The sequence below is a fragment of the Ptychodera flava genome, assembly GCF_041260155.1.
Source record: "Ptychodera flava strain L36383 chromosome 23 unlocalized genomic scaffold, AS_Pfla_20210202 Scaffold_23__1_contigs__length_28996876_pilon, whole genome shotgun sequence".
NCBI lineage: Eukaryota > Metazoa > Hemichordata > Enteropneusta > Ptychoderidae > Ptychodera > Ptychodera flava.
This window is the reverse complement of record NW_027248277.1, coordinates 28,315,010-28,387,098: the sequence shown is the minus strand read 5'-3', so window position 1 is coordinate 28,387,098 and position 72,089 is coordinate 28,315,010. Positions and strand designations below refer to the sequence as shown.

At 36.7% G+C, this 72,089-nt stretch overlaps 1 protein-coding gene across 1 annotated transcript; it reads right to left on the bottom strand.

Annotated features, from left to right (window-relative positions):
* Positions 1-32,851: 32,851 nt before the first annotated feature.
* LOC139123892 (ankyrin-3-like) lies at positions 32,852-70,799 on the bottom strand. The gene is made up of 7 exons (XM_070690043.1): positions 70,710-70,799; positions 66,791-66,892; positions 65,150-65,248; positions 58,354-58,452; positions 50,292-50,544; positions 36,639-36,736; positions 32,852-32,962 (listed from the first exon to the last, which is right to left on the bottom strand). The coding sequence occupies exons 1-7, from the start codon at positions 70,797-70,799 to the stop codon at positions 32,852-32,854; spliced, it is 852 nt and encodes a 283-aa protein (XP_070546144.1).
* Between the last annotated feature and the right edge of the window lie 1,290 nt (positions 70,800-72,089).

Sequence of the window (72,089 nt, the reverse complement as noted above, 5' to 3'; positions counted from 1 at the left end):
CCCAAGTGGTACTTATTGCCTAAAAATTCACAAACCTCCGCAAAAATCTAAAAGACACACCAGTCAAAACAAAATTTACCGAAGCACAGTCCCTGGTGGATAGAGGGACAGTGACCGAAGTAAAGAAACATAGAACAAACAAACCGAACCACCAAACGGACTCACAACGTGACCAAAAATTAATATACTTGCCTCGCTAATCGAAAAGCAAGACCTCTAAAATGCATTAAAATAAATTTTCACAAACACAAACTAAGGAAAGAATCTACACCGCGACTGATGAGAAACCACAACCGGGTTTCGAAACGCAAGCGTCAAAGGGCGACTCTATCAACTTTTGTAACAACATAGGTCCGGCTGCGTCTCGCCATAAGCTTTCCCCACACAAACAAAACATTACCGTACACACTAATCCAAACTTCTCTACAAATATCCAAAGCGAAACAAACATTTTTATTAACACACACAATCGGATAAGAATGTAGGAACACATTTTCGAAACGAATCAAACACAAACTCGACACAAAAACATTTAGGATAGTTAGATGGGGAGCCTCTTTCACATTTTTTACATCTCGCTATACTGTCTATGATTCTAAAAATAAAGTCATCTGCCACTTTGTCTGTATACGCGGTTTGGCAAAACTCATCTCTTCAATCGAAAGTCGGGCGATTTCATGGTTCTTTGGGGTACGTCGAGCTTAAGGAATGTGGTTATATTCGCGATGTTTTATTCGAAATTATTTATTTCTTCTAGGGCAAATGCACGTAATTCATGCTGTTGGAAATACTGGCCGCTCATAAACAAGACAATAAACTCGATATCTGTGCATCTTTACTTTTATTGTCAAAGTACCATCGACACCCAAAAAAAAAACCAAATGGTTCAGTCCACGCGTGGGTTCAGTCCAGGTATTTGCAACGCCAGTCACCTAGGCGACGGTAATCCGCACCACTTATCACCATCGGGAAGGTACTCCTCCCCCTATACCACTGGCGATCCCACCCTCAAGGCACTGCGTCATTCGACCAAGCATTGTTATTGTAATTTCCTGCATAAAATTAACAGCGAGGTCAACCGGTCAAACTCTCTCGGCATTTTCTCTCATGCGAAATTCCACCAGATTGTCCTCGAATGCTATCTCGGCAGCTTTTACGCTGGCGTCCGTCAGTCAAAAAGATGGTTGTGTACGAACCAGACTCGCTTACGACCTACCAGCGTGGGATAGATCGCTTATTCGGTGAGAGTGGTTACAAAATCTCCATCAGCCACGATAAAGAATTTAGCAATTTGCAGGCAACTTTGAGAGCAAAACGTGCCCAATTGAAGACCCAGGGCAAAGGCAAACAAACCAAATGCAAGTTAGATACCATCTTGAGTACGATTTGTAAGAAATCCGGTATCGAGGGTCAAAAAAACAACCGTGACCTCAGCGTGAGACGAACAACCATCAGACGTCTGCATGACAGCGGAGTTCCCCCAAGAAAACTCATGCAGTTTTCCGGTCACCGAAACGTGCGAAGCGTGAACCATTCGCGGTGAATTCGCTTGACGATCAGCAGCGGATGTCGAAGATTCTCTCGTGATCTTCACGTTTAATACCAACCTGCACTGCGTCAGAAAGAACACCAAATGACAGACTGGAAGACGCCAACAACCCAGAACCCCGACCGGTTATTTCTCTGGCAACGTTAACATCGAACGTCAGCAGCAACGTCGTCTCCTCTGCGACCGCGTTTCAACATCCTGCGGCAACAGCGGCAGTCGGTGGAATATTTGGTACGGCAACTTATAATAATTGATCCATAAACGTTGCAGTAAATATCGGAGGAGCAACATCACCGCAGTCTCCGAAACGCAAACGCCGTCGTGTGGCAGTGATATACGACAGCAGTAAGGACAGCCAGTCAACAGTTAAAGCCGGTCGGCCATCAAACCCAAACCATAAACGGCACTTTTCAGGGCCAACACATTTTCCAAACAGTCTGAAAGGAGGGTACTTCATTTGCATGCATAATTAGGGATTTAGTTCAAATTCGAACAGCGCCCTCTAGCCAGTGAGTGACGGTTATGGCATTTTTCGCCAGAATTTTATCCGCAGATATCTCAGCCTTCGTTTAGCATCCGTCCTGTTTCCAGTTAGCGGCTGAATTGTACTCTTAGTTAGTGTTCGCCGATGATTTTTTATGGGGTTTTATCGATTCGTTTTTGCGTTAGCCTTATTTTCATGGTTTTCGAGCGACCGAAAATGCCGTTCACTAAACACTGCCGCAAAAGCATATCCAAAGTCAAATTTCCATGAGAAGTAGGGAGGGGACGTATCTTGAGTAGGTCCATACGATCTGAAAAAATCTCAGTGGCTTAAGCCTCCGTTTTTGAAATAAGTCTCGTTGAAGTTGACTATGCAGCGACGTTCATGTGTTAAATCTAACATGGCGACCTACAGCGCAGCGTGAGTGTACACGTAAAATCTTTCAGCTCTTTCTCGGTCCTCACCGGCTAACTTGGCAGATTTTTTCGGTTCTGTTTATGTTTTCAATGATTGTGACGAGGAAGCAAGACTGCAAGCTTGTGTTACCTCACTGGCCAACACAATCTGCCTGGCTGGCTTCTCGGTAAAGTCGTGGACAGTGCAAATGGAAAAAAAAAACACTACGGTGACAGAGGGGCTACGTTTATCACTGTCTGCGGCCGTACACGTAGTATAGTGGTAGACACCCGTCGTACTGACTAGCAGTGCTGTTTCGTTTAGGGACTGGTCAGTTTCTTCGGCCTGGGGGGGGCCGGTGGATTCATGGGGGGGGGGGGTCACCCTGTTTTTGACTTTGGTGATAGGGGGGGTCACCATGTTTTTGAAATGCCCAATAGGGGGGGTCAGTGTGTTTTTGAATTTCGACACAGGCTCATCATTGCCTAAAATGCATCGTGTCAGCCACAAATTTCATCCAGTTGCATTTTTCGGCGCGCCCTTCGGGCGCGTAACTTTAATAATCAGACATATTTTTCAGCACGCCCAACTTTAACATATCAGGCATACATATATCAGAGATATATGTATGTTCAATATTTTTCAGCGTGCTCTTCAAGCGCATTACTTTAATATATCAGACATTTTTCAGCACACCCTTCCTGTGCATTACTTTAATATACAAGACATATATATCAGAGATATCAGGATGTTTCATATTTTTCTCCGCGCCCTTCGGGCGCCATACTTTAATAAATCAGAGATATATGCAAGAGATATCTTGATGTTTGCTAAGTGAAAGTGTACTATTATCAAATTCCTGATACTTTTCTGTTCTCTCTATGAGAATTCAGTATGAGAAAGCAACATGCACAAATATCAATGTTACAAGAAAAGGTCATCTCAGACTCTGCACACATCAGATTTGGCTAAAATGCCTCTCTATGGTTCCTCAGGAGATTTAATTGGATGGCTGGCAAGTCTTAACACCCATCAAAGTTTTTGATTTACTGCTTTTTCCTGTTTGATATTAATGATTGACATCCATTTCTGTACAACAGCTCAGGACATCTGGTTAAGCATAGAAAGTGTGAAATACATTCACAGCTCATTCAAAATGTACTGTATTCAAACTTTAAGATTGACACTTTGAAATTCCTATCTTACAACTGACATGCCAACAATTTCATTAAAACACAGAATGACTTAAAATATAAATGTATGTAAAATATAACACACACACATATATATATATATATATATATATATATATATATATATATATATATATATATATATATATATTACAGTATTATATTATTACATATTACAGTTGTCGCGTGCGGGGGGGGGGTCACCCTGTTTTCAAAATTTGGAATAGGGGGGTCACCCTGTTTTCAAAATTTGGAATAGGGGGGGTCAGCCACTTTTTGACGTCGGCAAAAGATAATCCACCGCCCCCCCCCCCAGGCCGAAGAAACTGACCAGTCCCTTATGAGTGATTTTTTCCGTTTTCGCATTCTAGTAGCTAGCAAGCATACAAAAACTGTAGGAAATAACATCGACTGCAAAAATTCCCCGTGGATAAATACGGCTACTCTGTATCCCGCACACGAGTACGTGAATATAGATGTGGCTAGAATGATAGCCGTAAACAGCTGCGCTTTGCGGCCATCCCTGCTAGCATTACCGTGCGTGCTCGAACTAGACTGGCACATTTATAACTCATGTAACTAGCAAAAAATTTTTTTAAGTATTGATGGTCATAATGTGACATTAATTAAATACTTTATTTATATATAACATCAGTGACCCGAGATTATAGGAGTAAACTTTGAAAAAAATGAAAGATTAATCGTGTAACACCCGCGCCGTGTGAACTACAAGTGGTTTGGTCGCGGTAAACAGCGTTGAGTGTACGTAGCGTAACGGGTGTTCGTATACTCATAGACCCTCGAGATCTACGTATACAGCGATATGGTAACTGCATGCCAACATTCAACACTGCCGCAAATACATGTCCATGGTCGCACGGTCATGAAAATTTCACCAAATGTTGATAATAGTTAAATGAATATTTTCTGAAATTTTCGGCTTGGCTTAAGACCTCTAAGGTCATTATCGAGCTGTTTTACGAAAAAGGTGAAGTTTACTTCCGCATTTGGCGGGTCGACCTCGCCACCCACTTTGTAGCGATTTAAATAAAATCTTCTCAACTTTTGTGATTTTACCCAAGGAAAACAGATCATTAGTATGTATGCTACAACTGAAAGCAAAAATTATAGTTCTAGCTATTGTACGTTTTGCTGCACGTCGACCACCCTTTCGCCGTATTTTATCCCTCACTGCAGTGGCGGTCAGCGTAACGAAAACGAGGCTCTCTAACACGAACTTTTATGCAAATTTCATAGGCTCCTTTCAGACTGAAAAGAGAACTATCGTTACTTTGTCATGATGTTCAATCATCAAAGTTACCTTTAAATTGTAAAGTTTTTATTAATCAAACAACTATTTTTAGGGATAAGGCGCCGAATAAAAAAAATATTCAAGCGATAATCGTACAGGCCAGTAACAAACAGAGCCGGTCGGAGCTGTCTTCAAATTGCAAATCGACCGGCCCATCCCGGCAGTAAAATTATTGACAGACGTTTCCTTTGCTCTGTATCAAAATTTAAGCCCACGTGATTTACAACGGCTCCCTGATTGGTAGCCTTTACACCTGACTCACATTTATGAATGAAAGTAATCTGCATATCACCAGGAGTAACCGACCGTTCACAGCCAGCTACGCGCAAACAGGAAAGAAAGTATCCGGCCCACAAAAATTCTACTCGATGGAATATCTCTGCTATCCTACGAAATAATTTTGTCACATTTTATCTAGCGTAGAGTTCGGAGACTGTTCATTTGATAAATATATAGTACGGTGGCCCAAAACTACCTGTTCTCCGCATTCAAAGTCTGCGTCGCATTCAATTGTTTTTCTCTCACGTATGTCTCCGCATTCAAAGTCTGCGTCGCATTCAATTGTTTTTCTCTCACATAAGCTTATGTCTCCGCATTCAAAGTCTGCGTCGCAATCAAATGTTTTTCTCTCACATATGTCTCCGCATTCAAAGTCTGCGTGGCAATCAAATGTTTTTCTCTCACATATGTCTCCGCATTCAAAGTCTGCGTGGCAATCAAATGTTCTTCTCTCACATATGTCTCGGCATTCAAAGTCTGCGTGGCAATCAATTGTTTTTCTCTCACATATGTCTCGGCATTCAAAGTCTGCGTGGCAATCAAATGTTTTTCTCTCACATATGTCTCGGCATTCAAAGTCTGCGTGGCAATCAAATGTTTTTCTCTCACATATGTCTCCGCATTCAAAGTCTGCGTGGCAATCAATTGTTTTTCTCTCACATATGTCTCGGCATTCAAAGTCTGCGTGGCAATCAAATGTTTTTCTCTCACATATGTCTCGGCATTCAAAGTCTGCGTGGCAATCAAATGTTTTTCTCTCACATATGTCTCCGCATTCAAAGTCTGCGTGGCAATCAATTGTTTTTCTCTCACATATGTCTCGGCATTCAAAGTCTGCGTCGCATTCATTGTTTCTCTCCTAGATGGGCGTCGCAGTCAGTGATTTTGTCATCAACACATGAGGGCGCTGGCAAGTTTTTGTGAGCGTGACCCTCGCTCCATGACCAGTCCGGGTTATGTCCATATGGAGGATAGTAGGGAAGAGCCAATGGCGTACCGTATATGTAATGAAATTAAGGCAAGAACCAATCACGTACTGTATATGTAACAAGGGTCAAAGGTTACGTTGGTTCACTTTGAAATGTTATGTTCAGATCGCGATATGACCTGACAGATCCACCGATCGAGTGAGACTGTTGGCTACCCGGAAGTATCTTAGCTCCAGTCGATTGGCGACGTTCTACCGTGTTAAAAAATTGTAAGATTTCTTCAGGAATAGTTTTCTGAGTTTCTTTACCCTTGACCATATTCGACAAAGAGTTATTGGACGTTTTTCGTTCTCTTTTGCTTTTGGTTAACTTCTCGGCGATTGATCCGGCGCGCGTTTGTCTGAGCGCAGGGTCAATCGTACCGGGAAACGCATGGTGATCGAAAAATTCGTGCTCCATCGTGCTCCGATGACCGACTAAAACAGTTGACCCATCTTTGCAAAGCTTGAAACATTCTCCATACTGCAGATGGCAAGGTTAAATTGAAATTTGACCAAAAATAGGCGATATTTGGCGACAAATAACTTACTGTAGATTTACAAGGGTCAAATGCTGATTTCTAGGAGCCGTACCCGGCCAGGAAATTCATCCAAATAAGTAATTTTCAATGTACTAACCACTTGTGTCGGTCACCATCTCGACCGTACTGAATATTGTGCGTAACGTCTACATCTAAAAACTACCCTGTGCTAAAAATAAAGGGCGAAATCAAGCCGAAAAGTTCCAAACTCGTTGCAATGTACGAGCCAAGGTTTGCATGGTTAATTATTCATGACGTTGGCGGCGGCAGGTTCGCTGATTGGTCAATCGTAATATCCTCTCTATGGACATAACCCGGACTGATGACCCATGATTGCATCCGGAAAAAGTATCACTCTTTCAGTGTTCGTGATCGCGAAAAGCTCATTGATTTTGAAGGTAAGTGACAAAGTTATCCATTGTATTGTAAGCTTATGGGGTTAATGATCTAGCCACCGTCTAGCCCTTGATGTATTGGCAGTTGTGGGACGGGCTGCCGTTTTACATTCGGACGCTCATGTGGGAGCCATTATAATGCGCCCATACTGGTGAGCAGCGTACCCCCTTGGCTAGATCATTAACCCCATAAGCTTACAATACAATAAATTACTTTGTCACTTACCTTCAAAAATGAGCTTTTCGCGATCACGAACACAAAAAGAGTGCTACTTTTTCCGGATGCAATCATGGGTCATGGAGCGAGTGTCACGCTCACCAAAACTTGCCAACGCCTTCATGTGTTGGTGACAAAATCATTGACTGCGACGACCATCCACAGGCGGCCAAATCACTATTAATAAAGCTTATTATTGAGTTTTTCTCAGTTTTCTCTGTCACTATCAGTCCCTCTCCTTTTCTTCATGCTCTGACTGATCGTAGTAAATAAAATAAATGACTATATAGCCTAACCAAGCCTCTTGACTCTTTATTTATTTTACACCCCATTACAAGGATGTTTATCTCTCATATACACATCTTGTAATTAATTAGTCAACACAACTAATTATGCTAATCCGTGGACTTATCAAGGGTTGGTCAACATTGGAAAGATAGAGATGTAAATGAAAAAGGAGTTTTAGTAACCTTTCCTATCTTTCGCGATGTTGACTAACCTATAAAATCCCTGATAAGTCCACGGATTAGCATAATTAGTCATGTTGACTAATTAATTACAAGATGTGTGTATATGAGAGATAAACGTCCTTGTAATGGGGTGTAAAATAAATAAAGAGTCAAGAGGCTAGGTTAGGCTATAAAGTAATTTCTTTTTATTTCCTACGATCAGTCAGAGCGTGAAGAAAGGGAGAAGAACTGATAGAGAAAACTGAGAAAATCTCAATAATAAGCTTATTAATAGTGTTTGGGCCGCCTGCGACGCAGACTTTGAATGCGGACACATATGTGAGAGAGAAACAACTGAATGCGACGCAGACTTTGAATGCGGAGACATATGTGAGAGAAAAAACATTTGATTGCGACGCAGACTTTGAATGCGGAGACATATGTGAGAAAAAAACATTTGATTGCGACGCAGACTTTGAATGCGGAGACATGAGCTTATGTGAGAGAAAAACATTTGATTGCGACGCAGACTTTGAATGCGGAGACATATGTGAGAGAAAAACAATTGATTGCGACGCAGACTTTGAATGCGGAGACATATGTGAGAGAAAAACAATTGATTGCGACGCAGACTTTGAATGCGGAGAACAGGTAGTTTTGGGCCACCGTAATATATAATCCAATGAAATTTTTCCTTGTTTGACGTCATCGTACACTCGTGTTTTTCGCGGAGCCGCACAACTTCGAAGGCTCGAAATTATTTGACTCAGGTAGGCTGTCAATGGTGTGAGTGTGACTGCCTTCCGCCGCCATCTTGAGTCACACTGTACTGAGGTCTATGAATGAACACGATTTTGTTTTTATGATTCGTACTTGTGCTCGTGGACAGATTTTCATCATATTTCACAGAAATGTTGGAATGATGTTTAAAAAGAGCATGTTACAAGTTTTATGGCAAAAATATGTATCTAAATGAGAAAAATCTACATCGAATTTACCGTACTCACTTTACCTCGTGTTTGCTGGGTAAACTCCCCAGAATATAACAAAAACTCTCCCCTACATGTAAATGGGATGGTCTGCCACTTCCTGGCCAAGTTTCACAGTTCTATGACAGCGTGTACAGGGCCCGAAAGCTGTTCCATTGCGAAATAGGTATTGACTGGATTCAGAAGTGCGTCGCCGCTCATGGCTGTGGCCGGTCAGTACGAAGTGGCATTTTTGGAGAGGAAAAACACTATTTTTCTATCTTTTTTTCTTTAGTTTTTTAATGAAACCTGCCTCATACATTGATTTTAATTGGAAATATCCATTTTTTCGGTAACTGAGCTGCTTATTTTCAGAAGAAATGGCGTTTAAAATTTCACGAAAATCAAATTTCACTTTCAGTGTGCGTGAGTTGCGTATAATGTCGCAACATTTTAGCTAAACCTTGGCCACCCTATTTAGCTGAGCTTCTGCTGCACTGGTACTTCGGTTGTAATTGTCTGTGACGGATGCTGAAAATTTATATATCGTGTTAATTCCTCTTAAAGTCGTAGGACCTAACATCAATACAGTGACAGTCGGTGATGTATTTGGGAAAGGTGTTTTGAATTTACAAGATTCAAAAAGTTCAAGAAAGCTTGTCGGTAGTAATAAATCATGCTAATCTCTGCACATTACAACATGTACATGAATGAATTTGATGTAAGTATGGTCTACGTTCAAATATAATAAATTGTCAGCGACAAGCATACCTGTAATACACTCGCACAATCAGAGAAGGTATTATCATGTACATATAATATATAAATAGTTATGCAATCTGAATATTATTAATAAAATCAGTTTATATTGTACACGCCGTACACCGCTGTGTCAAATGCAATACAAAGCGTTCGGTGACTTTTTAATATACTACAAAGCGAAAATCAACATCAACCATGGTGAATCTGTTTAGCGATTACTGTTTGGCAGTAAGTAATGCAGAACGGAAAGAAAGCTAAATTCTGATCAAATCAAATTGCCAGTCTGATTTATAAATAAAATTGATATCTTATATCCATGATATTATATACTTTGCGTTGACGATAAATGCATCCTCCTCCTATGACAGCTGAGGTGAAACAGAGGCATCTTAACATTTGTACACTGTAGTTTCAAGCGTATCAATGCTACTTTAAATATGAGGAAAGTCACAGTACTTAGCAACAGGGAAACATATTAAAAGATAAAAAGAGCCATATGTTGAAATCTATTTAATACATGTTGCTAACTAGTGTTTGGAAAAATTAAGTACGAAAGGCATTTTTGCCAAGGAACTCTGAAAAACCAAATTGAAGAAAATATTAAAAACGAACAACCTTGTCAAGTTTAAAACAATCTTACCCGTTGAACTGATTTTTCGATTCGCCTTACCTTTCGAATTCCGCCAATTTTTGGGAACTGTTGCATCTTCAGCATCTACCATGAATGTCGCAGCATTGAAAACCATGAGCATCAGAGCTGAGATAACGTGCATGATTTATGTCTGTGTGTGGTTAGTAAGGAAATATAAGTACGGTAAATCAATAACAACATCACCAGTGTTACATGATTTTGTAAATGAATTATTTTTGACTTCTGATAAAAATCTGTACTACCTGTGACTGTATAGCAGAAAGCTATATAAATTCCATAAATCGAACAAATGAGAAAAATGGCTGAGGAATTAGACATACGATATTTTGCGTTATTTTAAACACATACTTGTAAGAAGTCATTTGTTTTCAGGTAAAAGCTGCGATAAAAGGAACAACATACCGAAATATCTGCAGCAGCCGTTCCGAATGATTGCTGCACATACCATAATTAGATGCCTGCTGTGATTATATTACAGCCTTGAAAACGTCTGCTAAAAATAATGAAACATTGACAACTTACTTGTAGTGGATTATTCGTCACAAACACGAACTTTTTCGCTGCACTTCTATATTCGTATACTCTTCGATTACTTAAAAATAGTACTCATGGAAACGGCTGACATTTCTATATGAACAGTGAATTAAGTACCGCCTTCTCTTACTGATAAGGAGTTATTATCCTAGAGGGCCAGTCAAACCAAAGATTCGTTCGCCGCTGGTTGCAATTTGGTAGCACCAGATGTTAAAATGTAGACTAAGGTATGGTGTTGTATCATTTTTAAGATGAAAAATGGGTAACTAGTAGACAGCTGTTTTCTTTGTTTCTGGGGAATTAGGCGTGACTCTGTAGCCCTGGAATCTTTACGCGTATTACGCCGGGAGGGAAAATAACGAATTAGAACAAAATTCAAAATTAAAGAACAAGTTATTCAAGTTACAAACTTTAACATCCAAATAGTGAGCGTACTGGTGAGAACAAGGATGAAATATACGTTGGTCGAGTCATCGTAAATGCCCACATGGGATAAACATCCGGAAGACTCAGATAGAGGATTTCTTGATGTATGTACAGAGCTAGCATTAAAACCATTTACTAAAACGTGAAACCACTGGTGAGTACTGGAAATTATACAAACTGTTACCACATAAAGATTGTTTTTATTATATTGTTGTCAAAAAGAACACACTCGGCTAACATAAATTTAAATGTTAATTTTGCGCTATTTAAATGAATAGGGTAGCAGTTGTAAATAACATATGCACGAGGGACATAAACCGTATTGTACTCAGAATCTCTTTCAATTAATTCAACGGTGTCATTTGGAGCCTGTGATGTGTATCAAAAAAGTCTACAATGAAACAAAGTGTGGTATTATTTTGTGGACCACTGTTTGTCCATTTTAGTCCACGCAGACGAAGTCCAGGCACTTATGATTTTGGCTGCGTCCGCCCATACGTCCGTCTGTGAGTCAGCCTGTCCGCCCGTCCGACCACGCAGCTATCTCAGAATGCCGTAGCCAACTCCTTTCAAACTTGGAAGCAGGATAACACACTTAAGTATGCAAATGCGCGTCCATTGTTATGGGTGTGGCATATATAATTGGTGCTAATTTGCATAATAAATGATTTTGGGAAAGAGCACTGGTTCTTCAGAGACTGCACCTTATGTGATGAAACTTTGTGCATGTGTTGGTCACATAGAGCTATAGTAGTACACAAAAATATTCTGTCAGTATAGTTTCAATTAATTGCTAATTTGTATATTTGATGAATTAATTTAGAAATTCCAGAAATTGATGTTTCCTTCAGAACATTCCAGAAGTGTTGTCTTATTATGATTCCGTAGTTGTAGTGGTACTAATTTCTAATAAGGTTGTTCTACCTGTCACCAGTGTTCATCAGTGAATCGTTCAGACTTAGTCTGAACTCATGGTTAGGATTTTACTTAGTGGAACTTTCTGACTGTCATGTGAACATAAACTTTGGTCTGCTTGTCATTGTATAACTTCACAGGAGGCGCTGCGCTATGCTAAGTTTAACTTTTTCACTGTTGGAGTTCCTTTATGACTGTAAACATATTATTGTAATTGTAGAACTGAACCTTTCAGATGTTGAGTGTCTATTAATTATTTATTACAACTTGAAGAAAATCCTTGAATTTACTCTCCATTTTTGCCTTTCAGACTCTTGCCAACATTACAATACATTGCACATTCCAATAGGATATCAAAAAGGAAATCGGCACAGCTGTCTGTAATTGCTCTAGACTTATCATTTTAACATAAGATATATGGGCTGAATATGCTCCGTCAGAGTAAAATATTTCTAGTTCCTCATACTTGGTTAGTACATACACCCGTTCACCATATTGATGTTAGACTTGATAAGACGTTCTGTTATATCAATAGATATACTCATTTACACAAAGTCAGACAGACCGACATAAGCTAAAAGCATGACTACTATAAGGCTGTGTCGTACAATGACCTGTCTCTTGAAAAGAAAATTGAAAAAGCTGCCCCGATTGAAATGTTTTTTATTGTCCTGCATACTATGTGTATGCATTATTGCCGTGCATCCAGTAATGTAATCATTGCAAGACAGGAGACATACTGGATTGTAGCTTGCAGGTAATAGGAGTCAGATAAGCCTGTTACTCATTTCAAGTTTGAACTAAACAGAAATGTTTGGGTAATAGCTTGGAAAATGTCCGACTTCTTCACGACCACCACTTATGTATCTAACCTTTTAAAATTATTTTTAAGTAACGAGTGTTAGTTACAAGTTCCTCTTAACTCTTCTGGTTGCTTTCTTTGTGGTATGACAATGGTTTAAATTGGTGTTTATAGCAGATCACAATCAAGTGCAAACGTTTTGTTTATTTTCACTTTTGAAAAATTACAAAGTTGTAACCTAATATTTCGGACACAACTACTAGGATTGTATGATAGGATAAAAATACAAATGAAGTTAAACAGTGACAAGACCTTTATTCTTATTATTATCGAAACCCTTAGGGGTATAAAACAGAATCTCTCCGTATATGACAAAACCTCTGTATGAAGCTTGTGATATTCCGACAATCGATGTGTAAAAAAAATATATTGAAGTATATATAAGGTATTTAATATTATCACATATGTACCACAGATTACCAATTTGTTGACAGAGGAAAGAAGTTAGAATTTTCACAGACAGAGTTAATATAGTCCCTGAATATTTTAGCATTTTCTAAAAAACCCTAACTGTGACACTTTTCTAAGAATTTTAGCTTTAGATTGAGCTAATTATCACTGTTTTTAAATATTTTACTCATTCCTTACCTTCAAAAAATATATCACGTGTGCGCCAACTGCAAAGCCTTTGAAGAGAGGTCATGTGACATTAAATGTTTTCAAAGAAAACCATAGTTAAGAAACGTTTTAACGCTAAATTATGAAAATTAGTTATTATCCGGTATTAGTTTCTTTTAGTAAATATTGTCGCCTGCTCCCGAACAACAATAAATATTTAAGCGGATTGTATATTTCTCACTTTATTTTGGACTAAATCAGTCCATATAATTCTTATTTCACGTGTAGGAAAAAGTTTCTTAGTTTATCTGTGGAGGAAAATAAATATTGCGATTGGCAGAACTTTATTTGTTTAGAACATTTGGAATCAGGATTTATTATCTTGGCACGGACGGCACAAAGATCTGTGACTAGGATCATGGAAGCAGTGCTGGTGAAATATACGGTAAAGCTGTCAACATCTGCAAGATTTGCTGCGGTCTCGATCAAAGACGCCAACGCTCTCGTCGGTTTGGAAATAAAAACGAAAACACCGTTATGAATACGCGTCGCGAAGTTACTGTTTTCGACGACTTATGTCGGACAATAACAACGGAAACTCGTAGCCGTGTTCCACCAGCGACTCGAGCTTGACCCACTACTTGCAAGATTGCACGTAAACGTACCGAAACACAGCGACAAAAAGTATGAGCTAGATGCAGTATCCATTTACCATAAATCAGTCGCGAACGAAGATCAACAAAGGCAAATGAGTAACATATTGAGAGGGGTTAATAACAAATTAAACCTGCGACCACAGTCCCTCTATCCACGTTGATAGAGTGACTGTACCACGACCGAGCACATCGCCTAACGATTGTGTAGTACCAGTGTCGGCCATGGCACAGACAACAATGTCTGTCGTCATGCATGGCCAGCAACGCGAACGATTGATCGGCTCCTGAAAACAACGCGGCGATCGCGATCAATACTTCGCAATCCTCGCAATGGTGCATGGTGTAGCCAGCAAGTTGAAAACCAGTTGCTAAGGCTATTCTCCAATACTCAAATCACCGGAGGAGTCTTCACATTCAGTATTGCGACCGCTGAAAACAACTCTTCACTGCATCTTTATTTGCCAGATTGTGTCCGTTTACCTCGCGTCTTTCAACCGTCGCATGCAGTTTAGCCTTACCCTCCGATTAGTCTATGACTTTATTTCGTGAACAATTTTGACGTTTCAGTCATTCGCATTTATATTACAGATGATCTTTTTACTCTAAATGCCATTTTCTGTTCATATGTATGAAAATATTTCCGATTTGTGTCCTGAGACGTGTTTATTTGTGTCTGTTTTTGTCGTCTTAGTCGAGATGAAAATACTGTGATAGAGTTAACTCTGCATCAAATATATTGGCATATGAACAGTAGAAAGTTTCCCTTAGCTAATCAGTGAGCTCACAGCTGATGAAACGGTCACAATATAGAATTTCTATGCAATCAGGCCGTGTCGCGATCAGCTATTTCTTTCGATGGCTATCGACAAAATTTGGGGACAGACGTAATAATAACAGAACTCCATTGCCTCGGAAGGCGTTCTGTTGCATTCCAAAGGTATTTCCCGAGGGGTACGGTGTATTCTGCAGCCAGTGCATTTCCCGGCAAAGTACTGACGGCAGAACGCCCTCCGAGGCGACTAAGTTCTGTCATAGCCTTCGATACAATAACTAACAGCTCATTACTCTTAAATCTGGTAAAGTATAAAATTGATAGAATGTACTAGCAGCATCGTTCTCTTATTTCAAGACTTTAGTATGCTACTTGAATGTAAATGTACATGTCTGTACTTTAAATGTTCATTTTCGTTTCAAACATTAAACGCCAACGCTGAGATTCCGTTCAAAATATAAATTAACATGGCGTCGGCAGGGAAGATGAAGCCAGACTGTCGCAAATGGATACCGGTATGGTTCGGGTATCCCTTTGGTCATTACAATTAAACAGATGGTAAATTTCCTTTGCAGGAATCAAACTGATCTCGTCGTGCTCCAAACATTTGCTGTATTCAACGTTTTATCAAAAAGATGAAAAGACGGTCTAATACACAGGGACTACAAAATAGATGCCTTTGTAGGACTAGACTTATTGTGTCAGAAAAAATAATTTCATTCTGTAATATCATGGTAAACCTTCAGAGTCTGTCAACATTATCAAACAAATCAAATCTCAGCATATGGTCAAAAGCCAATTCTTTATTTGTCATAGCATTTCGCTGAGTGCTTTTTTGTTTAATTAGGTATGTCAAAACATCTTTAACGATGTATTGCGTCTGATGTTTTTGCGATTTTGCTTCTATAAAAATGTTGATAACTATATCTCAAAAGAAATATCTTGCAGTGAGTTGACCCCAGCATTATAACATACAGTAGAACTTTATCTTACCGTAGAAATGGCCAAATTATCACCTTTCACCTTTGAAGAAATATAGCTTATTACTGCGTGACTTGAGTGATGTAAACCAAGGATTGGCAAAACCTGTGTTATATTCGCCATCTATTGCTACCTTACTTGAACAACAAACACGTTGATATGACAGGCAATCATCGACAGTAAAATGATGCTTGCTGCAATGTAAGTTTTGCTTAAGCAAGAAGTCAAACATTTAATTATCCATTTCTTACGCGACTTAAGAAAGCCCTTGTTTCAATGAAAAGAACATGCAAATGGAGGTCATATGATCCTGCGCCTGCACAACCTCTGAGTATATCACTTATAGTTACCTTGGTGACAACGATCCGATAGGTTTACGCAATTTTCGCCAGAAAACACTAGCGTCACTTGAAGTAAATGGATGATCGAAGCCACTTGATATTTCCTCCAGATACCACTTCATTCCTAGTGTCACTAATACTGGTGTTTCAGTTTAATTCGATTTAGCCATTCTTTATAAGAACGTAATGTGGTGTTCAAACCAGATAGTCATTATCAAATGGATGACCCTATCAGTGTAGATTTAAGTTTGTGCTGATACAAAAGTGTCATGTCAGAGCCCTACATTAATGTGTTGACCTTAAAAATAAATTAGTCATAAGGGGAACAATGAACGAGTGTTTCTCACAATAAATAAACCTTATCGTGAAATGTGTACTAGTCCAATTGCTGTACACCTCACTAAGGCATTTCACGTAGCAGGCTTAACTGATTTTACGAAAATTCTTTAAGACCTAAATATGTATAAACGTCAACTTCCGCGCTGGTGCGAATGCCAGTGTTGTACTTTATCTTGGCAGATGGAAATCAAACATAACCTACATAGCCATCGTAGCGTTGTCACAGACAAAATAGTTTAACATGGTGCTAAATATTCCATGTCTCAGGCTGCGATAGGTACACAATGCTCTTAGTGTACAGAAGTCTCATTATAGTAATATGTCTGTTTCATTTATTATTGTTATCATATTGAGAGTATGTTTTTCGAATTGAAAGTGGCTAGTAGTAATATCAATTATATTCATGTATCAGATCACTTATACCACTTTAAGAGCTAAATTATTACTTAACTTCATGAAACGCTTGCGATGCGAAAGGCATCCAATATTGCAACAATGATCATTTTCCATTATTTTAGGCTGATCCGTCTGCTGTGAGAATCAATTAAAAAACGCCCGAGGGGAGAAATATTATGATAAGAAGAATGTAAATTGTTTTTATCATAACTCATACAACAGCCAATTCTACAACCAACTATATCATTCGGCGATTTAGCTATGACCGCGAATCAACATTTGCTCTGCCAAAGGAGGGTAACATATTCGCCGAGAGATATCCTTCCCCACGCTAGACTTCTAATGCATCAAAAACCATCGGGGATTAAAATAATCTATTTCAACATAATAGCAAACCATTTGAGGTACAACAGGCTGAAGCTTGGTCAAGTTGTGCCTAACGCAACCTATATGACCATAAGATTTGAGTCGGCATTTCGTTTTTACAATTTCCTGAGCATATTTACTCGAACTGAAAGTAAAACACAACTGGAAAACTTATTACAAAGCCGGACAAATATTTGAAGAAATCAAAAGGGGGTGCGAGTTGTCTGTTAAGAAATGATCTGTCTGATAGTTTTGATTTGATTATCGTTTTGACAAGAACGATTCTGCTATTAATGAAATGATTCGAAATCTGGACAAAAACTTGATTTATGATATCCGATTACTGTTACAGTAAATAATCTGTTGTGTTGTTGAAGAAGATTTTATGCTTGAAAATGAATGATATATTATACATTAGCAAAGGTATAAGGAGTAAGAACAGAGGAAACAATATGTCACAATCCGTTGCAGAGAAGATTGTAAAAAGGAATAATGCCGAAGTTTAACTGTTCAGTCATTTTAATTCCACGTTTTAGAAGAAAATGAACAGCTACGGGAAAAACTCCTATGAAGACCTTCGTGAGTTTCGTGCATGTCTGCAACATGCAGTTCCATGAACAATGTGTTGACATGAACAAAACAAAAACAATTATGGGCCGTGAAAACGGAATTATCATGAAGACTCATGCAAACATTCTATGTAAACTAGCCTTCAAACGTGACAGAGAATTTCACAAGATTATCAAAAACGAGGAAACAGAAAATTACAATATCATGGGAGAAAAGACAACAAACAGCTCAGCATCGATTGGAAACATGACAAAGGTATAGCAAACAAAGTATAAGATCTGCTCTTTGTGTGAATGCCACTATCGTCATTGCTGAAATTTGTATCCTGACTTCATTTTCACCGCATTGTTCAAATCAGGGACCTGCCGCCAGACTTACGTCTGAGGGCGTACTCCGATTCCGTTTAGACGGCAAGTCATGAAAGACGCACAGTCTAATCAAAGTCCAATGACATTGTATTTCGTAATATCATCGCTCCCAAATTTTCCTTATATCGCCTCGTGACAGTCTCGGTGTTACCGACAGCAATGGTTACATTTCCTAAAGTAACGTTATAGCTCTAGATTCTCCGTTCTTTACTATGCGAATAAATATAATGATCTTCTTATTTACCACTATATTCACAGTTTCGTCCACGATGACCAAATAACAGGACTTGCAACATTTTGTTATGAAATTCTTTTTTATAAAACTTTGACAATTGCGGCTTGCACTTCCCTCACACGTTCGTGGTGCGTGTAGTATTGGCCGTCTGAAAGTCCCTGACCCCTATTTTCGTTTTGCAGATTAAGCAAAGATGAGCTGGACGTAATCTGGTAGTTCCTTCTTAGTGTACGGACAGAGAGTTTTATTTTGTCAACCACCGTACGGTATTTAATTCAGTATGCGCCTCGAACGTGAAAGACTTCAACTTTTGTCGAAACTTTCCTTAAGAATCTTTCAACAATTCTCTTTCAAAATCAAAGATAAAATCGACGGTTAACGTGCAAAGTTTGGTACTAGAAAAACACATAACCCAATATACACTGATATTTGAAATCCAAAATGGCCACCATCCCTATGCTTTAAAATGAACCCACAAATGGTAGATCAGAAAAAATTGTAAAAGTTTGTGAGTCCGAATATCTGTCCCCGAGGCGCGATCTACCTTATTTCAGTGATATCTCTGAATCCAAAATAAAACAAAACTGAAAACTTTGATAGCTATAACTGTCGGAGTAATTGTAACTGGTGATAAAAACTACCGCATAGCGGGTATGTTTAATTTAACTCGCGGAAAGGGATAGTTCTCTTATTTTGTGGCTAGACATCGAATAAATGACGAGAATATAGTGGGTTTTATTTTGACAAACACCGGCACGTTTTGTAATTCAGTGATCTGTTTGAATCCCGCGAGGAACAAATATGAAAACTTTGATGCCTAACTGTCGTTGTTTTACAAGTTGGCAATAACAGCTACCAAAGATCTTATATTTTAAGAATTTAACTTACGGATTGAGATAGCTGTCTCTTTTGTAGCTAGATAATGGATAAATGACGATTATATAGCGGGCTTTATTTTTTGACAAACACAGTACGTTTAATTCATAGACTTGGTTCAAGTCGGTGAATTTTTAAAAAATAAATGTGTCTCTCCTATTTCGTACAAACCTATTCGGAATTTGGTAGCCCAGGCCAGGTTTTCCCAGCGATTGAATGCGTTACCTTTGAGTCTGCGCAGTATAGTGAGTTAGTTTCTGCCGGATTCACCGACTTGGACTTCTTGCAAAGTACCGGCGGCCAGACGGACTGTGTACACAGTGACGTCAAGCAAATACAAAATGATTGGCAGCTCCAGCCATTATTCTGGCCAATAAGGAGAACGCATGAACTTAGTGTTAGTGGCGTCTATTAGGACCCTTTTGCTGGGCCTTTGGTTTTCGCACGGAACAAGCCGCTTGACAACTTCTTCTTTGGTCCCGACAAGATCATGTAGATTTGAACTGTTGTCGGAACCGCTGGAGGCTTTTCAGCAGAGTCGATGCCCGATTGCTGCATCTGCAACTCACATGAGTGTGCAGAAAGGGGTCAAGACTTGTACCGACGGCAAACTATATTTTCTTCACAGGACAATGTCTTTTTTCCATCCTTGAATAACCGGCGACGATTATCGCATTTTGCAACATGGGCCCCACAAACAACACAGATATTTTCACGCCTTTTCGGTGATACACGATACAACAGAGGTCGTGCTGACTTTTGTGGGAGTGATCGCACTCGACATCTTATGAATAATATATAAGTAAATAAAAACGTCATCTCATAAATAATTTATAGCAACGCAAACCCTGCAGGAAAGCCAAGTCTGTGATTCCGGGTGAAACTCCCCTGTATAGCGTTCACCCAACTAATCGCGTTCACCCCACTCACGTGTTTCACAGGAGAACACAAATCATCGCGTTCACTCCATTCAAACATTCACAAATCACATACTTGAACCAAGTCTATTTAATTCAGTGTTATCTTTGAATCCCTCGACGATAAAAGTGAAAACTTTGATGCCCATTGTCGTTGTTTACAATTACAATGCTGCGATTAAACTAGCCAAGATGGGGTATTTTTAAAATTTAATTTACGAAAAGAGGTAGCGGTCTTATTCTGTGGTTAATGTCGGATAAAAGAAGTGTATGTAGCGAGTTTTCGTTTGACAATCACTATATTGTGTTTACTTCAGTGACATATTTTGATTAGTAAACGTGAGGAAAAAATGAAACATTTAAATTCAGTGCCTAACTGCCGTCGTATTTACCCTTTGAATGCTGTACCCTTTCTTACGAAAATGTTATGCAATACTTCTCCAATTTTTATGCTTTTTGTTTATTGTTTTATAATCTTGATCTAAATGGGCATCAGTTTTCATTAGCTACACTTTTTCGATCAAAATTGTGCTTGAAGATCTGAAAAAAGTGATTGAATTATATTTTATAACAGCAACGAAAATTGACTTTGGCGCTCGTTAAAAAGCCATAATAAAAACAACAGCAGATCGGATATTTCATTTTGTATTTTTAGGGAAAGAGATAGGTGCATCAGCAGCTTGAAAAAAATTTTGAAGTTTTTTCCAATGAGACATGGTTCAGCGAGCACCTTATTTACTGTGGCTCGTATCATACAAAACATGCAAATGTTGACGCAAATTATTTTTACACCACAGTCAATGATGTCTATCAAAGATGTTTATTTAGAATACAACATTTAGAACACTAAATTTATTTAATGATTCAAAATTATTAGCTCTCCACTAAAAATATGGAAAATGTTTTGCTATGGGACATGGAAAAGCCTATATTAGGGCCCACATAACACAAACGTGTGATAGTTGACCGAGATTATTACTTCATTCTGGATTTGCATCAAAGTTGAGATCTATTTGGAACAATACACTTACTGGACAAAATTCATTTGAACGTTCAACACGAACCGCTTTCTAGTGGAAAATCGGAAGTGTTTACTTAAACACGATTGGAAATAACTTGGCAGAATTGGATCTTCATATTGTTCAAACTTCTAAAGAGTGTTCGTGCCCCATAGCTGAATGTTGCAATATGACAAATTTCGTGTAAATATCGTATGATTACCGAGGCGCGGTCCTTGACATCAACCGAGGACAAAGTCCGAGGTTGATATCGCCGAGGTAGTCATACGATATTTGACATACACAACAAGTGACTGGTGCAAGCCCCTCTACATCTAAACATCCCTTAAGGTGAAGTACTACGAATTACGTCAAAATTAAGTTGTGGTGTCATTTTCTTGAAACTTTGCACAAATATTCTTGGAAGTTGTGCAAGTGCAAAAATAAAATAAAAAATGGGGGTCACCACGCTCGTTTCCATGGAAACGGACGTTAAAATGGCGTCGTTAGAAATAAATAAAAATGATATAATTCACTTAAACTAAAGAAAGCAATTATAAAAAGCTTAGCAAATGATTCAATTTTAATAAATACCAAGACTTAAGATCCATATCTATCAAATGTATAGTTTTCATGATGTTTGTAAAGAAATTTTAACATAAGTATCGATTACAAAATGACGATATCGAAATTATATCACTACATAATTTTCGAACTTTCTTCCTGTCGCTTTGAATGGTGTCATTTTGACCAAACTTGGCGAATAAAATCCTGACATAATACCATTTAGTTTACACTTTTAATAAAAGGGTGTCACCGCGCTACTTTTTACAATATCTCCAGGTGAATGGGTAATATGCGCCATGTAAATGGGAGAGAAATGTTAATTTTTCGATCATATTGAATAAAAACCAGCTTCCTAGGGGGTCAAAATATGACAAGGTTATAGGTCACATGTATTTCTAAGAGACTGGGTCAAAAAATTAGGTAAAAGCGCAATTTCAACAATGACAGGTGATGTTAAATACATGCGCTACAAAGTAACCCATTTGCGACAGGCTGGAGTTAAATCTGCGCAGAAACGTTCTAAAGCGTGTGCGCGTCCGAATTCGTCGCCCTTTACCTTAAAGACAATACATGAAAATCTTTTGAGCAGAACCGAAGGGGTTGATGTCGGCCTAACTTTCAAAATGGTATGATCCTACTTGCAGAAGTATTGATTGTTTAACGCTTTGCACCTTGGATGTATACATTGCCGAACTCAACCAATTATTGCTTAGTAATGAGCTCATGCGCGATCTTTCTTCTGATTTCATTGGCTGTGCATGCTTTACACGTGTACAGTGGCATGTGGACTAGTATAAATGCACGGTTGATCTTTTTGATCAACGTATCAGAGTGGCTCATGGCACAGGAAGTGCATCCAGAATTTTCTGATATCTCTGATGGAGAGTTACTTGAAGCCTCACAAGCAGCATATCTGAACAAGTTTGGCTTCGACACTATCGATGTAGCAGTGACCAACATCCCTTCGGTGAGTCATTAATTAGTAATTTCCGCCATTGCCACCTTTTTATGTATACCAAAGTGAAAATGTGTATTGAATATTTGTTTTATTTCATTAAAGGATATTCCGAGAGGGCGGTTTGCTGACCCAGTGTCGGACTTCTACGTACAGGGAGTTGCAAAAATTCCATTCCCAGGAATATTCAACGCCGTAATATGTGGGCACTACGGACTTTTGATAACTCATAGTATAGAAACGATGGCAACGGGCGATTCGCATTATTGGAAATAGATTGATAAACTTTCTTGCCGACAAAGAATTATTGAAATAAAAATGGAAAAGATTCATTGTGTCATAGGTATGAAACATCAATGAAGGAGAACCTCCACACAAATTTAATATACTTCTCCGAGAGAAAAAAAAAATAAAAACGAACGACATTTGCATTTCAGATTGTTCAAAGATACAAACTAGATCCCTATACACAATGCATGCTATTGAAAACCACGAAAACAGGTCGACTCTTATTAGTATTTATGTTTGTGGTTGAGATTGATTATAGCCATAGAATTTGAAAATGTGCCTCGATAGCCTTCAAATATTTTCATGTATATTTTGAAAGTTAATTGCGAGATTCACTAGCACTTATAAATATTTCATGTGGAAAAATATATCTGTGAAATCAACACCAGGTATTATTTCTCTTATCAACAGTTTGTCATTGCATGGTATACTCATATTTTCATTCTTACACTACAACAAATGTTGCTTTGAAGTTTTAATGAGGAACGTCTGGGTTAACGTAAAGCACCTAGGTTCATTTCACCTTAATTACAGCGTTTCTGATAGGGATTCTGTGCTGTCCCTTTTACAAGGTAACTCGCAGCATATCTCGCCATGCATGTGTACGTGAGTGAATTGAAGATACCCAACAACATGTTTATTCCTTTACCAATGAAATGTTTTATTTAATATCATCTGTTAAAAATTACACCATCAAAATCCCTTGCATACAATCTTATAAAACAACACTGTAGTTGGTATGAAACAAGAGCACCACTCAGCAAAGTGAAATATCCAATAATTTTCTCCTCTTTGAACAACTACAAACAGTTACAAACACATTTCTGCATGATTATAATCTTTAATGTTGATAAGTGTTGGGAATTAGACAGTTAACATTGAAAAGAAACAACAGTGAGTGGAATTGCATGATAATCCAATCAACGTGCCTGCTAAAAATGTGCTTATCAAAGTAATCAACAACTAAGGAATTATCAAACATTACAACTTCTTAGCATGTAGATTTTTTCATCAAATACATTAAAATATAATTTTTCTTTGACAACAGAGGTTCATTTCCTTTTTTGCTGGTTTTACAGGTTTATTCAAAGAAACTCATTAAAAATGTCTTTAAACATGAACCTCTGTTTAGAGGTTCATTTCCTTTTTTACTGAAAAATACTTCAAACGATTTGTAAAAAAGTTCTTCCAAAATTCTACAATTTTACTATGCTCATGAAAAGTGGTCAAATCACCGTGTTTAAATCTATTTTCTTTGTTGTGCAACGTTTGCCACACTCCAAGATTTCATGGGAGAGTATACTAATCAGACTGAATTATGGGATATCTCATTGTGAAATATTTTTTAAACTCAAACAGTAAACATTACTCTAAAGTCTTCTACAGTCAGTCACAGGTACCCCATCGTGTAATATGTCAGCTATAATTTCTATTCAAAGAAACTAATTACAAAAATGCCTCTAAACATGCATTCTTATCTGTATATACGTATAGCTTCTACACGTTTCATCTTTGCATCACAATCATGTAATGGCATTTGCTTTGATTGTGATAGATTTATAAAAAAGATCAATAATATTAGTATAATCTAATAGTATAGAGAGGAGATTACGAAATGAATTTTCGAACAACAAATATCACCGGTTCTACAAGTCATTAAAGTTTTTTTCTTTCAAGAGGAAGTAAGAGTATAAAGTTCACTGCAGTATGCTACAAAGTATAAAATCAACCAAATCTGTTTTTGACATAATGATGAATGAGTCACCTATTGAAAACACACAAAAAATAACTTTTGTATTGACCAATAGATACCATACAAATCAAATAATAGGTTTCCGATCAAGTAACTGCGAAGTGAGATAAATCCAGTTGAAAAGACTTTAAAACATCAAGAAATAAAATGTCAACAATGTTACTGAAAATCTACATCTACAAAGTCACCAAACATTAAAGAATATATAGCAAAGTACTAATACATGTTGTTAAGTTTCATTTGTTGACTACTTGACAGCTTTACTTCAAAGCAACTTAACACAAACTATAGATGTTACAAAGCATTTAGATTTCTCAAAAGCAGTAGTAGCTAGTATGATGTGTGTTGGTGAATATAGAGCATCCATATATGTTATTTCAAATAATCCATTTAAGTGGCTACTGTAATACAAAAGTTCACCATATACATATTGCGTGAAAGAACATGTGCAGTCATACATGAAAAAAAATTGAAATTTCACTAGATTAGTGTTCAGTCATGTGATTTGATAACTAATAAGTATTGTGGCAAATTGGTAGTAAAGGGAAAGCAACTCCACACATCGTTCATAGTTGAGTTGTTTGCATTTTGTGTATGATATTGTGTCTATTGTTAGTGTATATCATGTTTGGCTTTTTTATATAAAATGTTGATGTTTCAATTTTCTGATTCTAAACAGAACACTACAAAGGATAATGAAAGCATATTCTACTATGCTAAATGAACTTCTAATGTTCATGAAACGTAATACATTTTTAATACATTACAAATCCAGACATTGTATTCTTGAACACAAGACTTTGACATTCTATGCTACACAAACTCAACTGTAAAATATACTTCAATGCTATCCAGGAAAAAGAGATCACAATCAAAGCCATTAGCCTTTGGCCTTGGTCGTTCTAAAACTCTGATAAGTGCATTATACATCAGATTTTTTTTTCTTCATCATAAATTGAAGTATCAAAATAGATATTTCAGAAACACAGTAATTTTTGATAGGATTCTTATTCTGAAAGTGTCTTATTACAATACTTTGTAAGGTCAAAAAATAATTGAGAAATCGTCAAATGTTACATGTTAGCAATTAGAAACATCAATATTTACAATATGGCACACTTCTTTGACAGAGTCTGCAGTACAAACTAAATCCAATAACTAAAGTATATTCTGCAGAAGCATAAACATTAAAAGAAAAGTGTAAAGACTTGGCTCATTTTTAGGCTACTAACCTTAGATATAACCTTTAAACAAGTTTGATTAGTCCCCACGGACACCGTCCGGGGGGACTTATAGGTTTGGTCATGTCCGTGCGTGCGTGCGTGCGTGCGTGCGTCCGTCCGTCCGTGCGTCCGTCCGTTCACGCAGATATCTCAGAGATGCAAGGAGCGATTTCATTCAAACTTGGTACAAGGATTACTTCATATGTCATACAGATGCACGTCGATTTGTTTTGTGGTACGATCCAATATGGCCGCCAGGCGGCCATTTTATTACGATTTTTTCATGTACAGAGCAATAACTCAGACATGTTACAACCGATTTTATTCAAAGTTGGTACAAGGACATTGACCAATGTCATAGATATGCATGTTGATTTGTTTTGTGATATGATCCAATATGGCCGCCAGGCGGCCATTTTATTACAATTTTTTCATGTACAGAGCCATAACTCAGACATGTTTCAACCGATTTTATTCAAAGTTGATACAAGGACATTGACCAATGTCATAGATATGCATGTCGATTTGTCTTGTTATACGATCCAATATGGCCGCCTGGCAGCCATTTTATTACAATTTTTTCATGTACAGAGCAATAACTCAAGCATATCTCAACTGATTTTATTCAAAGTTGGTACAAGGACATTGACCAATGTCATAGATATGCACGTCAATTTGTTTTGTGAAACGATCCAATATGGCTGCTATGTGGCCATTTTGCTACGATTTTTTCATGTACAAAGCCATAACTCAGACATGTATCAAGCGAATTTATTCAAAGTTGGTACAAGGACATTGACCAATGTCATAGATATGCACGTCGATTTGTTTTGTGATACGATCCAATATGGCCGCCAGGCGGCCATTTTATTACAATTTTTTCATGTATAGAGCCATAACTCAGGCATATCTCAACCGATTTTCTTCAAAGTTGGTACAAGGACATTGACCTATGTCATACATATGTACGTCAATTTGTTTTGTGATACGATCCAATATGGCTGCTGTGCGGCCATTTTGTTACAATTTTTTCATGTACAGAGCCATAATACTCGGACATGTATCAAGCGAATTTATTCAAAGTTGGTACAAGGAGATTGACTAATGTCATACATATATACGATCCAATATGGCTGCTGTGCGGCCATTTTGTTACAATTTTTTCATGTACAGAGCCATAATACTGAGGCATATCTCAACCGATTTTATTCAAAGTTGGTACAAGGACATTAACCTATGTCATACATATGTAGGTCAATTTGTGTCATGATATGATCCAATATGGCTGCATGGCAGCCATTTTGTTCCAATTTTTTCATGTCCTTAGCCAAAACTTGGGCACGTCTCAACTGATTTTATTCACCGATTTTATTCAAACTTAGTACAAGGACATTGACCTATGTCATACATATGCACATTGATTTGTTTTGTGATACAATCCAATATGGCCGCCGTGTGGCCATTTTTTTCCCGATTTTTTTCATGTCCGGAACCATAACTCAGACATGTATCAAGCGAATTTATTCAAAGTTGGTACAAGGACATTGACTTATTTATACATATGTATGTCGATTGGTTTGCCGAGATGGTCCAATATGGCCACATGGTAGCAATTTTGTTATTGTTGTTTCATGTCGAGAGTCATAACTCTGGCAAGTCTAAACTGATCTTATCCAAAGTTGGTACAAGGACATTGACCTATTTCATACATATGCTCGTCAATTTGATTCACGTCATGTAGCAGTATCATGTCAATTATTGAAGTTTCGCAAGTAGGCTGATATGTCAAGAAATATTGCATCAAATTCATGAAACTTTGTACAGATGTTAAGCTCACATTGCTTTAACATTGAAAAAGACATTTATCAGTGTCATTTTAATTAATTTGTAATTGCATAAGTAATGAACTTTCCTAATTAGAGTGATATAGCCACAAATTAATACAACGTCAAATTTGATGAAAACTTGGATACAGATGTTGATCTCATAGTGTTGTAAATACTGCATCAAACTTTATGAAATATGGTACCAGTGATAATCTGTTAAGTGTTAGAATTGTATGCAAAAATGTTTTGCAACATCCTGTTGATTAATTCCTAGTTGACTCATTTTATGAACTTTAGGATGGTGGCCTACATTGGTTTTATGTTTTCATCACCATGGAACTCATTCTTGGCCATTGAGCGCCATCTGTATCAAAGTATTTTTATCACAGACCTAATTAATGAAGAGGACTCTATCCTCTCTGAGGACATGTAATCAAAATACCCATTAACAAGTGGGGACTGTGTCATCAACGATGACTTGTTTCTGATACAAATGACGGAATTGTGTGTGACAAAAATGTTACAGATATAGCTGCTTCCATTGCTACAAGGAATATGCAATAGAAACCAAACAATCACAAGGATTGCCATCAAATCCTTGTTCTAAGTTAACAAGCGACCTAGCGGCCGATATAGCTCTGCTGTGTTTATGTAGAGAATAACTATTTTTGACACATGTTGATGAGGAAGGGTGGAAATCTTTGATAGCTCGATGCAGTGGCCAGAAAAAAGTGGCTAAAATAAGATGCAAAAATACGCAATTGAAGATTTCATCATACTTTGAATATATCACATAGGATCATCCCTAAGAACATGTCAACCAAAGCTATCTGATGAGTAGTTTTTGAGAATAAATTTTTTGACCAAAAGTGGCAACAATTGCCCCCAAAAGTAAAATTGCAGATTTCATCATAATTTCAAAAGATCAAATTCAGTTCATATATAGAAACCCGTATACCAAATTTCAAAGCTGTTAGACAAGTACTTTTTGAGAAACGCATTTTTTGACCAAAAATAGGAAAAATTGCCCCAAAAATTCAAAATTGCAAATTTCATCATTGTTTCAATAAATATCATTTAGCTCATCTATGGAAACCTGTATACCAAAGTTCAAAGCTATGAGATGAGTAGTTTTGAATATACACATTTTTTGACCAAAAATGGCAAAAATTGCCCCAAAAATACAAAATTACAGATTTCATCAGAAATTCAATATATATTACTTAGTTCATCTGTAGGAACCTGTACACCAAATTTCAAAGCTATCGGATGAGTAGTTTTGGAAATACACATTTTTTGACAAAACTGGTAAAAATTGCCCCAAAATTACAAAATTGTAGATTTCATCATAATTTCAATAACTATCATTTAGTTAATCTGTAGGAACCTGTATACCAAATTTCAAAGCTATCGGATGAGTAGTTTTGGAAATACACATTTTTTGACCTAAAATGGCAAAAATTGCCTCCAAAATACAAAATTACAGATTTCATCAGAAATTCAATACATATTACTTAGTTCATCGATAGAAACCTGTATATCAAATTTCAAAACTATCAGACCAGTACTTTTTGAGAAATAAATTTTTTGACCAAAAATGGCAAAAATTGCCTTAAAAATGCAAATTTGCATATTTCTGCACAATTTGAACAAATCTGAAATAGATCATCCCTAGGGACCTATGTACCAAATATCAAAGCTATCTGACTGGCAGTTTTGAAGAAGAAGATTTTTAAAGATTTTTTTACCAGAAATGACAAACATTGCCTTAAAAATACAAATATGCAAATTTGGCCACGATTTGAACAAATCTGACTGAAGTCACCCTAAGCAAACTGCATATCAAATTTTAAAGCAATCGGACAAGCGGTTTCAGAGAAGAAGATTTTTTTACCAAAAACACCAAAAAATGCCCCAAAAATACAAATATGCAAATTTCACCACGATTTGAACAAACTGAAGTGAGGTCACCTTAAGTGAACTGCATATAAAATTTCAAAGCAATTGGACTTGCGGTTTCAGAGGAGAAGGCAATTGTTGACGGATGACGACGGACGAGGACGACGATTGACGACGACGGATGACGGACGACGACGGAAAATCAACCTATTTGATAAGCTCCGCGTTGCTGACAGCAGAGCTAAAAATGATGAGAGGGTGAATTAGTGAATCACTCACATATTGACAAAAACAAAACAAAACTCAAATCATAAAGATGTAAAAGACTAAAGTCACCATAAAGGAAATGATTCTCTTAACTCTCAAAAACATTTACACCATTGCCATTGCCATAATGAGGGACACATAATGTATAGGCCTCTATGTATTTAAACTATGAACAACATGCATATCTCAATATGAAGCCCTGTTAAGCTACAATGCCAAACTACAATTACTGTATATTGTGTACGTAATGTTCTGTTTATTTGACAAACATCTAGCAATTAATCTACATACAGACGTAATTGCATTTTTCATTGATAAAGATATCACTGACAATCCTTCAAATATAGCATATACTAAAAAATTAATAACTTGATTTAATAGTATTACATTTTTACAGAATACTTTAGAACCCAAACATGAAAAACGCTTGAACAGAGTTGCTAAAAATACTACAATCTACTACAATCTATCTTTTCCATGCATGCTAATTAATATCATTTTTTTTACAATTTTTTTAAAAATATTTCTAAGATTTATACCATTTGGTGTGCTCAGTAATACTGTTTGTAATTTCCCAATTGACATAAGTTTAGATTTTCTGCATTATGTAATACCCCTGTATGCTTGAAGATTCAAACAGAAATGCTAAAACAGCAATATTGCTACACTCAATCATGATGCGTACATCCTAATATAATGTATTCATGGTTTGGTAACTAATTTTCTACATAGAATTGAAAACAAAATACTGTCGTAATATAATATTTACAGAATAAATCCTTAGGCCGCACAAAAACTCATTCTGTAACTTTATTCTCCAGACTGCAATGTAACGTCTCATTATAAGTGAATGATGGCTCACAAGATATCATGTAAAGAAACCATATGAATTTTCTAATAAGAGAAAATAAGTATACTCTGAAATAGTCACTTATTGTAGGGTGAAAATAATGTTTCCATCAACAAAAAAATGATGACAACTAATGCTTCTGGAGAAAAACAATCCTCTGCGAAATAATTTACAGCTAAGCGATTGTACTGAAATGTCATTATAATTTGTTATACCAATGCAATAGATTTGCACTGTGGACCAATACATTTGTTATCACATAGACTAAACACAATGAAAGTAATGCCTATCTTTGCTTCAGTCAAGTACAAAGTTTATTATACAACACAACTGACTACAAAACATGGAAAACTTTAAAGCTATACTTTTCACAAATATAAACACACAGTGACCGAAGTTACACAAATATGATATAATTCTAATCATCAAAGAGTATTCGATTTTTATGCATATTGTAAGCTATCTCTAAGTTGTATCATCCATGCCATTACATCTTCATGACATTGTTCTTGTAGTGACTGAATTCCTCCATTAATCTAATGAGGTAGACAGAGACCAAGTTTGTTTACCAATAGTTTCATTTCCATTAGGTCCAGGAAATTTCTTTAAGAGTGAAATAAGTAATGAATTCAAGCTAGTCAACCATTTGGGAGTACAGGAATATTTTCATTTCACATATTGAATATATTGTCCGTAACAATGAGAAGATATCTCGTGGAAATACATCACAGCCTTAAAATGTACACAGCTAGCTCATCCAGGCTTCAAAGAGTAGTAGGGAGCACTGTCATTCCTTGAAAGTGTAATTTTTTCTCCTGATTGTTTTGTAATGAAAGCAGAATTTTGCAACTTCGCTAAGACATCTACATGTATCAAAGGGACTCCACTTTTTGAATTATATATTTGGGATATGATAATAAGATATGTTACTGCACATTTCGAGCAAATTATCTTTATGACAATAATATTTTCATGCATCTCTACATGCATGTCAATGGAACTGGCTGGCAATTTTAATATCCATTTGTGCAAACATCTTGCTACAGATCAAACTTTCAATAGAGTTACCGGAGATATAGAAGTGAACAAAATGGCAATCCGATTTTATTAACACATATACATACTAATGGTTAGCTATGTCCCTTCAATTGAGTTGAAGTAACATGGGTTCTAGGAACTCTTATCGTTCAACGTATCTTCAATTAAAGTAAAATAAACATTCTGATGTATGTATGGATGCTCACCTACTTGCATTTCATTCACCTACTTGGATTTCGTTCACTTTACTGTTGTACTTGCATCCGTCAACAGCTTTGCCACCTCAGTATGACCATTATCAAGAGCCAACATAAGTGCTGTTTTTCCATCCTGTGAAAGAAAGGGGAATGTAATATGGACAAACAAGCTGAGTAACAAGTATGTAAAAGATCTACCAGTGAATGTAAACATAACTTCATGTTATGTCAGTAATGTTGACATTAAGAAATATATATTATACATTACACAATCATAGAATATTTCAACAGGGATTTTTTCTTCATCCATAATTGATGGGTAGCACCCACACTACAAATGCAGTATCACTTTGTACACTTGGGCGTTCAAAAGATGTGTTTATTAGCTGAACATGATTTTCATTCAAATTTTAATACATTCTTCTCATTAAATTTGAAAATTTCACAGTCTGATTAAAGTGTAACGAAGATACAGTGGAAACATTTGTTGAGAAAATTGATGGCAAATAATTCAAAGGAGTTCTTTATTTGTTTATTCATTCAATTTACTTCCGGTAGTAAAAGAGCATGTTATCAATAGCAAACATTTTATTTCATTGCAAATAATTTGTATTAACAGGAAAAAAATGTCAACTAAGAAATCCTTCTAACACCAAACTTTGTGTTTAGCCTGGGTGCAATGTAACACATGTACATCATATACAAAATATGTCTTATCTTACCTGATTAAATACATCTTTGTTTGCACCAGCATCAATCAGAATCTTCACCACATCTGGATGACCTTCTCTTGCTGCCCAGATTAGAGGAGTATAATCCTTGTACTAGGGGAAAAGGAAACAATAAATTAGCTACAGGGTCATACTTTATCCTTTCTATTGTGTAAATACAAAAAGGTTTCCCATGATTAGAATGATGGTATAATTCATAGGTCTGAAGTTCGAACAACACATTAACAAATTGTGTCTTCACAATTTTCACCTGAACGACAACATGTTATATATAAATAACATTCGTCTAATATTTTAACGGGGATTTATTCCACATCCCTAAGTTTTTGTAGCATCAACAATGCAAATACTATATATGTATGTATGAGTATTCTGAAGATGTGCATATTACCTGAATATGATGGTACATTCTTCTGTTAATTTTCAATCTAAATAATGTAGTGTAACAAAGACACAGTGGTGATATTTATTGAGAAGACTGACAGCAAAGAATCCAAGGAAATTCTTTTGTTTTTATTTCTGATAGCAGAAGAGTATCCTATCAGTAACATACATTATATTTCAATGCAAGTATCACAAATTAGAAAAATTAAATCAAAGTGAGACTTGAGTGGACACCGTGGGTCATCAGTATGTATTAGGGAGATGGTGCAGTGGCAAAGAATGTGAAATTTTCAGAAGAGTTACTTTCAGAATGTGCTTAGGAATACAATTCAGAATAACATTCAGACACTCACTATGTGAGATAATATTCTGTATATTCCAGAAGAGTCCTTTCAGAATGTGCTTTGGAATACAATTCAGAATAATATTCAGACACTCACTATGTGAGATAATATTCTGTATAGAAGTAACAAGTCATTGACATTGACATAGTCCCCACTTGTAATAGGAGTATTAGTCTTGATGGGGCAGGAAATGAGGTCATTAAGAAGTATCACTGGAGTGTATATGTTCAGATCTATGGACACATAGGTCGATTTCATTGTTACCATGTGTTGTCATAAGGTCTCCAATCCTACTAAATATAAAGGACATAGCACTTGTGGTTACTTATTTATTGACATAATCGTGTATTTTACGTAAAAGGTTATCGAGGTCACATGACATTTTGTCAAAAAATTTCTATCCTATAGTCTGTCCCTATATACTAAAAATCATACATTTACCTCTATTGGCTTGCTCAAAATTAGATATGCACATAATTAATGAGGTACAATATGTGGCGTCATAAGGTGTCCCATCATACCAAATATGAAGGGTGTAGCACTTGTGGTTCCTGAGTTATGGACAAATATGTATATTTGAGGTCAAAGGTCATTGAGGTCACGTGACATTTTTTCAAAAAAATTGTATTGCTAAGTTATCCCTATATACCAAAAATCAGACCTCTTGCTCTATTAGCTCGCTCAAAATTAGATATGTGCATAATTAACGAGGAACAATATGTGGCGTCATAAGGTGTCCCATCATACCAAATATGAAGGGTGTAGCACTTGTGGTTACTGAGTTTTGGACAAATATGTATATTTGAGGTCAAAGGTCACCGAGGTCACGTGACATTTAGTCAAAATAATTGTATTGCTAAGTTATCCCTATATACCAAAAATCAGACCTCTAGCTCTATTGGCTCGCTCAAAATTAGATATGTGCATAATTAATGAGGTACAATATGTGGCGTCATAGGGTGTCCCATCATACCAAATATGAAGAGTGTAGCACTTGTGGTTACTGAGTTATGGACAAATATGTATATTTGAGGTCAAAGGTCACCAAGGTCACGTGACATTTCGTCAGAATAATTGTATTGCTAAGTTATCACTATATACCAAAAATCAGACCTCAAGCTCTATTGGCTCTCTCAAAATTAGATATGTGCATAATTAATGAGGTACAATATGTGGCGTCATAAGGTGTCCCATCATACCAAATATGAAGAGTGTAGCACTTGTGGTTACTGAGTTATGCACAAATATGTACATTTGAGGTCAAAGGTAATTGAGGTCACGTGACATTTTGTCAAAAAAATAGCATTGCTAAGTTATCCGTACATACCAAAAATCAGACCTCTGGCTCTATTGGCTCGCTCAAAATTAGATATGCACATAATTAATGAGGAACAATATGTGGCGTCATAAGGTGTCCCATCATACCAAATATGAAGGGTGTAGCATTAGTGATTACTGAGTTATGGACAAATATGTATATTTGAGGTCAAAGGTCACCAAGGTCACGTGACATTTCGTCAGAATAATTGTATTGCTAAGTTATCCCTATATACCAAAAATCAGACCTCTAGCTCTATTGGCTCGCTCAAAATTAGATATGTGCATAATTAATGAGGTACAATATGTGGCGTCATAAGGTGTCCCATCATACCAAATATGAAGAGTGTAGCACTTGTGGTTACTGAGTTATGCACAAATATGTATATTTGAGGTCAAAGGTAATTGAGGTCACGTGACATTTTGTCAAAAAAATTGTATTGCTAAGTTATCCATATATACCAAAAATCAGACCTCTAGCTCTATTGGCTTGCTCAAAATTAGATATGCACATAATTAATGAGGTACAATATGTGGCATCATAGGGTGTCCCATCATACCATATATGAAAGGTTTAGCACTTGTGGTTACCGAGTTATGGACAAATATGTATATTTGAGGTCAAAGGTCACGTGACATTTTGTCAAAGCGTCTGAGATATCTGCGTGAACGGATGGACTCACATGGATGGACTGACGGACTGACATGACCCAATCTATGAGCCCCCTGGACTTTATCTGTGGGGACTAAAAACTGTGTCACTGCATCCTTTTTGCAATATGAATACGATGAGAAACTAAATTTTTATTTTTCTTGGCCTTATACATGGGAGTCTATGGACTGCCTTATACATGGGAGTCTATGGACTGCCTTATACATGGGAGTCTATGGACTGCCTTATACATGGGAGTCTATGGACTGCCTTAAACATGGGAGTCTATGGATTGCCTTATACATGGGAGTCTATGGATTGCCTTATACATGGGAGTCTATGGATTGCCTTATACATGGGAGTCTATGGACTTCCTTATACATGGAGTCTATGGACTGCCTTATACATGGGAGTCTATGGACTGCCTTAAACATGGGAGTCTATGGACTGCCTTATACATGGGAGTCTATGGACTGCCTTAAACATGGGAGTCTATGGATTGCCTTATACATGGGAGTCTATGGATTGCCTTATACATGGGAGTCTATGGATTGCCTTATACAGGGGAGTCTATGGAGGCGAAAACTAAAAAGTCCTCTAACACGGCCAAATTTGATCACATTGTGAAACAAATCAACGTGCATCTGTATGAGGTAGAGTACTATCCTTTTACCAAGTTTGAACGAAATCGCTCCAGGCGTCTCTGAGATATCTGCGTGAACGAAAAAGTCATAAAATATGCAAATGAGCAATTAATTAATAAGCCACACCCACCAAAATCTAATCAGATCTAAGTCTCATCATGATAATACCAAATACCAAATTGCATGACATTGGACCTAAGGGTTCTTAAGTTATGAGTGGAACAAAATCTGTCTACGGACGGACGGACAGACGGACGGACGGACAGACAGACACACACACAGACATTGTGGCGACATAGGACACCTTTGGTGCTTCGCACCACGGTGTCCAAAAAGGAAAATACCACCTTACATCAAACTTTGCATTAATACAGTGTACTGACTCACTGTATCCTATGTACGTTATACTCTAAAAAGTAGTAACTCACCTCACCACATGCCTCTGTGTTTGCACCAGCATCAATCAGAATCCTCACCACATCCGGATGGCCTTGTATGCTGCCCAGGTCAGAGGAGTATCCTTGGTCTAGGGGAAAAGGCAAAATGAATAAGCTAGTATATCTGAATCAACTTAACTATACATATACACATCTTTGTTTGCATCAGCACCGATAAGAATCCTTTCCACATCTGTAAGGGCTTTTCTTGATGCCAAGATTAGAGGAGTATTGTACATAAGAGGAGAACAAATCTTGTACAAGCTAACATATCAGGGCAATTACTTCTATATAAATATATTTCATTCATAACGATTCACAACATAATTCGGTATAGTATTAGATCTTAACAACTTAAAAATGTTTCCTTGTCAAATGAGTTACATATAGTGCAGTGCAGACAAATGAACTTCACAGAAATTAGATATGGTTTGAGAAAATCAACCTGAATAAAGAACCTAGATAAAGAAGTTACAATATTTTTCTTTGCAAGAAACCAGAGCTTGCATAATTTTTAATGAACCCACACTCTCAAAAATATTGTCATTCTTATACATGGTTATAGAGACATAAATACACTTGGGTATGGATAATAGATGAAGTATAAATATAAACCAGCAAAACAGCAGGTTAGGAGATACTATTGTCATGCGATAAATGCAATGCACTGTGTTCATATTTGAAAAAAATGCATTAACAAAGTTGCGTATAAAATATACATACAAAGATCATGTGATAGGCTTGAACTATAAAAAGTGTGCTAAAATAATATTACCATACATTGGCTGCAACATTACAAAGACAATGCCAATCAAAATCTGATTAAACTTACTCTTCTTTTGAAAACAGTAGTTACATGATTTGTTATGTTCTGTATAATTTTCAACGATAGAAAATTATAACATTGCTCTTCTTGATACTATCAGACCTAAAATGAGTATTTCTCCATTTTCAACATTTGAGAGAGTCAAATAAAATTTCAGTTGCTCTTTGCATAGCACAAAGGGCAGAACAATTCACATTTTCAATGCACAGTGACGATGTAATATGATATGGCAGTGTTATGCTGATTTGTTTGGTTTGTTTACCAAACACCTTGCCTTGGCCAAAGCAGACAAATGTCTAATAGAAATGACTCCAAATATGCTCAAAACTGAAATTTGTCCACGATCAAAGTTGCCACAACTAAAGCACACATTTCAATCTACATTATTTTCTTTTCTGCCGTGTTGTATTGTGTAGACATAATGGTTGTTTTGTCGACAATAAAATATTTGGATTTCGGGTGATCAAGCAACATTTACAAGGTTTTAAACACCAATGCCATGTTATCTTAATAATTAAACTTTTGGAAAAAAATCATCACAACAAACCTCTCCAGTGGTTAAAAAAATCACACACACGCAAACACTCAGTTTTTAGATGATACATACTATTCCTTATACATTTATACCTTTGTTGGTGATGACTCTCAAAATCAGAAATGCTGCTTGCCAATGCATTATGACAATGAAAGTTTTACTCAATCATCTGTGCCTACCATGCTTGAATGAAGTAGACAATATTGCAACACAGCCAGGTACCAGAGGCCCTCTATTGCCCGATTTTAAAATTTCCTTTCATGGAGCACTCTTTGTACACAAATTAAGAAAGGCTTCTCTTGCATAACTATAAACCAATATAAATTTCTGGCAAAAGTATAAACTTATATAAAGCTATTACAGGCGGATGATTCCCTAGGTTATTGGCAGATTGGCATATAATGTTGTTCACACTGTTAAGGGTTTACAGATTATATTAACATCTATTTAGCATGAAAATGTACTGAATTAAAATCACTGACTGGCTAATAAAAATGGTAAGATCACATCAGTCATCTATTGACTTTGTGCAGACCTGGATATAGTAAGAAACTGCATGTACACTGCGGCCGAGAGGCACCCCATTTTGGGCAATAATAGCGTCCCAAATTTTCACCATACATACGTTGAGTATGCGTACAGAGAGTAAAATACACCTTCTGCGTCGTGGGGAAAATTTCGCCAAGTTTCCTCGCTGCACATCTAAATATCGATGAAAGAGTTGCAGATTCAATTTATTTGGCTGAGCGGTTTTGTCTGTGGCTTCTCTGCTAGGTGACTAAAGGTACTGTACATTGTGAGTTTGAACCCCAGTGAAACCACCATATTCCTTATATGCTGACCTATCCATTATGATATTTTGACAAGAATTTCACAGAGGAATTCTAAAAATACATATGCGATAATAGTCATACGCCAAAATAGGTGAAAACACAGCCAACAGCACAAACGATAGTCAACTTGTCATTTCATACAAATACGAGGGAAACTAAAATAAATAAAAACCATAGGGTTTTAGTTAACCTTCATGATATGTGTAGTCTCAAATATAGTAAAAAATAACGGGTGTCTGTAAATGTGGTAACTAGCCATAACTATCAGTAACGACCAGAAACGAGCAGTAACGAGCAATAACGACCTAGAACTAGACAGAACGAGCCAATAACGATCCGTAACGAGCCAAAAAAATTCGATCTGTCCCTAAGTTAAACTACAAGCGCAGTTCCCGCCAAGCTTAGAAATCACGCCCTCTATGACGTTTGGTATTGCCAAAAACTTCTTCAACAGTGCTCATAGAGTAAGCAATAACGAGCTAGAAATAGTAAGTACGAGCCAATAACGAGCAATAAAGAGCAAAATAAAAATGATCTGTCCATAAATTTAACTACAACCGCACTTGCCGCCTGTCCTTTGAAATCCCGCCCTCTACGACATGCTTTGTACAATCTTGAAACCTCTGCGGCAGTGCTCAGTACACGTGGCGTACGACTGAAGCCTGATAAACGTTTTTCGAATAAAAAGAAAAATTCACATTTATTTATGTATTGTTGATATAAAAAAGACGGAAGAGTCAATTCCCAGAGAGATTTGAGCGCGAGTAGTATACGTTTTGCGTTCATGAAATCACACTTGCCTGAACTCTGACCCTTGTCGGCGATCATGGTAGGCCTAAGGGACTGGAGAAAAATTATGAGGGGAGGGTCCCATTTTAAAAATTAAATCCGGAGTCTGTTGGGCAAACCATTGATAAATTCCCCGAAAAAACAAGCGATATCCCTACATTTATATATGTTTGGTAACTGATATATGTGCTTTATAGAAATTTGGAGGTAAGAAGTGCATGTGTGTGCATGAAATATGATTTTTTTTCTAATTTTACTCAAGCTGTTGAGCTACTATATGGCAATCTATGAGAAAAGCATGGACTCTTTTTGCGATACAATACTGACTATGTCTTTGCATTTGTAAATGTTGCTCAATTTCAATGTGGTGTTTGGAAGTGAATATTTGAGATTTAAAATTGATATGTGAATTTCAGGCCAAAACTACAACCTCACTTTACATGGTAATCCAGGGATAAACTATAAACAATTTTTCCCTTACAAAACCACAGGGGAAAGAAATCAGTCCCCTTGGGTGGAGAGGAAGGGGTTTTTGTGCAACGGTTTACTTAATTTATTTTGATTATTTTCAAGGGATAAAGCTATTCTTTAAAAGGTTCACGGTATGGGTTTTTTGAGTAAGTAAATTGATGTGCGTCACTATTTTTCATGGAAACACGTTTGAAGTTCACTATTTTTCCTCAGCATCATGTTGAAAAACATTGGCCCTCCCGTCCTATAATTTCTTTTCTATCCCTTAGCATGAGTAATCCATTGGGGAAAAGATCATATTTTTGGGCTCTTTATTGCCCCTTATTGGCTTGTTCTATCTTGTTCTGGCCCCTTATTGCTCGTTATTGCTCGTTACTGCTTGTTTCTGGTCGTTATTGACCGTAATTGCTATGCTGCAGCTCGTTACTGGTAACGGGCCGCACCATGTCCAAACATGCCGTAGAGGGCGGGATTTCCAGGATTGGCGGGAACTGCGCTTGTAGATTAATGTATGGACAGATCATATTTTTGTGGCTCGTTATGGCTCGTTATTGGCTCATTCTGTCTAGTTGTAGGTCGTTATTGCTCGTTACTGCTCGTTTCTGGTCGTTACAGGTCGTTATGGCTAGTTACAACATTTACAGACACCCAAAAAATAACGGCGAAATGAAAAAGTTAAACCAAAGGTTTTTTTTTTCAGAATGTATTTTTCATTTTATTATGTTGCGAATAAGCTCAAGTTCCCATTAAAAACAATGGCGTCTAATTTACTGAACACATTGCACACTTCTCGCCGGTTCAAATTCCTCAATCCTTTGATTGGCATGCAAAATTCCTATGGTTTTAAATTTTTGAATTTCGTGACGAAACTTATGTTATTTGCATGGAATTTATTCCAATATCTGAAATATACTCATGCCCCTAATAAAATGGCGATCTGACAGCGTTTATGCAGAACAAGGGTCTGAAGTTGACGCATTTTAATCAGTAAGCGTTCCGTAAGTCATACAGACCAAATACCCGTCTCCTGTTTTAATGTATACGAAATTTGGGTGAATGTGAACGATGAAAATTGCAGTAAAAAGGAAAAAATCACAGAACAGAGGCAAACAGTGCAGATCCGAGTCTCTAATGTAATCGTATAGTGAACATTATCGATCGATATTCTTGTATCATAAATTGATACAGTGTTGTCTTGCACGCTCGCATGTTGTTCCAAGCTCACAATGGCGCTAAACTTGGCTAAAGTCCAGGGCTAAAGTGCACTGAAATATGTTGTAAGTATCACTTAAAATTTAATAAAGTTGTCGATTTAATTTCAGTACAAGAAACCAACTAAGACGTTGACGTTATTGGCATATAAGTTAATGTAGGAGTTATTGTTGAAATATTCTCAATGTGACCTGAACACATGAGCAACACGTGCGTGCAGATTTCGATCGATATCCTAATGAAATAAATTGATACAATGTTCTCTGTCATCAATGGCAACTGACTGAAAGCACTTTCAGATAGGACATGCACTTCGCGGAATATTTCCCACACAGGCATTATTTGCTGGTATTAATAATTCAGAACAGGCCACTTTGGAGTCAGCAGTTGTCATATTGCTTGCTATATATTATTGTACATATCCAATTTCAGCAATCATGATAGTACAAATACTGAGTGATTCCAACGGCATCTTGCCATGACAGAGCATTTCCAATATCAACTGAGTGATACACACATGATGCCCCTCTTGTACCTTATGAGTCTGAAAACTGCATACTAATTGTCTCTGAACATACACTAACATAATGCAACCTTACAGATGTATGGTACAGCTATGAAAAATTCAGTACGTTCACTTTACCAAAACACCTTAGCAGCATATTGAACATGTAACTTTAACTATGTGCACAACATTACTGCTACAACAAGATGCATTGTGTGAAAGTGTTAATCAACGCGCTATCAATGCAGGAGTGCCCAATGCACAATTAAATGTAATTAAGCATTGGTAGAATCATCTGAGTCTTTTCATTTCTCATGTGTTTTATATGATATATCATCTAGTAACCAAGATTGTCTGTTAATTGACATTCTGTATTCCTACAAATTGATCAGGGTATGTATTTTCTTGATCTTTATTTCAATGAGCTAGGCATGTAATTTTATCATTTAAATACTTTATATCACACAATTTATCAATGAAAATACTTTCATATATATGTGCTAAGTGTCATATATTTTTCTTGCTTACTTATTATTAACAGTAACAGTAACAGTAACAGTAACAGTGCACAAATGTGCACTTTTAATGCGTTCAAAGGCCTCCGGCCCATATGCAAAGGGGTACAATGGCTGGTATATTACATGAAGAAAAAAAAATGTACCTATCTTAAGTTTTAAGTAGAATACTACTAACAATTCTATGCTGGTAACAACTGCCTTCAAAAATTACAATTTAGAGCTAGTTTCCGTTCTAATTTTGAAAGCTTGAAATACAAAGTGACAAATCTTAAGTGTTACTTCTATATCTGAAATATTCATTAGTGTCTGAAATTTACAAAAGTTTGGTTCTCGAATAAATGCACTTGGCAAATATTTTTCTCGTAATTCATTATATAATGGACATACTAAAAGAAAATGATACTCGTCTTCCACGTCACCCTGCTTACAAAAATTACAAAATCTGGCTGATGATTCCATGTTTTTGTGTCTGCCATCTGCAATAGCTAGTGGAAGTACCGAACACCGAAACCGTGCGAACATTTGCATAACTCTCCAGTTACAATTTGACAACATATATTTTTTTGGTTCAAGTAGACTTTTAAAACAATTGTAAGTTCTTAATTTTGGTTTACCCATACGATTAGCTTTCCATTGTTGTTTTAAAATATCTGAAATACGTGTTTTGAAAGCTGATATAATACTTAGCGTATTGCCAACTTCTTGGGTCAGCCATACATGACCGAACCCATAGAAAAACAAAATGTGTTTTACAGAAGTTGCCCATGTGTGTCGTCCAAGACTGTCAAGATTACACAGCATAATGTAGGCCTACCGGTACTTTGGGAAGACGTTCCTGTGGCATTTCTATTAGTTTGACCCAATAGCTGATACAACGCTTTAAAGTATGGTAGTATATAGGCAGACGGCCACATTCCCTAAGCACGGCTTCGATTGAGGTGTGACTGGGAACTCCAAGAAGCTTCCTGCACCATTTTCTATGGATCTTTTCAACTACATCAAAATATTGATAACCCCAAATTTCAGAGCCGTAAGTGAGAATTGGGAGAATCATGTATCAAAAAGTTTGAAGTGACTCTCATACGGTAGGCACTCTAATTTCCACCTGGCAATTGACAGCAGATTAAGTGCCTTAAGCTTGGCAAGAAATTAACAATCACTCTTCAATGGATCAGACTTAATTGTCTGAGTATTACCATGATATTGGTTTTCCTCATTACAGTCTAATATTCTGGCACTCCATTCGTATTGATGCATTGAATAAAATCCAGAAAAGTATGTGTATATGGTCAATCTTTCTTGAAGTAAGTCATACAGAGATCAATCCGACAGTGATCAGACAGCCATGATTCAAGTTTTAAAACAATCACATGGCTGAGCAATTTCACTTAACTTTTAGTATAGTTTATTATGTATATGTATAATGATTCATGATCAAAATTTTATTCTTTTATACAACAATCTTTTATAGCATTAAATATCTCTGAAAAGAAAAAGAAAGCAAAAAGCTTCCAGAGTCTCACCCTAATAGGTTGCAACAGTGTTATACTAACCATAAGGCCATTAAGACTTGTATACATTTCTGACTCCTAAATCAGCAAGGCAGATGTCCAATGAAGAAAATACTACTATTCTATATAAGAAAAATGTTATACTAGGGAATAACTGATTTATCATGCAGTCAGGCAAGAATGTTAAATGTGCATTAATATGATGGTAAACAAGATCTGTGTGTTACAAAACTAGAATGCCACTATGAAGTCACAAAAAATGCCTGTATCTCCCATGTATCTTACTTTACACCATTAGAATAAAGATAGAACTATTCAAGGTCAATAGGGCATTATCCATAAAAATGTCCATTTAATTGTGCTTCAATTTCCTTGGTTTAAAATATTGTACTATCCACGGTATATTAACAAGTGCGCAGAGCCAAGTGTGTATATTTATAGTCTGCAGACATTACAGAAGCAAATTGATGTCATCTGCACTTTCAAGTATTCTTAGTAGAATTTACTACTTTTCTCCTTTATGCAGCTGCTTACTTCTCTTCAAAACCTCAATGACACAAGGATTGTGACTCTCAATGACACCATGGCAGATTCAACATAAAGTGGATATTTACAAGTCACACAAACTAACCTAAATCATTGAAGCTATTCAAATTTATAGCATCATCTAAGTTAATCAAGTTTATATGTACACTTGTATACATTGAGAGTGTTTTCTCCAATTTAAACTTTTGGAGGAATTCAACATCAGATTGAGGTGCAACATAAAAATTTAGAATTTAAGTTTAGCGTATTGGGCTTTTACAAGGTACTAGCAACATTGAAATGTGGGTCAGTATCAGAAAAATCATTATACAAGATTATTTAATGTTAACTTTATTGTCAGTGCCTGCCTTACTCATGATATAAGATGTGTGGAGAGGCGATTCGGGAAACTCTAATGGTCATATTCGTTTACTTGTACTATAAATAGTTGTTGTATAGTACTAGTGCAATGAAGTATTTTTCCCTGGTATTTGGAACCAGCATCTGGCAAACAGATGACACCATTTATTTACCCTTACTAATCTAGTTTACTGTACGAAAGCAAACAAACAAAAGTTTGCAGTGAAGGCAGTGCTTTATTATCATACCAAACTGTTAATAACGATCAAAGCACTACACCAAGACGAAGCCACTGCCAAACTGAGAGAAACGACAGAGGGAACTGGAAAAGAAACTAGGACGGAAGGAATGCAAGAGAAATGGATAGATATAAAAAAGTACTGTATGTAAAGTAGAAACAGCTGCTGCAAAAGGTAAAAATGCAATGGACATGTCAAAAATTCAAGAAAATTTTTGAGCAAACCTCAAAGTAAGGATGCAGTGCAATGAAAATACATTGGTAGGGAGCAAATCCTACAATAACAAACAGCTGATTAAATGGAAGTACAAAAGCCACTGTGAAATCTTAAAACAAGCAAGTGAAAGTGTGATAGTCAACATTTGGATTTGAATGGCAATAAAAATGTCAGGGTGAAATTTCAAATCATAGTGTGACAGTCAACACACAGACATGGATGTCTCATTAAGAGTGCTGATGGTCAAGGTTAGTTACTACCCATAATATGAGTAATTTCAAAACACTCCAAAATCGGAATGGCAATGTATGCTCTCTAAATCATTGATTTCCAGTCTCCCTATGATTTAATGGTCTGGGATGCCACATATGGCGGAAAAGGTTGCTCTACCTCTGTGGAGGTTATGAGGACTATATTCATCCACAGAGAGACTAATGTCATGTATAAGCTACTTGAACTTCTTATTCACAACATTCTGAGTAAGTGGAATCTGGGTTTTGCCTTTTAAAACAGGAAGGTTGGAGCAAAGGTTTAAGCTGGCACATGGCCCAGCATTTCACAATATGCGGAAACAGCTTGCCCAACACTGACTCTGGAATTGCTGCCATTGGAATACAATGTTGAAAACATATGTTTCTGACGTGTTTAAGACCTACATTAGACTGAAACAATCAGCCCTTTTGGAGTGAAAGGAACATCTGAGCGGTAGAGATGCTCGGCTGCTGAAAATTTGTGATGAGTGGCAGGGACCAGGTTTGACTTAATTCTCTGTAATGAGAAGAAACTAATGCTAAGAAAAGCCCAGAAGGTGATGTCAGTGTCGCTGTCCATATCAAGTAAATCCTTCATCTGGGTACGATGGCCTGGGAGCAATGGGAGACGTGGTCTTGGCAATGTTGAACAAGACTTATCTATACCTTGTAGTGTGTATCTGAGGGCAATGCTATGAAATTTGCTGGTATTAAAGCCGAGATTCCACTGACATAATTACAAACTGGCTTAGGACTCTTAAAGGAATGTGAGAGGAGGCAGGTATACAAACATAATGTTCAATTTACAGCAGGAAAGGGCTTTTTGTCCAAATTGCAAAAAAATGCAAGGTAGGAGTCCAGCTAACATTTGAAGTTTTTGTGAGTTCCTGGCCTAAAAGCACGCTTCTGCAAAAGTCTTACATCGTCTGTGAGTGCCTCTAGTGTAACCTGTGAAAATGAAGATTTAAATGTCATGAGATAATGCAAAATGGTGTTAAGCAACATGTGTTTCTTTCATTTGTTATGCTGACTGAACCTTTGTGCCCTGTCACCAAGATGCCATCTGGGAAGGACGTCAGCAGTTCTATTGTCTACACTTGGGAAATAAAGTGCTCTTAGCTGAATATTTGCTGAGGCGGCGGCTTCGAATTCAAGCCAAATATTCTGAGAAATGGTGAGAAGTGCTTGATCTCTACATGTATTTGTGTTCAATACTTGGATGCAAGCAGCGTTGTCACAGTGTATCTAGATTCTGTGACCCTGCATGTGAGCTTTCCAAATACGAAGTGCAACAAGGATGGCAAGCATCTCAAGCGCTGAAATGGCACACTCATGACTAGGAGAGATGGATATGTGGTGTGGTACAGAGCGCAGTCAGGAGATAACTTGAGCCATCTACCACATCCAGACAGGCAAGCATATGTTGCTAGGATTTCATCTGCTGTGACCAAAGTTTGTCAGGCATTCTCTACTGACTCCGCTATAATTTCTCATGAAGGCTGCATAACCGCCATTTTACATCATTGCGGAAATAGGAGGTTATGCAGATTCTATGATGGTGCCTTTTGACTGATCGTAACAAGACTATGCGACCTATGAACACACAAGCCGAAACAAACACAGTCTGCAATGAAGACAAGTTTATCTAATATTATATAGGGCTCAGCCCTTGGTGTCGCGCCAGGGGTTAAAATTGGCAATGTTATTTGTATTGATTCATGATAAAATGTAATTAATTGTTACTTCATAAACGTTTATATGACAACTATGCCAAGTTTCCCTCTGATGAAAGCAGTTCACGTACGTAAGCTTACACGACGTCAAACCCTGCAGCAGTGCAGGTATGGAAAACGTGTAAAAAATTTGGACAAAAATTGGCAATTTTTACAATGATAACAGCCTATTGCGTTAAACAAGGGACGTATTATGCAATCATTATCATTGCAATGGTAACCGCACTGCCCACCTTCCACTTGCAAGCTGAAAACTATATAGCGCTCCGTCTAAAACCTGGCAATTTTTGAATCTAATTATTGACACAGGGGGCGCTTTTCTAAAATTCAATCCCAGCATTCTTTGCGTATGCCCCCGTTCATATGCACGACAGTTTTCTCCCTTTATCTATATTAACGATATTTTGTATCAGCAACAAGGTGCATAATAACATTTATGGCTAGTAAAAGAGGTATATTTTATAAATGGCATGTTATATGATAGTAATTTGTTTCGTATTTGTTTATTTACGAGTACTCGAAAAAAAAAATGGCGGCGCCCATGAAAGTAGGGTACACTTCCGGTTACTCGCATAGTATATTATGAATGTGCGCATGCGTAGTCAGTAAGCCGCTGGCACGACTATTAAGGACTGCATTTGTCTCTGTGTACATGTGAAGGAAATTGATGAGAAGTGACTCAGCTTCAGCAAGCTTATGTTCTGGTATTGTAACCTCCATGGTGATAGTGTTGAACTGTTTCCCAAGGAAGACTAGTTTTGTGATAAGGGGATGCACTTGCCGATTGCCAGTTCGAAACCATGGTGCATATTAGTAGAAGTTAGAGCACCATAAGCTTGCATGGCTCTGCTTGGGTTGTCTGCTCCAGCAAAGTCTTCAGTATAGTTGATTGCACTAAAGCCTTGTTGACGGTATACCAGTATGTACACCAGAGCATTCATTGTCGGTTGACAAGCCATGGCTGCAGTGTGTAGGCCAAATGGAAGTTTTGTATCGCAGAAAAGTGCTTGTTGCCAGGAGAAGCCAAGAAGATGATAGTCGCCTGGGTCTACGGGGATCCATACAGCAGTAACAACGGCGAATGTTAATTGCACTTAAAGATGTGACAACCAGGACTGTAAAACTTGATGATGTTGATAAAATCATCCATGGACGGGTACGATAGTTTATATGGTGTGCCAAGGAAGTTGTCACATGGGATGCTGTCTTTAACTGATGCATTGAATGCGAAGGAGAGATCCATGACAGTTCGTCTTTCAGATGTGTCTTTCTTTGGCACTGACAGCAATGGAGACACATAATGCTGCCTTAACTGTGAATGGGTTGCTATCAAAAATGACCAAGAATTGCACCGTAGGTGATTTCTTTCCTGATGTATACTTCTGTGTTTTCTGCATAAAGGTGAGCTGATGAGTGATAGCGTAAAGTTGAGCGAGGTAGATCATTCCTTGTGTACCCTATTGGCCAGCCACATTAAAGATAATTAACCACTTCACTGTCTTCGTAGCTCTGAAGATTCATCCGCCATAAGTCGATATCAAACGTGGAGGGAACCTGTATACAGGCAACAAGGAAGTTTGTGTGTTGAGATGACAAGACAGCATCATGAGCAGCAATAAGAAAGCAAAAGTCTAATGCCTACACCGGAAACTGGCGTGATGGATAGCGCTCCTGATAAACACACATTGCTAGTATTCTGAGACTGTACGTTCATTATAGGGAAAGACTGCATTAACTTGCATGGTACCTGAAACCCGGGTCCTTGCCTGACCAACTCGGGTGACAAACAGAAGACTTTTAATCCCCCAAGGTGTGAATGTTCCATTGTTATGTTTATCTTATCCAGCTGGTGCCATTGTAGTGCCATTGTAGGAAAGGCAGGTCTGTGAAATTGATCCTCTGATAACTAAGTAGGGAAGTAGGGTATTCCTAAGTTAATGGAGCTTTCCGGTAATGTGAAATTCAGGGGTATATACATTTTGGAAACTGGGGCCAAGACCTAGTATGAGACTCCTGTGCCTAAGGCTGTGGGTTGGTGTGCCATCTGTATGGGAATTAGTACCAGCAGAATGTAGAATGGACAATTCTGTGGAACTAGAGGCATAACATGTCAAAAACTGAGTAAGCTTTTAGCAGTCTGAGACAACTTGGGGGACCGCTCCTTTACGACTAGTCGGATTGTCATTAGCCTGAAAGCTAATACAGTTATTGCACAGAAAGGGTAACTGAGTGGCAAGACTTGAGACATATGCAATGTAGTCGGTTGAAATGGAAGGCAAGTCTCTGCAAGACTAGTATCCTCGTCAGATGCTGTATGACAATTGACAGTCCTGCTCTTGTATAGAGACTGGAAACGTGAAGAAACATCAAGCGCTGAATGATCAGAACTGTTCATCATTTGGAACTTCCCGCTGATGCTTAATGAAAGTCTATGCAGAAAAAACAATGCTGATCAGGATTAGTAAGTACCAGTATATAGTCAGTCTTTGTCACATTGAGGCTTGTGAGGGCAAGTATCAGCTGGGTGGTTGGCTTGTACCTTCTGTATGAATAGACATGGATGGCAGATGTGATGTTCAGTTTCCCCATGTAGGTTAGGAGGAGGTCTATTAGGTGCTCTGCTCTGAACTGTCTGTGACTCTCTGGTTCCTCATAGAAAATGATGGATAACTCACCTCGCACAAGGGTAGAAAGTGATAGTTTTGAAAAATCGAGGGCATCTAGACTCCCGTACTGGTCTTGCAAGTGAACTTGTGGGACCATGGCACCAAATACAACACTTGATCAGCTGCCTTCCTTGAAGCACCTGATTTTGGCTTTTTCTTTTTTATCTTTACTGAGAAATGAATGCCTTGTTATCTAAGTGCCTACCTCCTTGCATTGTGTCTCCGGTCATTGTCTCCTATTCACTTGACTAAGAGTCAGATGTGGAAGAGTTGGATGTTGATGAGACAACACCAAGCTCTTTCTTTTCCTTCTTTACAGCAGCCATCACCTTTTCGCTCTTTTTCACCAAATGGATTGAGGTTGGAGAAGTCATATGACAGTTTTCCGGTTTTTTAGCTTCTGCTTCAGTTGAGAATTCCAGGCCATGGCTTCCTTTATTTCAAGTTCCCAAACCAATTGATTGTTTTTCTTTCTTGATGGAGTCTAACAGCAGGGACCTGTTGTCACTAATGGCCGAGGGAGTACTATCAGAAGACCATGACTGCATTATTTTCTTTGTTTGAGGTAGAGCTAAAAAAGATGGATCGTCAGCACGTTTGGAACTGGTTGCCTTGAGGTTGGTCTTCTTTTTCACTGCTTGGTCCTCTCTGGCTTCACTAACTAGAGGCGAATGGCCGTCTGCTATCTTAGTGGGCGGCGACCAGAACTTGAAAGGATTAACCCATCACATTAAAGCCCGGGGCGAAATGGACCGGGATTCGGATTTATGCCAAGTTTGGGTGGGCATTTTGGGGCATGGTTCTGTATAATGAGTCTGTTGGTAACGGTTGCTATCGTTCGCATTTTCTGCGTAATCTGTTTGCTCTCAAATCATGCTCTGACTATAAGCTTAGGTACAGCCTTGTAATACGCGAAAGAAAAAAGAAAGAAGGAAAAAATACCAATTTCATTAAAACAGGAGCGTGCTGAGTTGATCAACTGAAGTTTTTGGTGAGTTGATTTACTGAAGTTTTGGGTCATCATACAGTACGCGTTTAAGAATGATTCGGCTACTGACCGCCATATCTACATACGGAAATGGCAAGGTATGTACATGTAGTGGAAATAATTGTCAAGAAAGTAATAAACATAAACATTAAAAAATAATCCATAGCTGGCAATTTCATATGTTGAAATCACAAATTACCGATCAGAACATTGACTGAGAAACATGGTCGGAAAAATGGCGGGAAATAGGTGAATGACGCGACGTCATGACCGATCGCTAAAATAAAAAAAAATAAAGTAAGTTCATTACATCACGGAAGGATCAAGATTTCCTGAATCTCGCGTACCATGATATCTGTAAGCGATCAAAGTCGGCTGCTCGGTTGCTTTGAGGGTGACCCCGGACAACTCATCAAGACCCTTACGAAAATAGTCTGTAGATATTCTATTGAACTCTGATATTCTATAGAAATTCTGTATATTTTATGGAAATCTGATGGAAATATGCTTCTATTGAAATTCAATTGAAAATTTTCGATACGATTCTGTAGAAAAATTTAAATTTTATAGAATTTTAATGTGTATAGAAACTTTAAATTCTATTGAAGTTTGCTGATAATTTTCTGTAGAAAATCTGCAGAAATTAAACATATTTTTTATGGAATTTTTCGGTTCAATAGCTTTTGTGGAAATTTTTTTCTGTTTTTTTCCCCACAGTTTACACTGTTTCAGACTTAAGTTCATGTTTTTGCATGTTGGCATGAGCTTTGATAAGAACTGAGTGACATATATATAGCTGGTTTCAATGTGGAAAAGGTAGTGACATTTACCTATGGAGAGTTCTAAGCACATTCTCGTGTACCCTTTAATTCTGAAAAGCTATTTTCATTTACACACACGTGCCAGGAAAATGTATACAGTTTCAATTGTATCATTCCTTTTGCCATTGCTTTTGTACATTTCATGACAGTACACAGACCAACCTGACTCTCTTTGTTCGATCCTAAGTCAAGTGAGCTGACCTGTGCCTTTGCTTTGTTATGCAAATAGTTTCCTGCCTTTACAATGGGCTGATTACATAATAGTGTAGCCAAGCATTATTCATTTGAACTTGAGGCAGTCCACAGTGCACATGGCTCTTATGAAAAGTACGAAAGTTCAACTCCAAATTGCATGGAACATTAGGATCCAAGGTCCATTAGCAAGATTCTAACAGTGTTATGGAGAAGGGAGCTCACTAATATGTCACAACTGTAAGGATCCACATTGCAGCATCAACTGAAAATTACGTGAGTTAAGATACACAACACTTTAATTATGCACTTGGCTGAGGTCAAAACAGCTAGACTGGAGAGGTAGGCCTTGCTTTATTGCCAGTTGCTTTATATTTTGTTGTCCCTGTATGTTTCATCAAGTTTTGATCGATTGTTAATCATAATTCTTTTAGAAATAAACAACATGTTTATAATTTACTTGCTGACTGATTTTTTGTGAGTTTTGCAGTAATTCATTGCATTGGTATCTATGGCAATATCATGAGGTGGTATTCCTTACCTTATAAAAGTTAAACACATATTGTTGTCATACTTTCTAAGAGATTGAACTCGTATAAGACAAACTTCTGTAAAAGAGTGCAGAAATTAAATATAGTTCTACAGAAATTCTACATAAAAATTCTGTAGAATGTGGTAGACATTCAATATAGTGCTACAGATATACTGTAGAACGTGTATTGAATTTACATAGAAATTCTGTAAATTCTACAGAAAAGATACAGAAATTCTGTTGAATTTCTGCAGAAAAAGGGGGCCAAAACTCCATTAAACTCCGTTAATTTCCATAAAGGTTCAGTAGAATTTCTGTAGAAATTCTATATCACTTTAATTGAATTTTGTCATCAATTTCAATAGAATTTCTACAGAAAATTTTCATAAGGGGAGTTATGTTTATTTTCGGAACAATGGCATCAACAACAGACTGGGTTCGTAGATATCTTCGTTATTGAAGAAATCAAAGTCCAACCTTTGTCAGAATCTTACGATGTAGTGCCAACTCAATGAGCTGGTCTTGGACAAACGTATCCTCGTAGGCCTAAACCTTTCAAAGAAGATCGGATAGAGGGACTGTGATCGGATGATGACGTTCACTAAGCTCACTTGCTCACCTCGAACTAACATTGACAAATACAATGTTTCAACTGTTTTGATGTCTTACAAGCTTTGTTTAATTCTAATAACAGAAGTCCAAACGTTACTGGGGCAACCGGTATGTCAAAACCTTACCAGCCCTCCGAACACGACATGTCATTACCATGTGTGAGAACACGTGTACATATACAGAAACCATACGGCCGTTCGGGCTAGCATTTATATCAAAAGCGACTGTAGCATACCGGTACTTTCGGCAGTAGATTTGGGGGGCTGTTTAAAAAAAAGTAGCTCTCTTTGACTGACTGTAATTAAATTGATCATAGAGGCTAGTTGTTTTCGATGACTCTGCCTGCATTTCTGTAAAATACAGTGTACGCACTTTTCGCAAGAATACATCGTACCAGTACTGACTCATCTCTTGCTAAGTCGCATGACCGAAAATGGCTCACTTTTGTGATGTCATTGCATCATAAACGCTTGTTAGTAAAATAGTTTATGACAACCACGAAGTTTTCATTGTGTGTGCATGCCAATATATATGTAACTCTAAGCCGTAATTGTTCTCATATGCACAGCAAATGTTTGACAAGTTTACACCTCTGCGCGTCACTGAATGATTGACAATTGTTTGAATCACGGAATGACTGTTCCCTGGGGGCCATTTCCTTTGTTACGAAAGCTTTTTTCCCCTGATTGTTGTAATTTTAAAATGCTTGGTGAAACTTTTCGGATACCTGTATGGCCTATGTGTTTATGAAACAGTCTACGTTTATGGTATGCCAACAGTGTTTGTTGGAGAATCGCTTCAGCTGATTTTCAAGGAGCGGTCTACCTTGCTGTTGCAAGTTGTCACTCAAGCGCCGTTATGAATTTTCGATGAGTAAGGGTTGTTTTATACACCGTGTAACCTCCACAAATGTAATAATCTCCACAAATGTAATATCAACCACAATTGTAATAAAATCAACCAGAAATGTAATAAAATAGTCAACCATTAATGTAACAACCCGCAACCACAAATGTAATAAACAAATTAACCATAAATGTAATAAAACTCAACCATAAATGTAATAACCTTGAACTTGCATATGTGATCATTTGTTTATCAATGCCCTGAGTCAATAGTAATGTTAATAAGACTAGTGTAATGTTATTGCATAATTTCCTGAAACGAGGTTTCCTTTCCGAAACACAGAATAGAATACTTTGAGAACGCTATCAGAAAACGGCGAGGTACTGATCAAACCATTAGATAATGGAAGTGGAACAGCAGTTCTAGACACTGATAATTACATAATAAGGTAGCGTCAAAATAATCATCAACCAGTGATACCACACAAAGTTTATGACAGATGACTCAGAACAAATAACAGAGAAATATAAAACCTTATAACAGAAACTTCCGACACAAAACATGTTGATGAGAACATATATTTCAATCTAGTAAAAAACAATACGAACACTACCTTGAAAACAGTAGAACAAAATTAGACATCTGGCATCTCTAGTGAAGGAACAAACTTCAAGTGGGACAACATAGGAATACAGATAATCTATCGATTATTCCACACAATTTATCCACTGAAGACAAATTTGAGGCAATTGATTAAGAAAGTACGCAAATTTTCGAAAAACGGCGTGAAAGGATTGTAGTGTTATATAGTCTTCCCCACTCTGGAGTAGAGACTGCACTGACATTCACATTAACATTGGCCAGAGGTCCATATATCTTTCTTTCATGAATTTGACTTTGTTTGTATACCGTCTATTTACTGTCTGTTCTGTGCTGTTTTGTGTCTATGTTTACAACTATTGTCTTACAAATTTTGACCTAGTGTTATTGGATTATGGATTGGTATGATTGCGATTATTTTACAGCTGTGTCTAGCCATGGCCAATCAGTTCTGTACACAAAAACAGGGAAACGTAAAATACACTTTCAAATATGCAAAAACACCAAACCCAAACAATTAAGACATGAAGTAATGTGTGGAGTTGCTTTCCTTATTACATAGATCAATATTTAATGGCTAATTCCTCAATTGCAACGACAAAATAGATTTATTACATTTATGGTTGATAAGTATTACATTTATGGGTGTTTTTTATTACATTTATGGTTACCATTTATTACATTTGTGGTTGGTGTTTTTATTACATTTATGGTTGATTTTTGTTACATTTATGGGCGATATTACATTTATGGGTGCATTTTATTACAATTGTGGTTGTTATACATTTGTGGAGATTATTACATTTGCGGAGGTTTACACCGCACTGGGGTTTAACGGTACAATCTTGAGCAGTGGGGCTCTTATGTTCATAGACGGGTACTTTACAAATGCTGCAAAGTCTCATCGGGCGGCAGAACGTCGACTAAGACGTGAAAAACTCTTAGTGAAACACTACTGCCATGAACGAGCAGACTGAGCAAAAGGCAGGAATTAAGGATCAGAGAGAGGCTGAGTTAGAGGTTCACCAAAGAGGGTGCTAAACTGATTCCCGCCACTGAGTATGTAAATTATACAAAATTACCAAAGTCAATTTACACAATGCCTGTTAAAATGCATGGCAAATATCATGTGTGTCATTATTTGTCTTAATTGTTAGCCTTTCAGTTCAGTCAATCTGATGTTATAGTGCCCTGATGTTTTGAATACTTTCCAGTGTACTATTACACTACTTGTCACAGTCATTAGCTTTTCATTCAGGTTTTGGCAACAGGTCTTATGTAAAATTGTGCTTTATGTCAAGCACAAGTTTACAAAGTGTTTGTTGTGACAGTTAAGCTTCCATCACACATGTACTGGTACATGCAATTTATTAGCATGGTGAAAACATGTTTGACCCTGAAAATGAAAACAAAAATCAACAAGAATCCAACACTATTTGGCTGCACTAGTGTTAAGTGACCACAAAGACCTTCACTTGTATTCATTTACAACTTCTGAATAATTATGGCACTACATTGTCGCAAGTCAAATGAAGCAAATACTATGATTCTATATAAGAAGAAGGTGACATTAGGCAATGACTCCGATTCATCATGTAGTGAGGCAAGAATGTTGAAAAAAAATGTTTAGTTTTTATATTCCAAACATGCATTAATAAAATTATAAACAAGTTGTATTTGTCACATACTAAAATGTCACTAAGGGTTCACAAAATTGTATCTTCCCTGTATGAGTATAAAGACAAACTAAAATGGACTCTGACAGAACTATTTAAGGTCCATCAAAATATTCAAGTAATTTTACTTCATACCGTTTCTATTTCATGATTTAAAACATAATGTAAGTAAACAAGATTGCATTTTTGTATATATTAAATTTCAAGTCTGCAGACAATACAGAAGCAAATGCCATCTAGCACTATCAGCTATTCTCTGTAGACTGTTATTTACTGCCTGTCTCCTATAATGCAGTTGCTTACTTCTCATTAAAAAATCTATGACACAGGAGGTACCACACAATATGACGTCAGATTTAATTTAAATTGATGTTCACAAGTCGCAAAAAATATCCCAAGTCATCATAACTATTCAAATTTAATGCACCTTTATGTGCATTAACAGTCTTTCATAAGGTGTAACATACTTTCACAATAGTTTGCCATTTTACCAAATCTTATGAGTCAAACTTATATTTGTTTTTTACTTTCAATGCACAAATGGTAGAACATTACCAACTTGTAATGCACAAAGTATCACAACGATCAAAGTTGAAAAAAATCACTTTTCAAAGGACTATGTGCATTCTACTAGTGACACACTTACAATGATATTTCATTCACTTCTGATCAACCTATTATGTAAAGCATCATTTTCCATGTTGCTGTTGGTCTTTTGCAATGTTCTATAACTAGCTCTTCTGGTTAGAAGATACACCACTAAGTATTTGTATATATGCTTAAAAGTAGTGCTTAAATTTACAAGCTATAGGGTAAAGTTCAAGCACCATGAATTACTGATGAACAGTATATAATGGGCTTAAGACATCAACTATTGCAACAGTCCACGTGAGATTGCAGTTACTTGTAGAACAAATGTGTTAGAATTGTCAGTACGTTGTATCATTGATGCAAAAGGGGCTCAATGAATCATAAAGTTAGGTACACTTACATTTCTATCTCTGCGTGTACATGTTTTATACAATTGTTCACTATATAACTACATATCGACTCTAACATTAGTGCTAATTTTGTTTCCTTTGCCCAACTTTATTATATTTTTGTAGTAATGTGTAATTTGTAGTGCCTGAGCTGCAGCCGTTGTAACAGAAGATGCACTGAACCATGCACACAGTTATTCATAAAACCATTCACATTAATTTCAAAAGCAATATTGCAAAGAAGTCAAATCACTCAAACATTAAGTTTACACAGTAAGCAGAGTAGAGTAGAGCAGAATTGTGATCTTTAGGGAATAACTTTTTGTTTCAATTCAAATTCTGTTTCTGTGATAGCAATGTTTTTCTTTTCATTCTGCTGAGAGTACAAAAACTGATATTAGAATTATAGAAACACTCAGAGCCTGACACTCATTACAATATGCTGTGTTGATGTCAACATCATGCTAAGTTTATTGGTGAACAATGGTAAAGATAATTTTAAAAATTCATCAAAGATTACGATAAGATCTAAAAGAATACATGAATCTATCATTTTATCATAATAAATGCATAGCAGCCAACTGTACATGTACTATATTTTACCTTCTTAAGATCAACTGCAAATAAGAATTTAAAAGAACATGGCCCTGAACAGATTAAAAACAAATTAAATACCGATAAAGGACCATATTAGATCACAAAACAAACTGACATACAATTGTATGCCTTGATAAAGTGGTAAAATGAGAATCAAGACCAGGAACACTAAGATACTGTCATCTTGTGATAGAGATCTAAAGTGATGCTTTGATACAACCAACAACTTGTGAGTCCATGCATATATTTAACACTACGATGCAGATTAACATCAAAGCATATTCAAAATGCTTAACCAGTGGTATTTTAAGATATTTTCCACTCAGACTAAATAACTGCTTATCTTAAAATACAGTGGTTTCTTTCCACAGACAATAGAAATGAAAATTGTGTGGTTATCTCTACTGCGCATCAATTGACTGTGAGAGACAATAATTTATCAAAAAAAAAAAAAAAAAAAATGACAAAATTTGTGATAGTTCATGTGTTACTTCAACTTTAATTATTTGGATATTGTAAATCATACTCTATTTGAGACCCTGGGTAAGGTTATCTCAATTGTTTGCCGCGTATTTGAAAAAATACATCCTAAAGGTTGGCATGTATACAAATCGGCAAACAGTGGAAGTGCCACACTTATCTCTTTCTGCTTGAGGAGATAGTTACACTTACCTTTGTGAGAGCTTCTATGTTTGCCTTAGCACCAATGAGAATGTCTGCAACATCTTTATGGCCTTTTTGGGCAGCCATGTGCAGTGGAGTAAAGCCATTCTGAAGAGTGAAATATGAAAACAATGAAGTAAAGGTATTTGTATCAATAGATGTGGTAATAAAGTCAGAAGCCATCAACAATATAGACCACTAGTATTATTGGTAGATCTGATTGACAAAAATTCTCACAAATGAAATTATGTAGCATGATTATATAGGAACTAGTCTTTTTTGAACTCTTTATAAAATGTAATGTTACTTGAGTATAGGCACAATCCCCCTGTGCAATGAATGATATACTGTTCCATTGTGATTATTTTCTATTCAATAACATTTCTATCTGTTGAAAAAACATAAGTGTAAAACTAAACAAAGATACAAAGCAACTCATTCCCTTTGGTCAGAAAAATATAGCCTACAAACATTTTCTTGATGAGTCAAGAGAGATAGCAAAAAAACCCATCATGACTGATCAAGATGGCAAACAAGTGTATTTTGTTGAGGTATAGTGTCTTCTTAGGTGTTTTGTCACATAAAAGGAGAGTCAAGGATACTTTATTTTTCATATGTGGTGATTACTTAAGTTTGGATTGCTATGCACTTTGCTAGTATCAAATATTTACTTTTAAACAAACCATTATCAGATTGAACAATTTCACTGTTGTTTTATCATAGTGGTAGGTGGGAAGACAGTATGTTCTAGGGCACACAGAATGTTCATAATCTCTTGTTATTTGAATGATGGAAAAATGAAGTTCAGCCTATGGCTATTGTAATCTTTTTATCAAAGTTATTCATTGCCACCGTTAGATGGACTTGGCTTTCTGAATAATATCATCAGAACCAAACAAAAGTACTTCAAATGGTTTTTATTAACCCTTTGAGAGCTGTACTTTTTTCCCTCCAAAATTTTAGTGCAACACTTTACCACTTTTTGTGATTTTTTCTGTATTTTTTGATAATATTAGACCAAACGGACCTCATTTTTCATTGGCTACAGTTTTGAATCAAAATGTTGTAAAATCTGAACTAAAATTCATTGGTTATATTTTATCAAGGTGACAGAAATTGACTTTGGTGCTCAAAGGGGTATATTATCAAAAAAGCATTATTAGGCAATGTTACATTTTTGAAAATATTATTTGGCATTTTTGTTGAACTCTAGGAAAGCACTCCTCATAGTTCAGCCAGCTTTCTATTTTGATATTTGAAAATAGTGACATAAATGTGTTTTAATTGTCTCCTCTTTTAGTACGACAAAAGGCACTCATTAGTCTGTCTGTCTGTTTGTATGGAAATGACAATTATAAAAATTAGGAGAAAATAAGCAGTTGTTTTTGAGAGTATTTTAGGCTTTGATATACAATTCCAAGAAAACACTCCTAAAAGCATTGCCTTCTCTAAATTTGAGTGTTTTAAAACGATGAGTTTAGATGTACATGATACAGTTCACACTGCAATTTCTGTTACTCTCTCAACATTCATTTACAAGTCTACACATAAGTGTACCAGGGTATCATCCAACTCCTCTTACACACATTTGCCATGCTTAAACATATTTGTTTATTGACAAATGTCCCCTTAGGCAATTGTTCAATTTCTGATCTTAACAAAGTCACTTGACAAATTATTCAATCTCCTACTCAATGAACCAAATGTTATCGCATTTTAAAATGATAATGTTATTAATATTATTTAATCTAATTACGGAAAAGTCAAATAGTTTGAGCAAATTTCAAGTTAAACAAAGTCAGCTATTTTTACTGTGGATATTATAGAAATAACAGACGACGCACTGACCATTAACGTTTATTTATGGGCAAGGGCGAGAGGAAAGCCAAAAATTAACGGGCGAGGCTTACCAAGCCAGTTAATTTGGCTTTCCTTGAGCCATTTTATTTTGTGGAAAGAACCAAGCAATGTTGGTTTTGAGAGTATTTTAGGCATTGATATAAAATTCCTAGAAAGCACCCCTAAAAGTATTGCCTTCTCTATAAAACTGAGTGTTTTACAATGATGAGTTTACGTGTATGTGGTACAGTTCAGGCTATAATTTCTGTTAAACCCTCAGCCTCCATTTACAAATTTATGCATGCCAAGGTACATGACAACGCCTCTTACACACATCTACCATACTTTAATATATTAATTCATAACTGGAGGTCCCCTTAGGCAAAATTAAGTAATCAATTTCAGGTGTTAACAAAGTCATGTTACAAATATTTCAACCTCCTAACTCCAGGAACCAAATGCAATAGCACATGATATATTATAGCCCAAACATGGGACTATGTGCCCGAGGGTAGGTGACCATTTGCCCGACATAAGGAGGGCAAATGGTCTCCTGCCCCGAGCGCACATAGTCCCTTGTTTGGGCTATAATGTTTTTATTACAAGCCTCTCTTACTCAGTTTTATCTAAAAATATTGGCAAATAGTAATCCAATGCTTTATTTCAATCTTAGATGAAAATCTGTTCAAAATTGAACAATTTTCATCATTGAATGGCGCAATGATATATTATGCAGTTTATCGATTTTTTCAGCAAAATTTCCCAGAAACCGGATTTCCTATGGAGAACATGAAATTTCAACATTTTTACATCAAAAAGTTGTCAAGTTGAAATTAGTTCCAGTCGGCCCGCGACGTCATCGACGAGTTACCATTGAATCCTACGGAGCGTGTGACGTTCGATATATGAGGCATGTAATAAAAGAACTTAAATAATAGTATTATTTACTATAATCATGGAAAAGTCAAATTGTCCAGGCAAAATTTTTAAGAAACTTTAAAAATCGTTAATTGTATGTAAATACTTTAGCAGACTGAGCAACTGTCAGCTCAATCACAGAAGTTTTGAAAGATTATTTTGACACACACAGGAAATGCAATGATTTTTCTGTTTTAAAATACACAATAGAAACAACAGGGTTTTTATACTGTTATAGAAATCAAACATCGTACTGGCCGAGTGTTTGACAAGGAGGAACACTCCACTGATGGGGAACCTGGAATTGAAAATTGTCGAATAGCCCTTAGCCTTCATTTACAAATTTAAGCTTGCCAGGATGCAAGGCAACTCCTCTCTCTATTTCTACCATACTTTAATATATTAATTCATAACTGGAGGTCCCCTTAGGCAAAGTTAAGTCATCAATTTCTGGTGTCAACAAAGTCATGTGACAAATATTCCAATTTTATACTCCAGGAACCAAATGCAATAGCATATTACAACTGAAATAATAGTATTATTTACTATAATCATGAAACAGTCAAATTGTTCAGGCAAATTTTTAAGACAAAAGACTGCTATCTGCATTGTAAAAAGTTTATCAGACTTAGCAACTGTCAGCTCAATGACAGAAGTTTTCAAAGATTATTTGTGTTGAATATAGGAAAGACTATTTGTCTGATTTGTAATAAACAATAGAAACAACAGGTTTTTAGCTCCCATAGCCATATGTATATATGGCAATGGAAGCTATTCTTGTAGGCTAGGAAAATGTCTGTATGTCTGTCCGTCAACATCAAAAACTCCAAAACCACTGTACATTTCATCTTGATATTTGGTGTGTACATTGATGATGGGCTGTAGATGAGATTTTGTTCAAATGAAGTTGTCATTGCCAAAAATATGCAAATTAAGTGAAAAAATGTAAAAAACAGTCAAAATTGAAAAAACTCAATAACCACTGAGCAGATTACATGAAAAATTAGCATGTAAGTACTTTTGGCTGACATGTAATGATTGTGCACATCTTGGGTCAGTATCTTGGACTTGCTATTTTTCATGAATTTTTTTGTAATTTTCTCCCATTTTTGGTCAAAAAATCTTCTTCTCTGTAACCACAAGTGTGATTGATTTGAAACTTGGTATGTAAGTGCATAGGAGTGACCTTTCCCAAATTTGGGCAAATCGTGGTGAAATTTGCATATTTTTAGTTTACACGTCCATAGACTCCCATGTATAAGGCAGATCTCCATAGACTCCCATGTATAAGGCCATGAAAAATAAAAATTTAGTTTCTCATCGTATTCATATTGCAAAAAGGATGCAGTGACACAATTTTTAGTCCCCACGGATGAAGTCCAGTGGGCTTATTGTACCTCATTAATTATGCACATATCTAATTTTCAGCGAGCCAATAGAGCTAGAGGTCTGATTTTTGGTATATGGGGATAACTTAGCAATACAATTTTTTTGACAAAATGTCACATGACCTCGGTGACCTTTGACCTCAAATATACATATTTTTCCATAACTCCGTAACCACAAGTGCTACACCCTTCATGTATGGTATGATGGGACACCTTATGACGCCACATATTGTACCTCATTAATTATGTGCATATCTAATTTTCAGCGAGCCAATAGAGCTAGAGGTCTGATTTTTGGTATATAGGGATAACTTAGCAATACAATTTTTTTGACAAAATGTCACATGACCTCGGTGACCTTTGACCTCAAATATACATATTTGTCCATAACTCAGTAACCACAAGTGCTACACCCTTCATATATGGTATGATGGGACACCTTATGACGCCACATATTGTACTTCATTTATTATGCACATATCTAATTTTGAGCGAGCCAATAGAGCTAGAGGTCTGATTTTTGGTATATAGGGATAACTTAGCAATACAATTTTTTGACCAAATGTCATGTGACCTCGGTGACCTTTGACCTCAAATATACATATTTGTCTATAACTCAGTAACCACAAGTGCTACAGCCTTCATGTATGGTATGATGGGACACCTTATGATGCCACATATTGTACCTCATTAATTATGCGCATATCTAATTTTGAGCGAGCCAATAGAGCTAGAGGTCTGATTTTTGGTATATAGGGTTTACTTAACAATACATTTTTTTGACAAAATGTCATGTGACCTCGGTGACCTTTGACCTCGAATATACATATTTGTCTTTAACTCAGTAACCACAAGTGCTACACCCTTCATATTTGGTATGATTTGACACCTTATGACACCACATACTGTACCTCAATAATTATGCACATATCTCATTCTGAGCAAGCCAATGGAGCTGGATGTCTGATTTTTGGTATATAGGGATAAGTATAGGAGAGAAATTTTTTGACCAAATATCATGTGACCTCGATGACCTTTACCTAAAATATATGTTTATGTCAATAAATAAGTAACCACAAGTGCTATGTCCTTTATATTTAGTAGGATGGGAGACCTTATGACAACACACGCTTTACCTCATTAATTATGTACTCATATAATTCTGGGCAAGCAAATAGAGCTAGAGATGCATATAGGGATTAATTAGCAATATAATTTTTTCAAAATGTCATGTGACCTCGATGACCTTTGACCTTGATTATACATATATATGCATATCTCAGTAACCACAAGTTCTATACCCTCCAATTTTGATAGGATATAAGACCTTAAGATGTCACATCTTGTACCTCATTTATAATGCGCATATGTATTTCTTGGCTGGCCAATACTGCTAGAGGTCTGATCATTTTTCCCGATTTAGAACCATAACTTAGACATGCCTGATGTGTTTCAAATTGGGAACAACGACATAGACCTATGTGCCCATAGATCTCAACATATACACTCCAGTGATACTTCTTAATGACCTTTTCCTGCCCCATCAAGACTAATACTCCTATTACAAGCGGGAACTATGTCATTGCAAATGACTTGTTGAGTTAATGGTTGTATCACAGTATTCGATATATCTAATTCTGTATTTTTTCCATTTTATATTCTGAATAAATACATTAAACATATTTCACTGTCTCCAGTACATTACATTTAAGTATTTTCACTTCATGCACTTTATCCCTTTCACACATGTTCAAATATCTGACCAGAGAACAAACACTAAATAGTCCAGGATGGGAGCTACAGTGTCATTGACGCTATTTTTGATTTTTTTAATTCTTTTCCTAAAGTCGACTGAATTGGTTAATATTGAAATGACTAACAGTTAATTGGCAGATACTTATGTAAACTTTGATGTCAGTGTCTGCCCTACTTACAATGCAATATGGCTACACCAGTCACCAGGTTCGTTTACAAAATGCACACTGTAGTATGTTCCACAATGTTAACCAAATCAACATATTTCTAATATGGGAAAACTCACTGTTTTACCAGGATAAATCTGAGTCTACGTAAGACCAAATTTAGAGCACAAATCAATCTATAGCCAGTCAAAATATGTGATTTAACTTTTTGCTTACATGTCAACTACAGCCTACATATTTTATTTGACATTGGAACTTGTATTTAAAAGCATTAATATGCAAATATTGCCATTATGATTTTAATTACTGCTAGAATTCATAATTAACTCCCTGTCTCTGACCCTTACAACATCTCATAACTAGTTTATTATTTTATTTAACAATTAAAAGTGATGCATGTAAAGACAATCGTTTGATTCACAGTGATTCTGACATAGATGGCATCACACATAACTGCCATGATGCGGCATTACTTTGTCATTGATTTCCCTTTGATTGTCATGCTATTCACATTACCATACTGCAATGGTGTTGCAATGGTAGACAATTTACCTCATTCTTGACTGATATGACCAGGCTTTACAATTTAACACAATTCTCAGGTTTGGTTTTACCTGTGAATATCACATTTCAATTTGACATAACATCTGAAATCAGCATAAATGTTAATAATTTACCTTGAAATATCACAGATAACAAATTCAATGTTCAATGACATCTTGTCAAACATGCACTTACTGATGTAACAGCTTCACTGTCAGCACCGATACCAAGTAGATATTTTACCACCTCACTGTGACCACCCTCAGCAGCATTTATCAGGGGTGTTTTATTGTCCTATAATTCAATAGTTAAACAAATAGACACTTGTTTTATTGATCTATAGTTGAGAGTTTAGCATGTAGATGTGTGTTCAATGATTGAGGTATGTGTTAAAACACAAATGTTGGTATGTCAGACTTCACAGACTAGATTTTAGGGAGGAGATATATTGCATACTTAAAATATGTCAAATTAATGGTCTTGGTGTGATAGATATCAGCATAAATCAATCATTCTAATCCAGGGTCATTTCAACAAAAACAAGAATGTCATCCAAGTTAGGCATAAATGTCTGATCTAAATGTGCTGTAGACATACGTATATTTGATGTAACTTTGGTTTGTTTTCATAACAGCTAAACTTGAAACAGCTCACATTTGTTCCAAAAAATAGGCGCTATGTTCGTTTTGCTGTGACTTCCTGCAGCCATCATGTTTTGATATTATTGTCAGCTCTTTCTGTTGCATTTATGTCAAGTTTGAGCAAACAAGGTTATGTTTCTGTCAACACCTTGAATGATGTGTCTTTAATTTCATATTATCTTAATTATCACTCAACTTGTGTTTCAAATATTAAAATCAGTAAAGACTATAAGTACATTTAATATTTTAATTTATCAGGTCTTACTGGGACTGAAAAATGCTTTTGACATTTAAACTCATTGTCATACACTATAGTCCTGTTGATCACTGTCAATTGTTGATCAGGCTAAGACCACTGCTTATATCAAGCTAATTCAGTCTGAAACTTTATGAAACTGGCCAATTCATGTTGTGTTGGAAAAACAAAAGAGAGTGTAATACTTTGCCTGCATTCACATACCTAGGGTGGCTGGAATAATTAAGGGTGGTGGGATTTGAAAGTTCTGGGGTTGGTAGGGGAGCATGCATGATAATAGTAAAAAATCATTTGGGTCATGCTTCCTCACAACTCAAACAAATTTAAACTGCACATGTTTTATAAAATAGGAATACCAATGTTTTGTAATTGTGGAAACACTTGTTCACAACATACAATCATCATGCAGCCCTTCACATGACCAAAACAAATGCATCTTGAAATGAAGCTCTTTGATATCATTAAGGTTAAAATTGAAGCTCTTAATGGCTTTTAGACACTATGTTGTTCTAGAGATTAGAGATCCTCAGACGCCTTAGGCCATGTTTACATAACCCATAGACTAATTGAAGGCCAGATGTTTGCAGCGTCATGATGAATACATCGAGCTGCAGAGGATGGACATCCATCGATCATCCACCGATCTACACACTACATGCAGACAGGCCGACAGATAGACAGTCAGATAGACAGACTGGCAGATAGACAGTCAGACAGTTATATTATTCTCATCTACATATCAAAAAACTAGGCACAAAACTTACAAAATCTAAGCATTTCATGTACAGAAAATATAGGTATCATCGACTTGAAAAGATAAAAGTGTTTTGTAAAATTAGGTGTTCAAATATTTAAGATGGTCATATTATGGGATAGAATTACCAAAGCACATTCCCGTTTTGAAAAAAAAATCAATGGCATCAATGAATATTTACATACCTGTCCTTTGACTTCTTTGTCAATACCAAGAGTTTTGATAAAATACTTCACAACATCAAGGTGTCCATCCAAAGCAGCAAGATGCACTGGCATTGAATTATCCTACAAGTGAAATGAAAAATCATTGATGATAATTAATTCCTGTAAAAGTAACTGTTAAAGAAATTGTTTACATACATGAAAGAATGCATTGAAACAAAGATTCATTGAACTCATTATTTTTTATCAGGTATTGGTAATAAATTATTCCATGGTGATGAATGAACATAATGCCACCAAACTCAAGAAAGGCAGAGCTTAAGTGGATCTTAAACAACTGACATTCATGTAGGAATCATAATTAAACTTATCACTTGTTATGTATTGGTAGCGTAAATATTTTCCAGAGTTACGATTATTTTACTCCAGCTATGAACTTTGAGAGTACAGAGATATTTCAAATCTGCTCTGAACCCTTTTTGTAAAAAATGGGATAGCTGATGTCTGACATCCTCATCGGTTTTTTCCGATTTGATTTTCAAATTATGTATGACTCATATTCTGAGCAAAAAATTGAAATTTAATATGTTGATCAGAAGTGGTTTTAAACAGGTAACAAAAATTATTTATAAATTGTTTGCATACACAACGCAGTCTGATATCAAAATCATTACATTTTTGAGAAGTACATGTTGTGCTTCATCCTTTCAGGTGTACAAAGTTTCATTTAAAATTGACCTCAGGTGATTGAACCATGTCACAAATTGTCAAGAAAGCTCATAAAAATAAGTTACATAAACTTAAAAACATTTGTATATTGCCATGATTTCAAAGATTGTGTCCATATCCTTAATCCAAATACTTGAATGAATTAGTTACAAGAAAGTCATTGGTTCATGAGTGTAAATAATAAAAAGAAAACAGTATCCCCCTGAAAGACTTATACAGTTCTTCATTAAAACACCGAACAGATCACATCTGCAACTTAAAATACCTTAAAGGGGCAGTGGTGTAATTTTTAGGTATTATTCAATTTATTTCTTTTTAAACAGAAAATGTACCTTTGTCCTCCTTTAGATTAACAAGTTGATTTTGTGTCAATCAAAGTAAAAGTTGATGATGATGCTAAGAGGGTAAGTCCCTGATGGTTGTTTGTGATTATATCATATTTACTATGCGATCAGCACAATGCAAAACAAATCTAATTTAGATGACTTATAATGACATAGTCAAGCAGCTTTGGTGAGAAGCATTACCAAGATGGACTTTTGGAAAAAATAAATTTCACAAAGAAGTGGTTAGGCACCAGCAGTTTTGTGAACTGATAAAATGAAGAAATATATCCATACATTTTGTAGATATTCTGCCTCTACTGGTACATGCACAAAAGAAATGGAATAAAAGTTTCTTCTCCATGAACCTAATGACCTTTAGTTTTCACAGTTTTATTTCTACTTGCAAATACTATCATCGATGTTTTATAATAGATAATATTGTTAATGGATATCAAACATCTGTTTTTCATTTCAGTATGTTATATTAAGTAGATTAAACATTCCATATCGTATATGGTAGTGTTTTCTAACAAAGTGTGATGGTGACCATTTGCTACGATAAGTAGTGCTTATATCGTACTTATTTTTGAAAAGATGAATATGACACGTTATTGAAGTAAGAAATGTCTTCTGAAACCTTTACTTCAAAGTTAACCAAATTATGGCTCTTCCTTGGAACCTAAGATCCAAATATCTTTGAAGTGTTTGTCATGTCTACAGTGATTGCACACATTGAGGAAGGTTAGATGAGCCTTTGCAGTGCACAGTGTGGTGCAATAAACAGTCTTAATACATAATAAAGATAGTAAATACAATGGAATTCAGTAATATGCATTGAGTATAGATACAAGGAGGTAAGTCACTTCCTAGCTCCACAAAGTGAAAGAACACAACATGATTACATATTCATGCACACTGACAGTATGCTGTGACCATAGATTCACATTTTCCAGAGTGACAAAAAGTTACGGTATTCGCCATGGTCACAAATATAACAGGTGCATTATATTGTACTGCAATGAGATTACATATCACCATTCAAAATCCTTTTTCAGTATCTACAGATTGATGTGACAGACTCAACAATACTTTTTCTTATGGCACATATATGATAAAAGAAGATGAGAAATTAGAGTTTATTTTTTTATGATAAATTACAGGTTTTTTGCATTGACTGTAAAGTTATTGGCCATTTTCACCATATTTAAATGCCACCTATCAGAATTCCTCACTCAGTACAGGCTTCACCTTTACTGACAAAAAGTGTTCATGTTTATTTGAGGAATTTATGCCCTTTGGGATCAGATAGGTACCCTCATACAGCATTGTTAATAGGCATTTGTATGCAGTTACTGCACAATAGGCACTGATTTTACCTGAAAGCCTACAGCTTTGGGCCAGAATTCAGTGCTTATATACTACAGGAGTTAAAACCTGATATTTCAAACAAATGATACAAATGATATAGTAAAGGGAAATAGAATGACAGAATTAGAGTTATATTCAAGCATGTAGTTTCCCATGGCCATGTGGGGCTGCAATTTGGGAGACAATTATGATTACCAGAAAAAGTCGACATGTCAACTCTAAATGGAGTGTCTATAATCAAGCTGAATTGAACATTGTTAATTCACATTTTATTGTTCTCAGGTCACTAAATTTAACATTGATTTGATCTTTTTAACATGCAGACTATTCAACATGCAGATATAAAAACACAAACAATTTCCTCCTAGTACAACTCAACTAGTTGAAAGCTAACTAGAAACCGCGGCCCACCCTTGTCGGTTGTCAGTGTAGCATAAAGTTGATATCGACCGACTCCTAATTCACTTGCCTCAAGCAGTAAGATCATGGCATAAATCAATTAACAATCATATAACTTTACAATAAATGTGATTGTTTGCAGTCTATTTATTATTATTTTTGTCAATTCAGTGGTGAAATTGCAAAGTATTATAAACATGCAGAAAACACAACTATAGCTGTCATGGGATCAACTGAAAATTTGCTAGAATATGTCACGTGACGAGAAAATAGTTACAACTAGTCCTCACTGAGTCGACAAAAGTGACAGGAGAGGGTATTTTAGAAAAGATATTTCTGAGAGAAAAATCATTTTACAGGACACAAAACTAGAAAGCATTTGCAAGCAAAAGCGAAGTTCCAGAGACCAGAGCAGCGGAAGAAACAAGAGAATGTGTGACAAAGATAGGTGCAGAATGAAAGAGTGCTTTGGATTTTAATATTCAAGCACGTACCTATAGTTAGGGCTGCTAGCAGTAAACACCATAATACAACTGAAAGCGAGGCAGTCCACAGATTACAAATGACTACATGTACGGTAAAAACGCAACAGATAAATACGGGGGCGACAACGCAAGGAAATGTATATCAGACGACATTCTCGCGAGCCAGAGCAATAATTTTTGCTCCGCTGACCTACGCGAAAGTCAATCGCTTGACGGGTAGCGCTGAGTTGTTGCCGTAAAGAGGTGCGTGGTTTACGACGATGATCAGACGAGAGGAAACATCGGACCATGGGATCTATTTTTTACATCCATGATCGGACCTAGGCCGTTGAAATTGAAAACCGAGGCCACAATTGCATTGTCATTTGATTAAAAGCACAGACTAAAACGATTTTCATTGCAATGTCGCTGTTTTCACAAGATACTGACCGTTTGATCTTGGAAAGTTGAGCTGCTTTAACGTGCAGCCAACGCATGCCCTTGCGATGCGGTGACAGGGCCTCGCCCGCCTTGCAGACTGATATAGGAAAAACCGCTGGTGGCTCCTCAGAAATACGGCGGGCAGTTTCTCCGCCAAAACAGCCGATTTTGAATCCAAATTTTGCATTGATCTTCGTTTTCGAGCACACCCACCTCGCCTAGGTACACGATGTGCCCAGCCGCGCTTGTAAACTTACGGAAAGCATATTTTTCGCTCTCTATGCGAGCGAAATCCGCCGCCATTGTTATCTCATGAGCATTCGGGCGAAACAGTATAGCGCCACGTACGGCGAGTATTTAGAGAAAAATAAAATCAAAAAGCAACAAAAAACAAAGCGAAAGAAAGCTAGAATTATTAATAGCTGAACGCAATATGATAGTCAAGCAATGGAGAATAACAAATAAATAAATAAACACGCAAGAAATGCCCGTAAAACCCGTCCGAGCTGAGCGATGACGTCATAAGCGTGTCGCAATGCATTCTGGATAATTAAGGTAAAATTTGTGTATAGCATGTTCTATGATAGTAATACCGGAAATAGAGAAAGAAAGAAAGAAAGAAAGAAAGAAGGAAAGTGAGCAAAAACTAACAGTTCCAGAGCTGGTCTCTGGAACTAATAACAAGTCATCGAAAGATGACACAGTCCCCACTGTTTACATTGTAATATCGAAACTAGTCTTTCGTCGACTTTGCCGAGAAAATGTCTATCGAATGGCTTTGTGATCAATCAAGCTTTATCAATACCAACACTATCATAAACGGGCCATTGTTTACTTTGACAAATCTCAATAACATTCAACATCTAAGAATTCCTAGGGTTTCTGCGAGCCCTCGAGGCAAATATCTCCCTTGCTCTGCCGTACGGGAAATCGGCAACACACGGCCCTTCCATTGAGAGCAACATCAAATTATCTACATTGCCGTCGGAAAATCTACTACGGGCTCCTGTTTTAGCAGCTGAAGCCCTTTTCGCATGCAACCAAGGATACAGGAATTACTACTGCATACATGTCAATTGTCGAACTGCAGGAAACCTTTCCGCATATTCTTGAATTAGCAAACGACATGACTCCGAGTTCTCAGCGTAAACTTCGCTTGTCTGAAGTCGTTTCTAAACGCGTTGCCGTGAGTGCTCACGGTTTACGTAGTCTGATCCAAGATGATCGATGAAGTTTCAAGTGCCTCGATACCGTAGTCACGGAGTTCATTGTCAATCTCTGGGTATTTACTTGCATTATGACTTTGTCAAGACACAATAGGATATTAGTACATGTAGTACAGTTGGCAGGAAATCGCTCTTCTGTTCGCTGTATCAAATGTTCGGCGCGATGAAGCGTCGACGCGAGTTTGCACAGGCAAAGCGGATGACGCAGCTCTCATTAGCATATGTCAGGTCGTGTGGTTGGCTTCGATTTCTTCTTTCGCTGATCACTGCGTCTCACGTGACTAGCTAGACGCAGCAGCTGTGAGGCATGTGATCACCAGCGATTCAAATCGTCTGACCATACCATTATTTTACGGGAGCCCGCATA

Excerpts from the sequence above, each read along its gene's own strand:
- LOC139123892 (XM_070690043.1), bottom strand. The coding sequence starts at position 70,799 with ATGGCGGCGGATTTCGCTCGCATAGAGAGCGAAAAATATGCTTTCCGT. Across the intron at positions 50,545-58,353 it reads ACATAGAAGCTCTCACAAAG|TTCTGGTCGCCGCCCACTAA; the intron begins GTAAGTGTAACT and ends AATCCTTTCAAG. Across the intron at positions 32,963-36,638 it reads ACACAGAGGCATGTGGTGAG|TACAAGGATTATACTCCTCT; the intron begins GTGAGTTACTAC and ends CTTTTCCCCTAG.